The 57,856-nt window shown below is 37.6% G+C and overlaps 2 protein-coding genes across 4 annotated transcripts; both read right to left on the reverse strand.

Annotated features, from left to right (window-relative positions):
• Nucleotides 1-6,282: 6,282 nt before the first annotated feature.
• PSEN1 (presenilin 1) lies at nt 6,283-24,237 on the reverse strand (the record flags this gene model as incomplete). 3 transcript variants are annotated; one of them, XM_079537019.1, is made up of 11 exons in its annotated part: nt 6,283-6,438; nt 6,749-6,867; nt 8,860-9,033; nt 9,858-9,944; nt 11,846-11,944; nt 14,060-14,280; nt 15,004-15,071; nt 17,945-18,086; nt 19,315-19,571; nt 22,284-22,322; nt 24,154-24,237. In XM_079537019.1, 11 exons carry the CDS (start codon nt 24,235-24,237, stop codon nt 6,283-6,285), a joined length of 1,446 nt encoding a protein of 481 aa, XP_079393145.1. The 3 variants fall into 3 exon arrangements, with proteins under 3 accessions (XP_079393145.1, XP_079393147.1, XP_079393146.1); XM_079537021.1 differs by lacking the exon at nt 22,284-22,322; XM_079537020.1 differs by lacking the exon at nt 22,284-22,322 and having other exon boundaries at nt 24,127-24,237.
• Nucleotides 24,238-30,186: 5,949 nt separating this feature from the next.
• RBM25 (RNA binding motif protein 25) lies at nt 30,187-56,649 on the reverse strand (the record flags this gene model as incomplete). Its single annotated transcript, XM_079537447.1, has 17 exons — nt 30,187-30,279; nt 30,899-30,946; nt 33,149-33,247; nt 34,178-34,452; nt 35,425-35,749; nt 36,056-36,206; nt 36,904-36,977; nt 38,169-38,258; nt 38,555-38,753; nt 39,636-39,922; nt 43,469-43,552; nt 46,045-46,227; nt 49,326-49,486; nt 50,826-51,000; nt 51,992-52,041; nt 55,140-55,260; nt 56,638-56,649. The coding sequence occupies 17 exons, from the start codon at nt 56,647-56,649 to the stop codon at nt 30,187-30,189; spliced, it is 2,427 nt and encodes an 808-aa protein (XP_079393573.1).
• Between the last annotated feature and the right edge of the window lie 1,207 nt (nt 56,650-57,856).

Below are 57,856 nucleotides of genomic sequence, written 5' to 3' on the forward strand. Positions count from 1 at the left end.
ATTCCACAACAGCAATAGGTTATCTGTTTCAGCGTTTGTTCACACTCCCAGTAAAAAAGTATTTTCTTATGCTGAGATTGAATTTCCTGGCAACTACTGTATCTTATCTGTGAGTGCTATTGAGAAAAGTCTGGTTCTCTTGTCTTCATTCCCTCTCATCAGGAGCTTATATTTACCAGTAAGATCTTCCCTGAGCCTTCTCTTCTCCAAACTAAACAGTTCCAGCACTCAGTCTCTTTTTATATTAAAGATATTCAGTTCCCTTAACCACTTTTGTGGCCCTTCATTGAATTTCCTTCATGAAGTCTTCCTTGTAACTTACGAGCTCAGGACTGGACACACTACACCAGATTTGGCCTAACCAGTGCTGGGCAGACAGGAAAAATCAACTCCACTGACGTGTTGACACATCCTCACAGTGCCACTCCCAGAATACCATTAGCCTCCTTTGCTGTAAGGGTCCACTGTTGGCTCATAAGGTCCCTCCCTCCAAGCTGTTTTCCAGCTGGTCATGCCCTAGCAGGTACAGGTGCCTGGGGTTACTCCTCCTCAGGTACGGGTCCTTCCATTTCCCCATGAACTCTGTGACATCCCTTTCTGACCATCTCTTCAGGTAGCTGAGGGCTCCCTAAATGGCAGTCATCTCTTCTACCAGTCATTCCTCCCAGTTTTGTATAATCTGCAAATGCACTGAGTGTGCGCTCCAACATCCAGACCAACAGAAAAGGTATTTACCAGTACTGATCCTAATACTGACACCTGAGATACACAACTAGTCTCCAATTGGACTCTCTGCTGCTGATCACAACTCCCTGGAGCTGGATTTTCCACCAATTTTCAGTCCATCTCACTACCCTCTTCTCTAAAACATACTTTGTCTGTCTGTCTGACGCTGCTGCTCTGGGAATCAAAAGTTGTCAAGAAATCTAAAAAAAAAAAAAAAAAAAAAAAAAAAAAAAAAAAAAAAGTCAAAGTTAATTACATGAACCACTCTCCAATCATCCAGCAAGCCAGTTACCTCATTGCAGAAGGCAATTATTTGCCCTTTGAAGTCCAAGCTAACTATTCCCAATCAACTTCTTGCCCCTCGTGTGTTTGGAAACACTTTCCAGAATGATTTCTCAATCACCTTTCCAGGGACTGAGGGGAGGCTGGCTGGTCTGTAGCTCCCTAAGTATTCTTTCTTGCTTTTGTTCTAGATATGAGAGATATTTGCTGTCTTCCAGGCTTCAGGAACCATCTACAGCTGTCAAGACAATTCAAAGACAACTGAGAATGATCTTGCGGTGACATCAGCCAGCTCCCTCAGCATTCACATATGCAACCTGTCCAGTGTTCAGTAACCTGGTCCTCCCCCACCACCTTACTCCAGGTAACCCCTCTGGTCTCAGTGGCATGAGACTCTTTAAGACAAGTCTTAACAATAAATACTGAGGGATATAGGGCACCAACATGGCTATCTCCACATCATTTGTCACTAATTCTCCAGCCCCCTTCATCCTGGTGTGTATCTCTTTCTCAAGTCTTTCTTTTGCTGTTAAACAGTTGGAGAATCCTTTCTTGTTGCCCTTTCCACTTCTTCCCATATTCAGCTCAATTTGCCTTGGTTTCCTTAATCCTATTCATGCAAGATCAGACAGCAATTCTGTTCTCCTCCTGGGTCATCTGCCTCTGCTTCCACCTCCTATACTCATCCTTTTTATGTCTGAGTTCAGTTATGAGTTGCTCTTGCATGCAGGCCTCCTGCCTGTGCTTGATTTTCTGTATGTCAGAATGGATCCGTCTCGTGGTCTTCCATACCAATCTTCCATGCAGAGACAAGGTAATCCCCTAAAGAAACATCTTCAACAGTAGTCTGTCCACTAGGACAAATGTAACTTTGTAGTGACAACTTCTCCAAAACAAAACAAAAAACACTGCTAAGGTAAAGGACCTTCTATCACATCTACATGAAATCAGAACCAAGGTAACAATACAGTTCATTAAGCTTTTTATCAGAAAAACCCACAATTTTTTTCCTAGGTAACACTGAACTTCATTGTGAAAGGTAGTGCTTAGATATAACCTCGTGTAGCTTTCATAGTGCCTTAGATATAATTCACAGTTGCGTTTTGCAACAAGTTTTGACCAACTGTTTAACCTGAAAGATAGCATTTAGAACAAAGTATTTCTACAGAAATCAGTTTTAAGAAGCTATTCTGCTGGGAAATAAATAAGCTACTTATGTGTACTAAAACAAGAATCTTACTCATTAAATAGCTACCTGGTTTAGGTCTCCAACAGCATGAAATGATGGCTTTTAAAATACAAGGTAAGTCAGGGTCCATGCAATTTTTATTTTAATAATTAAACAAATACAGGAAATTTTGCAGTAATCTATCAAAAATGTATCTTATTAAGAACCAGAAAGGTGTTTAAAAAACATTCACATTCAATTCAGATTATGTATAAACCAGTGTTTGTAAAAATGAAAACAGCAAATGCTTTGAGTGTAAAAGAACTCCATTCTAGTTCATGTTTCAGTGTTTCCAATGACCAGATTACCACAAAGATGCAATCACAGTGCAGACACGTTCCACAGTCCATTATACTCATTTGAATAGCACAACTGCAAAAAGTAATACTTTTTTTTTTTAAATAAAGCATTTTGAGAATTTTCTTCATACAGTACCGTCCACCCAATGTTTATCATCCAGCATATTTAATTCTTCACTGCAGTAATGTCAGAACAGTCGCTACCTAAAGGTCCAGAGGGCATACAAGTACAGATACATATCCACATATCTTAAGAAGCACCAGTCTCCTATGCCTGAAAAAGCCAGAATCTATGCTGCACATTCAGATGTGCCTTTTTTAGTGGAGCACAGCCCTTGAATACTTGGCTTAAAGTCACAATAATTATCTGCTCAGTCAAGAACTGTTCTGAATGTGTTGCAATATACAAGTGTGTACCTTCCAGACCCACCTGACATACATCATGGGAATTTCAGTGTCATATTAATAGCCATCCATAGATATGACAGCATCGTACACCTTTGCTATAACAGTTCCTAGGCATCTCTGATCTTTTTACTCCAGATTAAATCCTCAATGCTAAAAAGAGAAATGAAAATGGCTGTTTTTTAGGCAAATCTGTAATATGTCAGTGCTATGTTTTTTCATGTATTTATTTGCAGTAGCTTTGCTGAAGATGGACGCTAATCATTAATTTAAGCTGAAAGGGAAAAGAAAACTATGAAGATACTCAATTTCAAAGTACCACTATCAGAAAGAAGTCACAGCAGTTACTGGTTAGTCTGCTCGCAGCACAAAATAAATGAATGTAGCTACTGGGGTTAAACAATAGTTCTTTCAGAACTACAGTCTAATGTGCTGTAATTACCCAACTAATTTAATAATAGCAAACTCTTTCAAAAATGCAGACTAAATATCATAACTCTTTCAGTTAAACCAAGCTAACCAAGTTGAAATGGTTCACAATTTCAAATTAGATAGGTGTGTTAAGACAAAAGAGAGAAAAGTGATATAACTTTCACACTAACAACTCAAACGTGAACACTTTTCTTAACTGCACCCTATGGACACAAGTTCTGAGATGATCTTTAGTTTCAAATCTCATTTGGAACACAAAGTACCATGCCTCAGCATAAGGGGACCAATCCAGAAAATTTCAAATAGTTTTTGACATTTCTTTTGTGAGAATGTATGTAAGGCTCGGTAATAAGCAATGTACTGTAACATATATATTGGAATAGGCTTGAAAATCAGATTTCCCTTCTGAATTTGAGATTCAAATGCATATCTGTTACTACATATTTCATAGTATCCAGCAGTGTAACATCAGACCAGCTCAGAAATTAAGAATTCAGAATAGCAGAAACAGCTCTAGGAAGAGTAAGACTGGAATTTAGTGTTCAAAGATTGCTTGCATTGAACATCTATCACTCTTCCTCAGGCTGTACATCTAAAATCCATTCAAGTATGTTTATTTCTATGGATTCTAAAGCATCTCTTAATGGAGTCCGTACTCCAATGGTATATATTTAAAACAGTAAAAACAAATAATAAGGATGACTGCTGATTTTCAATAACAAGTCTTAACTGAGACTCAGCTCAGATATGCAAACAGATGCTAATGGTGCCAACTCTTAGCAAACATGTTCTGTACAATAAAGCAATAGTTAGGATCCCCAATAAAATACACAAGGGAAATTTTCTTAAATATAATGTTCAGGAAAAGAACAAGTTACAATCATATAAAAAGCCTTTCCGACTCTTCCAAGTGAAAAAAAGCCTGTTTTAAGATAGGCTTAATTTCAGCAAAATATGGAACAGTGACTTAAGCTAGAAAACACAAGCAAGTTTGCCTTGAAAAGTCAATGTAAGGAATTTTCATATTACTTTATTAATGCTATCCAAGATGAATCAGCACACAAATGAGATGAATGAAAGTACTTTAGACAAGACAATACACTTTACGCTAACGCTGCAGTTAGCAACTCATACTGGAAAAGACAAATGTTTCCTAAGATTATCAGAGAAAGTAAATCTTTCTTGGTTTTAATGTAGACTTATATGTCATAGTCCTTCTTCCCTTACTTGGGCAATGGTTGGTGAGCATCTGTGGTGTTTCAGTCCTTTGAATCTATAGGCACTGACACAAAGCCCCATGAAAAAGGGGCAAAAAGAGTTTGTGTCGGGATTTTAACAGTTGTACTACCTGGCAAGGACTCCAGTATCGAGATGCAAGTAAAGCAGAACGACCATCAAGAGTATCCAACTCCCTGTGCTTCCCTCAGGGGAAAAAAAAAAAAAGAACAAAAAAAAAAAATTTCAGAGAGTTAGAGCCTACAGGGAAAAAAAAAGAAAAATAAAAAAATCTCATACAGACCTCATCTCCAAGCAATTATGCATGAGTTCTTTCAAATGAAGAATAAAATAGAGTTTACAAGTTTGAAGGTTAGATTCAATTCTTTCTTTTGTAAGATGTTCAAAATCTTCTATCTTCTTTTCAGTGATTTTGAGTCACTTTTCATTTGTCCAGTCTTCTTTTCCACACAGGAGAGGTAATTAAATTGAAGAGGGCCACAGACTTTGTTCCTTCATAACATTAAATAGTGTTTCAAATAACTTAAGTATCCTCAGAGAAAAAAAATACTCCCTGCTCAACCTTGGTCTTAGATCATTGAATGACCAACTTTCAGGTCAACAGAACCGTAAACCATATATATATATTTTTTTTTTTAAAGAGAAAAATTTCAGTGAAACATTGCAAGTGCTACTGATAGCACTTTGGCCTCTAGATCTGGTAAGCTCAACTCCATCTGGAACTGTTGTGAATGTCTACTTATTTCATGAAAATGTCAATACAACGAACATACAACAATGCAGTCTATGCTATGTTAGTGGCTACTGTCAACAACAGAGTTTGAAGTGGTGATCTAGCAAAACAATTTGGAAGAACACAAACAGTAAGTCCCAAAATTGCCTTTCAGTGTAGTTTACCAACCTTTTAGAATCTTAGATCAGGACTTCGTGAACCCTTCTGCCATATAATTCAGTCCAAGTCCAAATAGCTACATAAACTGAAGCAGGTGTACAGAAGGTGCACTCCATGCTTGAGAATACAAAGAAAACTCAGAATAGGCTCCAGTTCCAGTGTGGGGGGAAAGAAAAAGTTTTAATGTACTAAACCAAGCACACCGGGGCACAGAGGCTATGAAGTGGTGGAGCACTCTTAGAGAGTGACAGTATTTTCTCCCTTTGTTGAACTGCTACTAAGTTCTTCTCTCCTCACACAAGGCAGAGTCAAAATCAGCTGTCAAAGAACCACTGCTGAAGAAGATTGAGTTGGCTTACAGGACAAGTTCCATGTGATTTGTCAGCTTCCTCTGTCAACAGGAAGTCCTGAGCACCCTTAATGCTTTGAAAATAATCAACCTGTGGTAGAGATCACGTTGCTGGTGGAAGCATTAGCCATTTACACACAGGTGGTCCTTGCCAGAGATACGTTTATCAGATTACTCTGATACAGTAACACCCGGTTTAGACCGGCCATCAGGAAGAAACCACTTTTGCACAGGAAAATTAATGTGGTGCCCAATGCAGCACTTGTCTCAGAAAAAAAAAACCAACAAAAAACTGGAGGAAGTTGTAATGATTCAGGCTTAGAATCTTGAGTATTAAACTTCAGTTTCACTTGAGAACTGAGGGAAAGATGTTTCTCCTCCTCCCAGATTTGCTACAAATATAAACATATATAAAGTATCAGCAACAAGCGTGCTAGATATAAAACTGATGGAATGCTAGCTGGTCCATAAAGGGCTGCACCAAGTTATCTGTAGCAAAGTAAAAAACTAGCCCAAAAGTAATGGAGATTGGAAGAGCTGGTAAGGCCTTCTTAAAGATGGCAAGAAGCAGAAGTGTAAGGCACAGACCCTGAGGAGAAAGAAAAAAAAAAAAAAAAAAAAAAAAAAGATAGGGAGAGATTAAGGAACTCTGACACACGAAATCTCACAGAAATTTCAATCAAATTTCATAATTCCCTAAACTAAATGGTCTAAGTGACAGATTTACAATCAATCAACGTACAATCAAATTACAAGCAAATGACAGCTAAATTCCTCATTAGTTTGCAGTCAAGTCATCAATTCCATATAAATTCCAACTGGAAAAAAAAAACAAGTCATGACTTTGTCCCTGATGAGAATAAGAAAATATCACTATGATCTTGCTACATCATACTTACAATTAATATGGCTACAAAACATGCTAAAGTTGTATTCCAATCCCCGCTTGCTGTTGCAGAGGCTTTGCCAACCAGGACACTGTAGAAAATGAAGTCTCCTAGACCTAGCTTTACTCCTCCTACAAAAGTGAATATATAAGTCAATATATGGCAGAATTAAGCCCCAAACAGTCAATTAATATCAAGTATCTGTAATTGTCAGGGAATAAGACATTTACATTAAGTATCAGTAAGATTTGCTAAGAACTTTTTTTAGAACTTTTTTTTTTTTTTTTCCCAGAAACAGTACTACTCGAATCAAGTGATAAAGGAAAACTCCAGTGAAACCAAGGTGGCTGAAAAACACCAGACTACTTAGTCAATTCATCTTGTAATGATATTTTTTCTGTATTCCTAGCCTGCTATAAATACAACTGCAGTGTATACAAACTCAGATTATCTTATTATAGTTTGTGGGATTATTCTTCCCAGTTTTGGTTGTTGTGTCATGGTTCTTCAGCAGAACATGCTAGCATAATTAAAAAAAATAAAACCGGTCGTGAGAGGGGGAAAGCAACTGAGTAACTTGCAGATCATGCTTTAGTTGCCAGTTAGAAATTTATGTACAGCACAATATTCTGCTGCCTTGTCAGTTTTTCTACAGAATTCTTACTAAGGTAGTTCTACAAAGCACTTGTGTATAATTGCAGAGCATACCAAAATCAAAAACTGGACATATTTAGTCCAAGATGACTTAATGTGTTTTATTTTTAAATTGTAATTGCCACCATAGCAACAACTCCGGAAGCACAATATTCAATTACATCTGTAAATAAAAGAACGATAATGTACTGAGCGTCACTTCAGTTTCTGAGCTTTTAGTCCAAGTTCTTAAGCCAGTGAGGCCAAACATTAGTTCACCAGCTGTTTTTGCTTGGCCTATGAGCTGCTTTGTCACCTGATTACAGTCCAGCACTAACGTTACTTCTCAGAGTTCTGCAAAGAACTCAGAGCACCAAAACAGAGGTTTATGCCTGGTTGACCATTTAGTGTGGGGGGGGAAGCTACTTTCAGCAGGCACTGAAAGTCACAGCAAACACTGCAACAGTGCATTCGCAAAAAAAGCTGCTAAGAATTAAAACACCCTGTAACTGCTGAGACAAAGCTTGGATGCTTCCTTTCAGCATGACAGAAAAGTAAAGAAGAAATGGCTAGAAAAGGTTCTTCCACACAAGCAAATTCTCCAAATTTCTATTACGCTAATTTGCTGACTAATATGCCTGGCTGGATTACTGCATGTTATTATTATTCCCTGTAGAAATACAGAAGGAAGAAAATTAACAATGTCCAAACAAAAATTTTAGTTATTCAGGTAACTAAAACAACACAACTCCTAAGATTTTGAAACTGGAGTTTGGAAGTTTTAGAATAAAGTACTGAAATGTTCTTAAACAGAAGCCTGCATTTTTAAACAAAGGAGCACCTGGGAATCACAGAAAACAGATGCACCTGCTAAATACAGTACCACCACCTGAAAAGAGCCATTCATTAGGCACATGGGCCCTTATTTATTCAGATATCTGCAATTCTAATACTAACTTACATTCCAACTGAAAATCATGAGTCTATTAAAACAGACATTTGAGTTCTCAAAAGATACTGCACTTCATCAGAGTGGTGGAGGAAATGATCAAGCCCATTGCAATCTGAATTCATTCCAGTCCTCAATTAGGTTTTTAAACACTGCTTTGTCCAGAGTAGATTATAGTTATTTAAGTTGAGGATAGTATTTACGGGGCCTAAAACCCAAAAGAGGTGATACATGGCAGAACACTGCATGAAAGAGACAGAAGCTAATGCAGTGGAGTGTATAATGGTCTAAAAGCAACTTCATAGAATAAGCTGTTGAAGTTTTAAATCTGTGTATCGTATGGAAGAGCAGTCTGGCCAATATACCTCACTTCTGCAGCAAAAACATGTTATTTCTACAAAGCACAATACTGATCACAAGCAAGAAGAGCTCTTCAGCCTGCTATTAGCTCACAGCATACCGTACCCGTGCAGTCACAATGACTGAAATTAACTAGCTTCAGACTGACTAAAGTCTTTCAGAGACGGTATTCCATACTCACGTTCTTCAGGGTCTTCACTGGTTTGAGAGTTACTAGGTAGAGCCTGTACAGCAGCTCGTGATTCAGGTGTTGATTCAATGGGTCCTATTCTATTATCTCTTTGTTGCTGCCACTCCTGACTAAAGCCACCATCATCTGCTTCAGCATCTCCATTCTGAGACTGGTTTGCCGGAGCTCAAAGGAAGAAAGAAAGACATTTAAAATCTTTTTTTTCTTTTTACATGCATCTTATAACTCATAATGCTCTCTCCACATAAAAAAATCATAGAAGAGTGATGGGAAAAAAAGAGATACTCCACAAGATTTAACAACATCTAATATTCGCACACACCATTACAAGAGATTCTCATGATTTTAATACTTTAAATGCTCTGGAGTCAACATGCACTCTGCAGTCACTGCATCTACAGGTTGCACCAAAGTTCTAGTATTCAAGAGTACTTTGATATAACAGACTGGAAGTCCCGTGGTGACTGAATTCAACCATCATAATTTAAAGAATTAACTCCCATTTAATACTAGCTCCTCTAGTCATTAAAGAATTGACAGTTTAATTTTCCAGTAAAATAGAAAACATAACTGAAAATTACATACTATATATCAAACTCAGAAATTCTTCTCTGAGATATTTGAGTAAACAAGTTCTGTTTTTAAACACTAGTTGCATGGCATTTTCTCACGGCACTTTTTCATACCAATATAAACATGAGTTAGAGTATACTAGATTAACCACTTTGACAACCAACTGAGCTCAGTAAATAGCTGTCTACTGAGAGTCATATCATCACCAATATCCTGCATTCCAGAATAAAGACTGCAAGAGCATTCATCGCACAATAAGTGAGGAATATTTTCAGTCTTAATTATTCATCATTCCTCATAAGGCTTCTGTTTTTCCGCTCTTCTACAATAGTCAAAATACTTAAAGATCAAAAAACCATGTATCTATAAACACATATAAAATGACAACTATAAAGGCTTGTCAAAGAAAAACTCACCTTGTTTATCGTAAGTGGAGTTTTTAGAAGCTTTCCGTTGCCCTTCTGGATCTTCCTCAGCCATGTTCACTAGCCACACCATTGTTGCTATGAAAAGCAAACAGTACAGCTAACGATATCTCGTAATGCATGCAATTCTGAGCTGGTGTTGGCATCAACCCACTATTTTTTCTATTATTGTGGTATAACTGTCTTTTTCACAAGGCAATTTTACCCTCATTAAATCACAGTAATATCTGGAACACAGCCAGCATCAGCTGCATTATTCATTTACAGAATTTGACAAACACATGTTTTATTCTTACTAAAGCAGCATTACCTCTACATATGAGGTCCACTCTGAAAGTCTGAATCAATGACTGCTTTACTTTTTTCCATTAGTCAATTCTTCCAACTGCAAGTGAAAAGTTCTATAAAGACTGGTATAAAGGTAACTTGAAATCAGAAGCTGCCTCTGCAAAGTTAATTGTTCTGTGTTCCCTCCCACCACAAAAAATTCTCCAGTCTTGAGATAAATAAATGCTGTCACACTTTAATGGCATATTTTATATGCTGTTTCTCAGCATTAACCTTTACTCCCACAAAAAAGAAAGACATGTAACTATGATTACTACCATTAAAACATAGCAAGAGTATGAGAAAAAGAGTACCTCCCCCTTTGTCCACTGTATGCTTGTTCCCTAAGTATCCAGTATGAAGGTTACCACACAACACACGTCCTGTACTTTTTTTCAGCACCAGGAGAATGATTTATGATTAACCCATTTTATTATCATCCACACGATTCTAACTAGAAACATGCAACACAACTAATTATATGAGAGTTTTATGAAGAGTTTTACTCTCATTAAGTTACAATAATACCTGGAACACAAGTGGTACCAGCTACAAGTTTTATTCTTGTGGACAGCAAAATTATCTGCTGATTGATATTCTGGTCGTAACAGCAACTTGTGTCCTGCATGTTGTTTTTTCACAACTGATAGCAGAAACAATATATTAAAAGTCAGGCCTTGCAAAAAAACACTTTTGTCAATGAATTTCTGTGTCAATCTCTCCCTTTTCTTTTAGCAACACATAGGATATTTAAGCACAGGAAGTTGATAAATACTTTCTGAAGAAGTGCTCCTTTAGAACTACTTGATTCACAGGCCAATAACATGCTACTTTGGTGTATTACAGTTTTGTTTTTTTTTCCCTGTTCCTACTTTGTAAGAATAAAACATGCTTTTTTTTTATTCTGAAAATCTTAGCCAGAAGATGTTTCGTATTTTTGAGTAAAAAGCAAAAGGAAAACTGAGACCCAGATGAACTGACTGGAATTCCAGCTGGTAAACAACGTGTTAAAACAAAGAAAACAGAGAAAATCATTTCAGCTCAGTGTGTGATTTTAAGTTTGAAGTATTTGATAAAATATAAGGGCTCTGAAAGTAATACCTACTATTTTTATTATGTTGGCCTATGACATCAGAAGCAGATGGTGGCACGGCGATAGAGGTTAAACATTCCCAACAACATTCCAATACATTTTGTTGGTGTGACAGAAGGCAGCAGAGGGGCAGTCTGACCACATGGCATCTGACACGGAAGTGCACATGAAGCAGAGGTGTATCAGTGAATTCCTCCATGCGGAAATTACTGCACTCACTGACCTTCACTGATACTTGCTGAACATTTATGGAGACCAAGCAGTGGACACGGGCACAATGAGGCAGAGGGTGGTGCATTTCAGTAGTAGTGATAGCAACAGCAGGTCATTCCTTCTGGTGCAATTTTTCTTTTTTTTTTTTTTAAACAAGCATGGCATACAGACTCTTGCTCATTGCTAGTGAAAATGCATAGGTAATAGTGGTGACTACACTGAAAAAAGCATTCTGTAGCTTAGAATTAGCTCTATCAAATAGTGTTATTGTGCTTTTTATATCTGTTGTAGTCTCTGTGGAAATCAAAATGAGGTATTACTTTTGGAATGACATACATACACTTACAGGAGTAAATAAGTGCTGGGAAGAGAGTTTCATTTCTCTCCTGAGCTGTTTCAACTAGCATACGAAGAGGACCTTTAGGACATAAGACAGCAACCAAATCTGGAAGGAAAAGTAAACACATCTAACATCAACGCAGACATACTTTTAGGAAGCGTTTTTAAGTATAAAAATAACAGAGATTGGTAATAAGGTAAAATGCCACCATGAACACAGGCTTCTGAGAGAGGCAGTGACCAGTCACAAGTCAGCACCACACAGAAAGTTAATGTTTTGCCTTGAACTGTCACTTACAAAGACAAATGTCACTGCAGCCCACCAGTTATTTTTCAGATCCCTATTTCATTTTTTTTTCATCTGCTTCTCCATTCCTATCTGCATGGCAATGTGTTACAAATATAAGAACGTGCTCCTCGTCTCCTGTCTCGCACACATGTAAGGCACGGAGACCAGTCTCACAAAGATCATCATATAAAATTTAAAGTGGTAAATTAATTTAATTGATCCTGTTCATGTTCTCTAGGTATACTGACTTTCTCTTCAGTGGCTGATCTTTCCCCTAAGTAGTAAGTAGTTTTGTGGCCACCTGAAACCTAGAAGCAATACGAGGCATTTAGTTTGATATTTCATCACCTGCAACTCCCCAGGAGCCCAGATAGGTTCAACAAGCCTGAGGATTTTTAGTTTAGTTTTTTTTTTTTTCTCTTCCAAAGCCATAACTTTAGCAGACCAGAAAACTAATGTGAAGTAATGTTCTTAGGACAAGTTTAAAAACACCTTACTGTGGAACTTCACTGCTTCTCTAAGAAGTTTACAGATGAAAAGTCATTGAAAGAAATAGCAAGTATTTTAGTTTCTAAGAACATACAATTTTACAATATTGGCTTCAGAAATCTTAAGTAACACTCAAAACTATTACTTTTATGTTGCTTTTGTTTTTATTAACAAGAGAGCTTTCTCTGCAAAAGTTAAGATAGTTTACCAACTTTAAGAAAGCATACAACAGCCATTCCCACTATTTCATCACTTTAATCAGAGGTTTAGAAAAATCTGACACTAAGGGTATCAAACCAGTTTATTAATATTCTCAGTTGTAAAACCCATTTCATGTATGATTGGAATATATAAATTAATTATAAAATGCATTTCTCATTTAACATCATGCAACTGCAAATGCTGCATGTATCCATGCTGCTTTGCAAGCTGAAAGCAAATAATTCTCAAAAACTATGATTCAGTTAACATCTTCAAAATAGCCAAGTTTGCTTTCTATTACTGAACTTCTTTCTTAACCCCAGTTTAATGCTAAAAGAAATTTTAAGACAACAGGTAAGTATATAATTTTTATGGATTAGAAGTGATAGCTCATTTATTTTTACTTAAAGAAGAGAAGTGCAAGTGTAAAAAAGAAAAAAACAGGATTACAAAGCTCTGCAGTAAGAAAAAGCTGTGAGGTATTCAAAGCACATGTGAGAAAAAAACCAAACAGCTTTTTTCCAGTGTCCAGCGCCCTCTAAAGATTTGTGAAAAAGTTACATCGAGGTATCACTATTTCCAGTCTCCATTCTGAAAAAGTTTAATGTTCAATAATTCAAAATTAATTTTCTTTTTACTTTTAAATCAAGAAAACTGTAAAATACTTCTCTAAGTAAAATGAATTTTGAGCAATGCTAGCTGCCTTGAATCCTTCTTTCATTATTTCATTAGATATGGATCACAGCGTGGTTCCTATGTCTGTAAACATGAATAATTTGTAGGCTGGGCTGATCTACACCTATATAGGACTATACCCAAACTAGAAACTCCTAAACTCTGAATATACAATCATTTCCAAGGATTCTGCTAAAATGGGAAACAGAAAACCTCTCCACTTTCATAGGAAAGAGCAATGTGACAACAGAGGTCTCTTACCTACTCCTTTCTTGAATTACTTAAATTCTAAACTTTCTTCCTCTCCAAAGAATGTATGAAGTTCAAAAGACATGAAGGAAGATGGCATCACAGTGCCACAAAGCCGTTAGCTGCATGGGACTTATCTCGATTTAGATAATGACTTTATTTCTGTAGTCTGTAATCACCTTACCCAGTAGTTTGGATGATCCCCCTCCCCCCAGTTCTTTTTTTAAGGCCTAGTCAGACAAGTGGAAAATGATAAATTAGGAAATAGAAGAAATTCCCACCATAGCTTCTGTTACAGTGGCTTGCCACAGTTCTTACCATACACGGAAATGACAGCCAAGATAAGCCACGCGGTCCATTCGGGAAGATACTTAATGAACACCAGTGCCATGAGAGCGCTGATCATGATGAGATATGCCTGCTGAAGCCGAAGCGGGCCCTTCCAATGGATACAAATCATTCCCACAACACCAAAGTTCCAGATTATGAGTGCTACCGTAATGTAGTCCATGGCAACGTTATACGTCTTAAAAACCTCACTAAAAAGACAAAGAAAAGGAAGGAAAAAAACGTATAGACTGCATTTGCTTAAAACAATGGAAACAAGTCTTCAGTTTTTTTGTTTTTTTTTTTTTCTTTTCCTTTTTTTTTTTTTAAACACCTTCCTACTCAATGTAATAACACAAATGTCAAGTATTATCTCCAATTATTACTTAATTAGAAATTACTCTTCAGAAAGGGGACAGTTTTACTGGTGTTTACTCAATTCAAATTATTTCACCCTTCCACAAATTTTCATCTGCATTCACTTTTCAGTCAAATCAGAAATGGACAGGAGAAGACATTACTAAATAAACAGTCATTTTGATCATGCTCATGATTTTCTAAAAGCAGGGATTTGTGAGGTTATAATGAATCTTTAAAGGCACACAAAACAGATCTGTCCTTACTTACCTGTCTCCTACTTACAAAGCCATGACACAAAGAGCTACTCTTCAGTCATATGCTTATGAAAAAATCAAATAACCATGAATTATAGCAGTATAAGCTAATCTGAGGAACATAACTCACTTAGGTAATCAGTATGACAGGAGCAGCATACTTTAAGATGCAGCAAAATCTCTCTATGAAGCTATATATTAAAACTAAACATTTTACTTCACTAGCAATAGCTCATATGGTGTCATTCCTGTAAAGATACAGGGGCTAGTTCAAAAATACTACATGAAAAATACTACATCATAATGGTTTTGTTCACTTACCCCAGATAGATGAATGAGAAAAAGAAAAGCAGCAAAAGAGAAGAAATGATAAGCCAACCATGGATCACCTGGAAAAATACATACCAAATTTTTTTTAGGTTGGGTATTTTTAAGTTAATAGTTACTTAAAAATTGTTTTAATGCTACTTTCCCTTTTGATTAAAGCAGGAAGATGAGATCTCTCTTTGATTTATCCCATACACAAAATTGAGTCTCAATTTATATTTGTTAATTTTAAGCATTTTGTGATGTTTCAGCAGAGGTTCTACACAATGCAAACTACTTCCCGTATATGTTAAGGTTACTTCGATAATAACAGCATTGTAACAGAGTAGAAACATCCAGCACTAACAAAGATAGGAAAAAATGATTAATTTTTGCACTATTAAAGACCTTGCCCTCACTCTGAGACATTTTCAGAATTCAGCTACAGAATTAAATGCTAAAACACAGAAAACCTTCAGTGTTTATCTTCCAGAATTGTAATTTCATTGATGATGACTATATTAGGATTTCTGTATTCTCTACCACTTATCCGTACACATAACCTCTCAAAATGATATGGCAGCAGATACACAAAACCAACAATTAAAAAAACCAAACACCACAGTTCTGTTCTGTAGAGGAGAAGCACACAGAGTTGAACTTGCAAATAATATCAGCTCAGACTTCTGCACTAAAGAAAGAGCCTAACAGTCTTGTATATTATTGTGTGGCTTAAAAATGAAGATCAATGGCACAGAACATGAAAACTGAAGACTGACAGATATCTGAAACAGAATCCAGTCTTTCTAACAATTTATAAGGTTACCTATGTATATAACTAATCATCTGACAGCAACTTTATTTCTCCATAAAATTAGTTGAAAACATTTGGAAAAAAAAAAAGAGTTAAAACTAGCTGAGACATTTCTTTTATTAACTTGATGTCTATCTGAGGTTCTTCAATACAAGCTCTTAAATTATCTCACGACCTAAGAAAATACCATCATAGGAACATTTCATTCTAGTAGTGTAAAATGCTAAAAATATCAAACTCCAATGCCACAGTTCAGCAAACATTTACACACTTTTGCATCACTACCATCAATGGTATTCAGGAAGACAGCCATCGCAGTTCACGTAGGTCAGCATTTTATGTACAGGTGTTTGTTTCATTCTTAGTTTGCACCACATTTGTGCACACACATTTTCTACATCGTTAGAAAATCCACTTGTACCAAAAGAGGACGAAGTATTTCCTATGATATGTTTCAGCTATCACTTTGCTAACAGCATATCACAAGTTTTATATCTTTTAATTAAAGAATTTTCATTTTTCATTTGATGATGGCTCCAACACTGCTGGCTGTTGTTACAGAGCCAATTGCCTGCTACAACTTGAAGAAAATTAAGGATTGACAAATGTGGAGAATTACAACAGCCAAATAACAGGCAGACCAGTGTAGAATGCAGATAATAAAATGGGCTAAAAATTAAAGCCAATCAAATACAAACACTGAAGAAGGTATTTTTTTCTTTTTAGACTTAGGAGCTCTAACAGGCATCATGCTTAACTTTTCATGTAGAAGAGAAACACAGGGATGCAAACAGCAATAAAGCTCTTTTCTTCAAAGGAGTTTTCAGATGAAGTCTTGAAAATAAGCAAATTATCACTACCAGTTGGAGGCCTACCATTCTTTCATTACAAGTTCAATTCCTTATAATATACAATACATTCTATATAAAGAACTGCACGTACATTAAAATTGCAGAGGTAACTCAATTTTACAGCCTGCTCATATAGCAGCATAGAAATACTGTTAACAAATAAAAATATAACAACTTAAACAAATGTAATGGTCTATTTTAATTAGTATAAAATACAAACACAGAAAACTTCTGTTGTCTAATCAGTCTAGTTTTTAAATACGGTAATATACTTTGTAATGAGAACGTCCAGTGCCTTGTAAGGTCAAGAAGGAAGCCAGAAGTATGAAAAGCTCAGTAAAAACAAACTGGATAAATCAGCAGCAGAGAAGCGAGGGGCAGTTAAGGAACCTACCTGAAGCACATTAGTTATTGTACTCCCTCAGAATAATCAAAAGTGACCTTTCATAAAGAAAACTTGGTCAATTCAGAGTTAACACCACACTGTGATAAGAGATATAGCCCATACCTTAAAAAACACTACTCCAAATCACTGCCAGAGGCATTCCTCACATGCTTTGTAAAGGGGTTTCACCTACAGCCATGAAGATCACAAACCTTTCCCTCTTGAAAGCAAAATAAATAGAAGCAAACTTGTGCGCCAGTGCAAGAATCCCATAGCTGGGATTCTTACAATTCTTGAACAGACTAACTGCATACTGGGAAATTCTATTATGTCAAGCTTTGCCAAATGGGTCATTAGACCAAAAGACAATCACAAATTTTCATCAATACCTCTCAGGCAGGTGACATTGCAGTCATTTATGCTAAGCCGGTACTCGTCTAGATCACATCATTATTTGATTGAAGCGTTTCACAGAAGAGCTTTTGAGTCTTTGCATTTGCTATAAGGATATCACTTGACGTACAGCCATGCACACTTGGGAGCCTCTTGGGAGGCTTAAATACCGAGGGCAAGGTGGGGTGGAGGAAACCCCTTAAAGAGTCCCGGAATTCTTCAACAGCTTCCAAGTTGTAGGACCAGGTCTGTGCTTCGTAGTTCTTAAGCACAGAAAGATTTCAGTACATTTAACGGGAATAAGAAACAATTCCCAACCTAATTCTAGCTTATAAAACAACCCAGCAGTGCTAATATATTTCTGTGACAGAAAGAGAAGCCACAAAATTTTGAAACAATGAAAATCACTGCTTCTACTTCTCCTTTCTCACCCTTGATAATCTTTCTTTTTTTTCATCCTTGATAATTTGTACTAACAGAAGCAACACATTTATTCAAGTCAATTATGCTCACCTTGTAGCACCTATATTTGTAAAGCACAACCAGGAGTATGGTCATGACAATGATGACACTGATCATGATTGCAGCGTTGAGAATTGAATTCAGGGCCCTCTGTCCAATGGTATCTGTCTCTTCTGTGAAGGGAGTGTAGATACTACAACAACAAAGGGTCAATTGAAATACTACTGTATACTCCACAGATTATTCTGATACACAATGCCAACGTGAAATGAAATTGCAGTAACCTTTCAATTCAAAGCTGTACAAATATTTTCTACTCAGCCAAAATTTGAAAGGCAACGCAGTATATTCTTCCTTAGAAGACCTGCCTTTCTTATTTTCTTAGATTACTACTACAAAGCTTTTCAGCTTTGTAAAACAAACAACAAAAAAAGCGGAAATCCATGTTGCTTAATGAAATTACTCACAGGCTATGAATCGTTACTATTAGTGCAGCTAGACCTTTATAAGCACACCACCTAGTGGATTTACAATGAAGTATCTGTCAGTGACTGCAACAAAACAGTGCACGAGCACTCAACTCTTACAGAAACGAGCTGGGGAGAAAAACACAATTACTTGACAGGAAAAAATAAATAGATACTTACCATAGATAAAGTCACCAGAAAAATAATTTTTGATCAACAACTTTCTCTCAACAAAAGACAAAATTCTTTTTCACTACCATTTTATGACATTCTTGTACAAACACTTCAAAGCCAAATGAACTCTAATTTTGTCTAAATGTTTTTTTACAGGGAAACATTAAGATTGATTTGCTGCAGGTTCTGACAGGCTCAGTGCTCTTCCTTTGCCTCCTTTCTCTTAACCATCTTTCAGTGAAAGTATTTTTTTGGTAATATTTTGACAAAAATATTATTATATCAGGAAACCTGCCATGAAAGTTTCCAGAACTGCAACAGAAGTGAACCTCAGAATACTATCTTCCTCTTGTATTTGAATGTCTTTCTCAAACACTCATACCATTTATTTGGCATATAAGGCACTTCACTGAATTGAGTACTGGTTTTCCTCCTTCCCAAATGCTTTGCATTCTAGCAGAATATGGCTGAAAAGGCTTTGGTAAGGGATTGAGTTTATTTTATGAATAGAGCAGAGTTTTAAAATAAGGACCAAGACTTGAATCAAATATTATGAAGCAAGATATCATCGTGAGTGGTCACCAGCCAACCAACAAATGTTCATCTATGACAGAGAGTTTGGCTTCTAGAAGAAATAAAACAAAACTATCTTTGGGCTGGTGAACAGGAAAATGGAGACAAGAGGAAGCACACTGTTGCAATTACAGTCCTGAAGAAGTGGAAATTAAAGAAAATTATCTGACAGGACCCATTGAAAAGAGAGAATAAACTGATACATACAGCTGTCCATCCTTGCGTGTATAAAAGCTGACAGACTTGATGGTTGCAACAACGACCACCATGCAAAGTGTGACAGGTACAAACAACATAATCACATGTTTTGCCCCATATTTCAGTGTCAGCTCCTCATCTTCCTCTTCATCTTGATCCACCACTTGCTGAATGTTGTTCTGTGGCTGCCCATTGGTCTCAGACCCAGGATTGTCATTTCTTCGGCGCTCACTATTATCATGGCGTCGTCTTTCACTGTTATCATTCTGCAATACATAAAGCACAGTTTTTATCAGAAACCATCCATGATCATATTGCCATATATTAAGCTAAAGACGAAGAATGCTTAAGGTGACATTTGCTGTCAAAAACAAGATCTAAACCAGAGTAATTAATTGTTTTACATTTATACTAAAAAACAACAGCAGCTGATAGTAATTCTGGCTGCATCTAATAGCCTATAACATCTTTTCTTCAAATTGAAGGAAACGCTAAACAGAGAGCTTTTTCCTTTTGACCAAACTACAGCTAATACAAAGTTGTGTGACAGCAGATTATAGCTGACAAAAATTCATTATATCTGCTTTCAGAAAGAATGCCAGAGACATTTATTATCCTTATTCCACGAAACTCCCAAGAAAATTTCTACTTTCCTTGCCATGTAGCTCTCACTACAGTACACCAACTACCATGTATTCAAACGAGTTTTGCAAGGTATTGTGTTCATGCATTCTTAGCAAGAACAACATAGAAACAGTGATTGAACTCAGATAATTCTTACTCTTTATACTGACATTCGATCAGAAAGTTTTAGTGTAGTGAGTTAAGTGAGCAGATTCTTCTTCTCCTTTCCCAAGGATACTACTGACAAATCCCTTTGCTTGCATTGAAGAAATTCTGCCACTCTTGTGTCAACAAATACCAAAGAGCCTCCAAGCATTCCTGATTATGCTACGATTCAAACACAAGGGCAGAGACTTCCCACGTCATCCTTGGAGGAATTAAGATCAACTAAAAGCAAAAGCATAATTCAGGAACTCAACTTGTAAAGAATTTCGAGTTAAAATACTGTGTGTGAGTAAATGATCAAGCCTGTATTCTTCAACAAGGGCCCATCCAGAATTATATATTGTGTGCACACAGAGAACACAGTAGAAGAGTGAACTACATTTCACCTGTTCTGGACTACAGAGAATCTTTTAATGTTTACCAGCCAACCTAAACAAAGCCCTGAAATGCAACACTTTATGCAGATTAGCCTTTTTTTTCCATCCCATCTGTTATCACCTGTAGTTGATGCTGTACTGTTGCAATTTCTGCCACTTAAAAGGCATTACATAAATGAGATGTAATATGAAGACTTGGTTCCTTAAAAAACGAATCTTAAAACTTCAGAATTACTTCCTTTACAGACAATTCAGGGTCAGTAAGTGCACTAGAGAAGCTTAATATCAAAAAAGTACAACAAACTAGAAGAGAGATGCTTTGCAATGCCTTAAAAATTGAACTAAGTAAAACTGTTCTAGACGTGGGATAGGGCACTGAATATAACCTAATGTGTAACAGTTCTTAAATAGAAATACAAGTAATTTTTTTCCTTAAACACGCAATGTTTAAGTTCTATTACTTGTTCTTCACAGCATTCGCTGAAGCTTTTTTGATAAAGTAACAGCTATTCTGGAGATTCTTTATACAGAATTGTCTCAGTTTCACTCTTATAAATGATGTTAAACATGCGGTCAGGAACTGATAGCATGGTTTTCAAAAACACTTCAGTGATTAAGGAGTACAAGTCCCTGGACTTTGAATTGCAAACACTGACAAAGCAAAAATCCTGGTTGAAGCTTTACAGCTTCCCTAACTCAAGAAAAAGTTACCTTCACAAAACTTTGCACAGTAGGAATACATACCAAATTGCCTATTTTTTTTTTTTTTTTAATTAAAGGAAACCGAGTATAAGAAAACAAAACAACTAAAATTGTCTAAATTAAGCAAGTAAAATTAGCGGACAACCAGATTTTTTAAACTCAGATTTCAGCCTTAAATTGAATTCCATACCATTAACTTAATGCATACCATAAAAAAGATTTCAGATTCAAGATTATTTCTTACTAAATTGGAAGATTCATTACAAAACACTTGGTATTTCATGTGAGGTCCTTATGTACAATTAGTACAGCTAGAAACAGGAATAGCGGAGAACACAAATAAATGTAATGTTTAACCATTCTGAAGCTTCCACTGTTCAGCAGACTGCCTGCATCTCAGCCTCTTTCTTACTGATCATAGCTCGAATGCAACATTTTTCACTTTCATTGCGAAAGTGCTTCTTTTTCTCAGTCTACAACATGAAAACAATGAGCTTACCAGTCTAAATAAACTGCCTAAGATGACCACGTGTAACTCTACACTGGAGAAGATCAGAATCACAGAATTGTAGGGGTTGGAAGGGACCTCCAGAGATCATCGTGTCCAACCCCAGAGATTTTGAACACTTCACAGGTAAAGCAGAATTAGTATTTAGATTTCTGCATACTTGTAGAATACGTTGCTCTTTCTCTGTGGTAACAACAGTTCTGCATGAGCCAGTACCTAGAGCTGTCTTAGGCACACAAACATAGAAACTAAAATAAAAATCTACAATTTGCAATGCAAACTCAAAAACCACCTGATCAACTACACATTACTACACCAGAATTTAACTCAAAGGAAAACTGAAGAAATTGGACCAGTATGTGCCATTCTGTTCCCTTTACTGTAAGGAACAAAGATGCAATCACAGAACGTCTTTACACATTAAAACATAGTCCATAAAAATCTGAACATTAGAACAGATGCTGTAAGTTATTACTTGAACTAACGTCTCACTCATCAAACTAGAGAAAAGTTGTACTTTCTGTCTTCTGAACTAAAGCACTACTAAACGTGACATGCATGTGCCCCTCTGCTTAAAAGAAGGAAGTGCTCTCATATCCTACCTGATTGGTATTAAACAGAGCAGAGGCCATGGACTCCTGCTGAAGTGCGAGCAAAGGAACAGACTCTTCACTTTCCTCAGACATAGTTAAAAGTGAAAATTCTGAAGCTAAAAAGTCAGTAACACCTGTTGTAACACCGTAAGCAAACGTAAGTTATGAACTACGCGCTTTCAGGCGAATAAACAACATCAAAAGCAAATGATCGGCTTTCTTTCCTATCAGGAAAATAGTTAATAGCAAACCCAGATCAATGCCCCTGAACCAACAGGTAGAAAGCCAGCATGTTTGATAAAATATTTTTATTTCTTGAATCTAAATGCATAGGTTAGTAGCAGGTCCTCTTGCCTGAGAGTAGGCACAGATTTCTTCATTAGTTCTCACATTCACCGTTTATGTTTAAAGATGTTACACAGTGACAGACGCTAAAGCCTAGACTGAACTCCTAGTGTGTAACTAAAAGGGGATGGCAGATGCTAACTTGGAGGTTTTTCATACTGACCATTAGCCAACAGAAGCTAGGGATACTTAGGGAACAAATAATTTCTGCACTCACGTACAGAAACAGTGCAGATTGATGTAGGGGAGAAAAATCACTACACCTAAGTATTGGAGCTACACCTCCTGTTACACTTAATAAATATTGTGGAAAAAAAAACACAAAAGCTGTACTTATTGATTAGTATAGTCTGGCAGTGAGAAGTAAATAAAAATATCCGTCCCCATTGCTGGGAAGGAGCACCAAGAAACATTCTGCAAGGACAGCAAGCCCAGAGCTAACGACAGAGCTCTGCCTTTTCACTGTGCCAGAAATGCTCAATAAAGGTTAATCTCCCACCTGTCAAAGATGAAAATAAACTTTTTTCCTTTCCTCTGAAGTACAAGCACAACGTATGCAACAGGCCAGTTTCCACTTCCCTATTTTTAGTAACCGTTTCTACAATCAGCAAGGTCTTAAGTCACTGTGACTTCTTAATTTCAACACAAATTTTCTAAGGTTCTACATATTTATAGCACAGTGTTGCTCTGAGAAATAGTTGCAGCGATTTTTGATATTTCTACTTAATGTGTTGGATTGCACAGAGAAATTAGAACAAGGATCAAAATACCATCGTCTCAAATCACTGCCATAAACGTGGCTAGGAGTGACTTAATTGCAGAGCATTTCTTTATCATGAGGAAAACAGATACTCAGCAGGAACAAAGAACTGAGCGTGACAAATCCCAGAGCCTGAAAACCACACCCAAGTAAATCATCAAGATTTGGTTTTACCGTACAATAGTTCTGGTAATAATTGCACAATTACATCTTTCAAAGCAATGATTTAAAAGTTAAAGGTTTGAGTTTTTACCCAACCCTCAAGAACTCTTAGAATACCCTGACAGTTATTCAAAATTAAACCAACACAGTGCTGTTCCTTCTGCACAGGAGTACTGTTTGTAGTGAGTAGTTCTGAGTAGTAGGAAAAAATCCAGGTCTGAAAAAATTAACTATTAACTATTATAACCATTAACTGTTATGACTGAAACCTCAGAATTGAACAGATGAGATCCAGAGCTCAAGTCATCTCACCACCTGGAAGTCAAAGTTTGCTATGAGAACATTCCATCTTATTTTTTTTTAATTTTTCTAGAGGGTCTGGTCACTCCAGAATCACTTTAAACCAGGAGAAGACTATATGTGTATAAAAATGAGTTTAGAATGACAGAAACTTCACATAATGTTTCTTTCAGCACTGCTGATCACAACAGTCAGATGGAGAAAATAACTCCCAATGAATAGATTTCCACAGTTCTGAACCGTGTGCTCATCCACACTGATTAATCTTCCTAATTTAATTGCTACTAGGTGATAAAATTGTTTGTTACATACGGTGTTGCTGAGGTGGTTGTCAGGGAAGTTTTCTGTCAGCTGCCCATGCTGGAACTGGGGTAAATGTGCAGACAGTTCTGTCATTGAAGCTGTTCTCTGGGAACCACTTATTTCTACACAAAATGGATCTTGATGCTGAAAGAAAAAGATGCGTGAGAAACCTTTTTTCTTTTATCACCAAATTCACCATCCCCTCCCCAGCCCAATTCTTAGAGCTCACACAGACCACAGATAACCATTTTCTCTCTTCACAGCAATACCGAACTGTAGCACATTTTTTCAGACAGCTCATAATAGGGATTTTCCAGAACAAAAATAAGAGTATCTGGTGTTATCAAATTAGTTCATCAACCACGGAAGTAAGTCAGCCACAAACTAAATATTCAGTTCTCCATTCTATCTTGTGCAATAAATGAGAAGTACTGCATACTTGCTCGAAGAGTTATTTGCGTGTTTTCATCTCAGAGTACAACTGATCCCACTTCTTCATTTGTGGATTACTGATAAGTTCAATCATCAGTAAATTTCAAGCACGGATGATCCAACTAAACTCAATCATTTAAAGTCTGGATGTGACATGCTTCCTACCGTAATACTCAAAAAGCAACTATGAGCCACACAAAACAATATTTCAGCTGATCCTCAAGAACTTGCATAACCCTAGAGGTAGGTTTGAAGTATGAGCTAAGTGTACCTGAAAGTTTCCTATGCTTTTAAAACTTAATATATCCTTACATTAAAAACAAAACAAAACAAAACAAAAAAAAACAAGCAACTGCATGCCAATATTTTCACAAGAAAATGTGAATAAACTAGAACTAGACAACTGCTCCATAACAAAAGGAAATAAGCAAATACAGTAAAAAATGGTGGAAGTGATGTATTTCAGAAAAGACACAATTTTAAGAAACAGGGAGTAGGTCCAGATAAGCTGCAGGTTTGGTTGCACAAAACAGAACAGAAGTAACAGCCACTGCTGCTAACAGGGAAATGCCAGTTCCTGCTTCCACCGCAAGTGGCTCTTGCTCTCCAGTCTTTTTCCAGCATGTTTAACTCACTGCAGAAAACAAAGCCAAGGAAAGAAAACTACAGTATTTTTCTGCTGTTACAGTACATTTACAGTCAGTGTTTGGAGAAATTTAGAAAAATTTATAGACAGGTGACATCTGGGTGGTGCACGAAGCAAGGCCTCTCACTTTTGGCAGCAGCAAGCCACAAGACAGCTCCTTACTGAAACGTACATTCAGTTTAGCTTCGTATCTGCGAAGACACAGAAGATGTTTCTCCACGTACAAAATAAACCAGCACCTCATAAGACCAGTTCAGAGTGGTTACTGACTTCTGCAAGGATGCAGATAACATGGAAGGACCATTAGAACGCAACATCAATTTAGCAGTCTAGTGGGAACATCAAACCACTTAGAAAGCCAATACAGCATTTACCAGGAGATAGGTTCTATTCTGTGCTTGTAATTAAATGTAAAGCATGGCTAGTTTAAAATGCATGAAATGTAACACTTGATGAAAATAAATTGGCGTTGCATTGCTTTTAAAGTTTTTGTTCTAATTTTTCAGTGAGACTACAGAATATACACAATGCTGTTGTAAATCCTCAGTGCCACTACAAATGCCTGCGCTTTCATCTCCAAACGTGGATTATGAAGAGTGAGGCTTTTACACAGCATCATGTCAAAATCCTAAACTAGGTAAAATAATTTAAAAAAATAGCAAAAAAAAAAAACCCCACCACCCTTAGAGTCCCACTTAAAGGCCAGTACTGATAGAAACCAGCTCAAATCCACCAAACGTGGATCCAGCTACTGAGGGGCAGAGAAAAAGTGAGGGCAGGAGGGGGTGGTATCAGAAGTGATAGCAGAGAGCGAATGGCACTAAGAGGCCCCAGAAGCTGTGCTTTGTTAGAGAAATTCCTTTTTAAAACTCAGGAACTCTGAAAACATCTTCAGGACATAGTCAAAGACAATTTAATTCTTCTAAATGAACACTCCAAAGTTTGAAACTTAACTGTGAATAAATGAAATCTAGGAATAAAATGAGTGCAAGCAGAAGCAAATTATGCTTTTACCTGTTTAACTTGAAAAGGACTTACCAAATCTTTCTGTTTTCTAAATAGACTGTTAATAAACACCTGCCTTAAAAACAAACCTTGCTCGTTCCTTTTGCCTTTCCTACAACGTAGCTTTCGCGTATTATTTGCAGCCACCTAATAATGGGCCGCAACACGCTGGGAGGCTTTAGAGCCTTTTTTCGAGCCAGAAGCGAACAGGGAGCCAACACGGCGCGGTGCGGCCGCTAACCCGCACAGCAACAGGTGGCCGCAGCCCTCCCGGACCGACGCCGCAGCGCTCCGGCGGAGCGCCCCCGGCCCGACCCCACCGCGCAGCCGAGCCGGGAAAGCGGCGCTCCCGGAGCCCGGCTACACCCGAGCGGGCGCAGCCCACCCACGCCCGGGGAGCGGCCCAGGACCCCGCCCCAGCTGTATGGCGCAGGGCGCTCACAGACGCCGATGCCTCCGGCCCGGCCGGTTCTCGGTGGCCCCACGCAGACCTCCCGGGGGCCCCGCGGGGCGACCCCGGCCCGGCTCCGTGTGCTCAACCCGCCAGCAGCACTCCGCTTCCCGCACACCGGCCGGAGCGGCCCGCGGGGAGATGGAACCGCCCCCCTCCCCCCCTCGCTCGACCCCAGAGCGCGGCGCACCTGGCGCTGTCCCAACCCGGCCCCGCGCGCGGCCCCCCCACACCGACCTGCCCGGACTCGCTCCGCGGTCTCGGCCACCGGCTCCTCAACACCCGCAACACGGCCCCACTCGCTTCCGGCTCAGGCCCCGCCTGAGCCGCGACCTCACTTCCGACGGTGGCGGCGGGACCGTAGCACGGTCTTTGAGTCCCGGCGGGACGGGACCGGAGGGGATCAGCCGACTCTCCTCAGCGCTGCGCGAGGCGGGAAGAGGCGGGAACGTCCGCGCGCGGGGGCGCGAGTCGCGGAGGACGGAGTTGTGCTGCTGGGCGCGAGCTTGGTTTCCTTCGGCTGCACCGATGAGCTGCGTCCAGCTGCACCCGGCTCTTCCCCCTGTCGCCACTGACACCCTTTGCCTGGACCTGTGCTGAAATGCCCCATAACCGCACTTCATCCTCGCTGCACAGGGTGCAGGCTTGCATTATGATATCCTGTGCTCATGCCAAAGAAAACGTACAGAATATTGAAGTGACGCTGGTGGCACAGATTCCAGTTTTAAGTGTAAATAACTCCTGACATACCACATACCTAGAACCTCCCTTAATAAAATTCAATGCTTTTCTAAGAGTAATATAAAATGAAAACTAAACAAAGCTGGTGACCTTCCCCAGCCCACAGGTGGGCCACTATGCAGCCTGTTACTTCAGTGCAGAGATCACAGGAAGCCCTAAGTGAGAACTACCAAAGGACTACACGAACATGCAAATATTGTAACAACAACAACAAAATCTCCATAAGAATATAAGAGTAGATCATTCTCAGTAATGAATTTGTCTGTGATTTCTTCTCCTCCCTCCAGTGCACTGCAGTAGAAAAAGTACTCCTATTACACGATGCACTCACATGTTCCAAACAGCACTGAGTAACAGTTAAAGGGGTTCTCTCCAAGCTAAGTCCAGATCAGTGCCATGTACATCCAACTCTGGTAGGCATACACTGCTATTCTTCCTCCACACACAAGCTGAAATACTTTATTTAGATCATGGAATGTACTGTAGCATATGCAGACATATATGCCCCAACTGGGAGGAGATGAAGGCCAGGTTGGATGGGCCCTGGGCAGCCTGATGTGGTGGGTGGCAGCCCTGCCCACAGCATGAGGTTGGCAATGGGTGGGCTTTAGGGTCCCTTCCAACATAAATCCTCCCATGATTCTATGACATTGTACCCAATACAGTGATCATTCCTACTTCCTCCCACTGCAGATGCAAATCTCAATTACCTGGATAGTTAACATTCCAGTTTAAGTTCTAGATCTTTCTCACCCAGACGCTGCCTTCAGCCTCTTTAGAGAGTATACAAGCTTACATCCATTCCATAAATAATGTAATAGACGAATATACAACTTTAATGTAGGGCAAAAGAAAATATGCTGACATTTCACAACCAGAAGTCTCATTAAATAATCTCAACAAGGACATGAGGCGATCTGTCTCGTGGTGACATTAAGGGGAATTTGTTACCTTTTGCTTGTTTAAATACTACTGATAGAATGCTGTATTAGCAGAACAAAAAGAACCCATGGAGCTCACCTCTTCTCTATACTTACTAGGAACAGGGCAAGTTTTGAACTTCTTGAGAATTTGGAAAACTAGAGGAGAAAGGGGATGATGGAGCGTGTAACACAAATTTAAGCACAACATAATGCAAACACCTAAGCATTATACTTCAAGTTAAGAAAAGCACAATGTATAATGACAGGGATGTGAAAGAACACACAGGGATCACACGTGCATTTGCAGGATTCTAGGGACCTCAAAGAAATGAGGTGGAAGTTTAAAAACCCCAACACCCTAATTTGTGAGCACGTTGATTCACCGATTCAGAAAGCACTTTTAAAAAAAAATTGCATACTGCACAAGACTCATGTCAGTCCTCAAATCAAATATATACATTTTTAATATTTGAAATATTTACATGGTGGAACCTTTACACGATCCCATTTGTTAAGAACAGTGTTTTCAAGTCTCCTCTCCAGATACAAAGAACTAGTAACTCAAGGTCACAGTTATGTTTTCTGAACAGGTCAACCTGTATCCTTCAGTTAAATACAATACAGAGATGCTGGAACACCTTTACTTAATTTGTTTGCTATTAAGAATTTCGCTTAAAAATTAAGAGTTTTTGAGATAGTTTGCTCCCTGGAACACAGTCCTCCTGCAATCAAAACAGTTCATAGCACATTATTGATTTGTCTTCTTACCTGGGTATGAGATAAAAAATGCAGTTTACAGTACATCTCATCATTTATATCACATCAGCCTATTTATAAAAATCCATACAAACAAGGCAGTAAAATACAACCCTCTTTTTGTGGACAACAGACTGCTTACAGTAGAAAACAAAAGTCAGGGCTAGTTTTAACAGTATGGATAAAAACAAGACTTCAGCTTTGTTTGAAAACTTATGGTTTAGTTGTTGTCAACTACTACACTCAGTTACAACTCTGAAGCTTCCCAAGCATGTGCGTTTTCTTTCCTCCTTACATTCTAAAAAAAGGTTTTAAAAATTATTTCTTAAAAACAAACAAAAAATCAATTATTTTGGAGACAAGGGACTATAAAGAAGTGATAAAAATGAAATTGAGCAAAAGATACGCAAGGTTTAAAAAAAAAATAAATAGCACTTACTGAGATCCTCTTCTTGTTTTAAGAGAGCAAATTAAAAGTTTCCTGCAATTTGCACTTCCTAGGAAAGAAGCAGAGTAATCTGCAGAAAATCAACTTCCAGCTTTATTGGTAGCTAAATGGGCAATGATATACCGATACCAGTAATGGTTCATGTCAGAACCAGAAGTCTGAGGAAACTCCTTTTCCAGAATTAGGTAAGGAGACCAGAAAACACACAGAACTGTTCTGTGAAAACAGCTAACCACTTAGTTTAAATTAAATTTAAATCTGTAACTGAAAATAACTCCATATTAAGTGCAAATATTTTGCAAAAGAGGGGCTTTTTTTTTTTTTTTTTTTTTTTTTTTTTTTTTTTTTTTTTAATATTTACAAGAATCAAAGTAACATAAGATTACCAGAGAGCGTGTACAGTAGCTGCAGCTTATAAAACATACCGGTAATTGTACCTGGTGAATTATAAAGAGAACCAATGCAGGATTTCAGATAACTGAGAAGGGGCCTCTAAGCAGAGGACAAAAAAAAATTCACATTTTCTACATAAAAAAATACAGGTCTCAAGTCTCTGAGAACAGAGAAGGTCTGAAGTCCTTGGATGATAGGGAAAAAAAAGCAAAAATTGAAATGGAACCCTAGAAGCTAGGAGAGTGCTTTATTTCACTAGACCAATCTTCTTGGCTTCTGTCTCGTATATCAACAACCTCCACATTTTGACTATGAAAACTTCAGCTTCTTCATCTAGTACCTGTAAGAAACACACATTTTATACATTATTTTTTAGGTTAGGGATTCTAGTGATGATTAATTCTAGTAGACATATCACAATCTGCAGCCAGAAGAAAGATCACTTAATACCCAATTCCAATGCAGTGGAGGTGATATAATCAAAGTTAACACTGAGTGAAGGACTGGATAAACTTCCAGGGGTTTTGCCTGTCCTGCACTTATGATCTGACTTGACCTTTGTTACACTCTTGTATATACTCATTAATTAGGAACAGACTCTCCATAAAACAAATCAGAAAATGTAATTACAAGAGAGTCAACAGAAGTTCACATTTCTGGTACAGTTCTACTATTGTCAAGTCTTACCTCTACTGCTAGGGACAGAACCTTTGTTCTACATTTCCAAATACACAGAGTTTCTCAGCAGAGTTCACTATTTTCTACCAAGAGGCTGTAACTACAATATCATGTCTGTGCTAGCATAAACTATTTAATCAAAACAGCTTTCATATGTAACTACAGTACGCACATCCTATGAACACCAAATATTTCTGTTACGGATTCCTACTAATTCACACAACTGACTACTAGCTTCTGTGCAATGCAGAAGGTACATCAGTTAGACAATTTCTGCTTACCATGGCAACGTCATCCAGTATGCTCTGTGGTGAACTGTGAGCCATAACCTGAAAGAAATAAATGTTTTTGGTCTAAAAACTCAAAGTAAACTATATGAATGTATCAGGGGAAAAAAAATTGCTACTTCCTAAGAATTTTTAACACCTTGCACAGACAACAGTGTTTCCAATTCATTAGTTTCTAGTTTTAGTTTCTAGCATTAGCAAGGCAAAATTTAAAAGTTCATTAGATTTAATTACAGTGAATGCAAGTTTATGGCTTGTTATTGAGGAACAAGTTCTAGCACGCTCCAGAGATCCAAAACAGTCTCTATTTGCTGGCTATTTGGCACCTTTGGTAAATTCCTCTTCCTTCAGCAGTGAATTTCTGCAGGAAGAGTGAAGCAAAATTTGCTCTATCACTCTAGTGCAGTTTTCCATCTGTCTTGAAGTATTTTAAGGATTTCAATTTTCTATAATCATAAAGCTGTCCTTCAAAACTAGAAGATGACATTCTTTTTAATATAATTTAAACTTGGCAAATATTTGCTGTTTTCCACTTTCTATTACACCATACACCACTCATGCCACAAAACAATCACTCTATTTGCTTCATGCAGTAGCTCTTAAGCATAAAATCCTTAGAGTTGGAAGGGATCACTGAAGGCCACCTAATCCAACCCCCTGCAATGAACAGGGCCATGCACAGCTAGATCAGGCCGCACAGGACCTTATCCAGCCTCATCTTTAAAGTCTCCAGGGATAGGGCATCAACCACATCACTGGGCGGCCTGTTCCACTGCCTTACCACCCTTGCTGTAAAAGATTTTTTCCTTCTATCTAACCTAAACCTAATGTACTCTCTTTAAGCTTGAAACCATTTCTCCTTGTCCTGTTACCACAGACCCTGCTAAAGAGTCCAATCCCTTTTTTCCTGTAGCCTCCCTTTAGATACTGAAAGGCCACTATGAGGTTATCTTGCAAGCTCTCTCTTCAGGCTGAAGAGCTCCAGTTCTCTCAGCCTGTCCTCACAGGAGATGAGTTCCATTCCACAGATCATTTTTGTGGTCCTTCTCTGGACGCACTCCAACAGGTCCACATCTCTCCTCTATGAAGGACTCCACATCTGGACACAGTGCTCCAAGTGAGGCCTCACCAGCACAGAGTAAAGGGGCAGCATCACCTCCCTTGACCTGCTGGCTACACTTCTTTTCATATAGCCCAGGATACGGTTGGCTTTCCGGGCTGCAAGAATATACTGCTGACTCACATTCAGCTTCCCATCCACCAGTACCCCCAGACCTTTTTCAGCAGGGCTGCGCTCGATCCTTTCATCCCTCCAGCTTGTACTGGTAATGGGGGTTGCCTTGACACAAGAACAAAATCTTGGATTTGGATCTGTTGAATCTCATGAGGTTCACCTGGGCCCAACTTGAAAGCCTATCTAGGTCCCTCTGGTGTGCCAACTACACCACACAGCTTGGTGCCATCAGCAAACTTGCTGAGGGTGCACCTGACCCCACTATCAACATCACCAGTGAAGTTATTAAAGAGTATCGGCCTCAGCGCCAACCCCTAGGGGACACCACTCATCACCAATCTCCATCCAGACATTGAAACATTGACCACCACTCTCTGGACTTGATCCTGCAGCCAGTAAAACATAAACTGAGGCAAGCCCTTATGAATATACCACGAAAGCAGTATTTAATTTGATGGAGTAATCTAAGCAGAGTTTAGTTTAAACAAATGACGCACATGACCGAGAGGAATGGGAGAATGTCTTCTAGTGCTACCTTGATATTTGTCTACTACCAAAAAAATAACAGTAACTAAAAAGATTTTTTAAAAAAGTTAATTTAAAACTCACGTGATGTCTGCCTACTCTCTTTCCCTGAATTCACACACATCCAATTCTGTAAACTTAAAAATGTTCATGGCAAATTAAATATTTATCTGAAATTAAATGGTAAAATTATCAGATACAACAACTGCTTTTGCCACCTGGTTACTTCAGATGCCCTTACGGAGTAGAGTACTAAATGTAAACAGCATACGACATGTACAAATTGAACTTAAGCATTCAAAGAGATAACTTGTAAAACAGTGTACATACTAACCTGAAGTACATCAATCATCTCTGCTCACCAATACCATAAATTATAGAGAAGGTAAGAACAGACTGCCTTCAAGCAACAGATACTACTACTATTCCTGCAGCTTCAACTGGCAATAAAATCCAGACTTCAAACAGACCCAGAAGATACTAACCTTAGAACAAACAAAGTCAACTAGTGTAGCTTCTTCTTCCCCAATATATTCTATTATTTTCTTGTTGATCCATGGTCTAATTCGACGTTCCATTAGCGTCTGAAAGAAAAAAAATCATACCATAATTTCCATAAATTTTATTACCCTGAAAAATTACTGCCAGAAAGGCAGCCAGAAGACCCAAAACAACAGCTCAGTGAAAGATGACTGCTCCAAAAGCAAATGTCTCGTATTTTATTGGTTCACAATGTCAGAGGTGGATGTAGGTGGTATGGCAGTAAAGGTTGAACCTTCCCACCAGTATTCCATTATATATTGTTGACATGCAACAGATGACAGCAGAGGGGCAGTCTGGCAAAATAGCACAGGACATGAAAGTACATATGATACAAAGATGTGGAACTGAATTTCTCAGTGAGGAAAAATTGCACCCAATGATACTTGCTGAACATTTATGTAGACTATCTCAGCTATAGATTTACTTATAGATTTATGTATAGACTTATTTATTTATTAAGTGCTGCACGCAGGCTCTCGATCATCACTGGTGAAAATGCAAATCCAATATTGATGACTATGTTGAAGAACAGTGTTTTGTAGCTGAGAATTTGTTACATCAAATAGTGTTTTATGCTTTTGGTATCTGTTGTACTTTCTACAGAAATAAATAGGAGTCAGTACTCTCAGAGCAACCAACAAATGTTCAAGTACCAACTGAGAACACAGTGATTTGGGTATCGGTATTTCTGACAGCCATTCAGAGACTTTATAAGACTTTTTTCTCCCCATTCATAACATTACTAGACAACTCAGGAGTGTGATCAACTCAAGAGACCAAACAAAAATAAGTGGTCATACTTCAGAAAAAGAACTGAACATGGAAAAGAAATAGAATATTGAAGTTCAATTCCATTTAACAGTGCTGCTTCAATTCCCTGAGGTACTAGGAATGCTACACCTCTATTCAAATTCCAAGGTTTGCTTGGAAAAAATCAGGCTTTTTGGGGCATGGTTAAGAAATTAACTTACTGAATCCACAATTGACCAGTCAAGAGGATATGCAAAGAGCTCTGGTTTTGCTGTGGGAATCTTCTCAATGAGACTCTTAATATGTTTGCGTTTTTCCTCTGTATTGACACTGCCTTTGATGTTGCTTTTATCTTCATCTCCATAATCCAGGGGGACAAGTTTCCTTTTCCGGGGCACATCATCACTGTCTTCATCATCAAATTTATTGAAAACACTATCCACAGCAAGCTTCTTCCTTTTTACAGCATTGGGCTGATTAGGACTATTGCAGGCACCTGCAACCCATAAGATAGAATTACAAATTCACGGACTGTAACTAAACCAAATTTGCTCTTCACACATTTTTTGATGAATATCAGTGTGCTATATAAATGTCTAATCTCAAAATTTAGATATCTAGCTCATATATTTAGGTGTCTAGCTCAAACTGAGCTTCTTCAAGGTTCTAGAAAAATAGGCAGCTCTCCCCTATTACCCTAAAACCAATTAGCATCCCTTATTGAGAGAGGGAAACAGTAACAGGAATTCAAACCTTGGCAGAGGCAAAGCAACAAGGTAAAAGTTAACTACAAATCCAATTGTAGGAAAAACATTAGAACTGTTAGACTAATAGCACACAGTTGCTCTTTATTCATGTTATAACATTAGTGCGACCTCAAACTACAGCATTATTATAGTTCAAAATAATAAATGAACTAACCTTGAAAACACGTAACGTTAGTTCTGGTGCTCTGAACAAAAATATTTTGGTTTTTTGAACACTAGGAAATTGCTGAAGAGCTAAGGAACTCTATGCTTATGTTCCAACTGCAATTGTCATCAATTCATTGTACTACTTTAAGAGGGGAAAAAAAAAATCTCATTTCCAGTTTCCTTGTTTAAAGGGTCTTTGTGAATAAATATGGAAAGTATCTAAGACTTAATTAACATATATTTACATTAATGAAAACTAACAAAGATCTTTACAAGAGGTGCTTAGAAACCTTCAAAGCAAAATAACTAATCTCAGTTCAGAGCTAATCCTTTAGGAGACTAGATGTTTCCTCCACTCTACATTTCAGAAGAAAAATCTATATATACTCCACATGCAGAGCATCTGGATAACAACGCTTGACAAAATACATCAAAATGTACAATGTATTTGGAAAACTATGTTGTCATCTTGCCTTTTTTTTTTTTTTTTTTTTTTTTTTTCTTCTTCTTCATTGCAAACCCATTTGAACTTTAACAGAAAACTGTAAACTCACCTAGTTTGAGGCTAAGTCCTATTTTGGGCCGATGCTCCTCTGGCTGCTGCTGATCAGGTGAATTTTCATGGGGGATAATAATGCCACAGGGAGATTCATCACCAGGTGTGTTAGGGGTTGCATTTCCACTAGCAGAAGAAACAGATGGGGCAGAACTAATTGGTCGTAATGTTGGTTTAAGGCAGGGCTTCTGTTCAGGCTCTTCCTCTTCTTCCTCTGGTTCTTCTCTTTTTTCTTCTTTTTCTGCTTTTTCCTCCTCTTCTTCCTCAGACTCTGGCTCTTGTTTGATTTGTGGCTGCCTACGGCGCTCAGCCTCCTGCTCCATCTACAATGAAACAGAATTAGCAAATAAGCTCTCTAAAAACAGCACTGTTCAAAAACAAATGTAAGTTAAGAATTAATATATACAACTATTGCCATTTTATTGACAATTACTGGCTAATCTAGTTTTCAAACTCCATCTAGAGATGCATCTGAAACCATTTTTCATCTCTAGTCTTCAACTGCTTGCTTGAATTTATTTATTTTTAAGAAAAAGTGAATCATGTATTAATCATTCAATCTTTAGTTTACTAAGCACATTTTAATATCAAGGTGTTTTTTTTTCCCTGTTGGACTAACAGCTACTCACCCTCTGAAGTTCTGCATCTGGATCTGGGTGTCCTTCTGCCAGAAGGCGCTGCCTGATTTCTTCTAATTCTTCCTTTTCTCTCTTCCTATCCCGCTCATCTGCTTCCATCTCTTTCTCTCGGTCTCGGAGTCTCTTCTGAAGAGCACTACCCCTACAAAAGGTACAAAATTTGTACTTTAAAAGAACATTCCAATTATAGCCTTGTATGACAATGCAAGAAGTACCTGATACTGATGTACTACACTTAAATTAGAGCATAAAAGCACATTGTGTCCCCTATTTTTTTTTTTTTTTTTTGAACAGGAAAAAATATCCCTACATTCCAGTATAAAATTTGCCTCCCATCACATTAAACAGAGAATGAGACTGCTGATCTCTCCAGGAAAATAACCAGATTTTATAAAGCTGTACGTGACAAGAACCAGTTCTGATATCTTAGTCTGATGCAAGCTTCAGTTAGTCCCAACCTGAATCTCATCCCTAATATGCTTGTTCTTGATACAATTTACAGCTTCCTTGTAGTGAACTATTTAGAAATAAGCTTCATGTTGTCTCCCTGCTTGCCCTAACCTTATTTTGTACTTACATTGACCTGTGCTGTGCCTGACTTGAAAGTTAAGTAGTAGGAAGGAGTAGCTACTCCCAGTCACCAGTAAGTAGTACTTAAGGATTTTGCCTTTTCCCTTCAGCACTTGAGCAATGCTGAAATCATTTGGACACTTATGTGCCTTACATCACCACTTAATCATTCAAACATGAAACTCCATAAACCTCTGCCAACAAACTCCACAATTTTGTTAAAATGGTAGGTGAATATTTTCTTGCCTGGAATCAACATAAAGACATACCTGTAATATTTTGGATCATCTCTGTCATCATCATAATCTTCTAAGAACTCTTTTAACCGTTTAGCTTCTTTTGCCTGCAAGACATCAAAGCATAAACAATATTGTTTCTGGTTTAAAATCTAGTAATATTTTTAGAAGTCAATGCTTCAAATAAAGAGTTTTCAATAGAAAATGGAAATACTGTATAACATTATGCTCATAATAAAAGCCAGGGGAAAAGAGAAAGGGGAAACCTTCAGTTACGGCATTTGTCTTCTGAAGTAACTGCTACACATGATGAGGCCTAGTTTCCCTGGGAAATGCTAAACATTAGCCTGCTTTTAGGAAGCACTAAACTTCTTATTTTGCTTGCTTGTGCAACTTTCATGCAGCTTTTGTTTTACCTATTAAACTGCTTTAACCTTCCCCCAAGAGTTTTTTCACCTTAACTTTTCCAGTTCTCCCACTGGAAGGGAGGGAGCAAGAAACTGTATGGGACTGAAGTGCCTACTGGAGTTAAAACCATTCTCAACCACCTTTTTTTTTTTTTTTTTTTTGAGAGTGGGAGGGGATTTAATTTCATGTAGAACAACGTCTTTCATTTTTTAATTCTTCCTCACTTTTCATTTTCAGTTTGTTTTGTAGCAAATCCCACTCCACCTCCTACCTACTCCTACTCTTGTATTTTCTCCTTTTCTGGGATAATTATGATAATTATGAAGTGAAACAGGAACATCATTCTTTAAAATAATTTTTTTAAACAAGGAAAACTATTAAACTGTGAAAGTATCCACCTTCTAAAGCTGTGATTTCAGACAGCATTTCCAGGTGTTATACTGGTAACTGGCTTTAGTTCATCAGTTATGAAATAACCACAGAAATTTAGCAGTGCTTAGATATTACATAAGGTTCATGCATGTGAGAGGGCTGGAAGCAAAAATGCTGCTCCAGTTCCATTGGTATAACATAGAGAAGATATATTTTGAAAAAATCTGATGAAAAATACAGGTTAAAGATAGAGTTGTGCACGATGGTCAAACCACAGTGCTTTTACAGCTGCCTACTTCTCAATGTCTTATGTTCACAAGGTCAACTCACTCAGGACTCTCAATAGTAATCCTGCTTTTATTCGACATCTTTTTCATGTCTATTAACTCAAATTTTTGTACACACGCATATACAGAATGAAAGCACTAACACTGCATAAAGATTGCAAGAAAACATTCCTTTCCAAGATGGACACAAAGAACAAGGGGAAAAAAGTCACAGGTAGAACTAAGCCTTACCATTTCCCTCCTTCTTTCTTCTTCTCTTTCAGCCTCTTTTTCATATTCTCGACTTTTCTTCCTCTCTCTGATTTCCCAGTTTTTAAGACGCTACAACAGAAGCATACAATTCAGACTCAAGCAAATTAAAAGCAGAACTACTTTTAAGATAACTATATTATTGTTTAGAAACACATTAAAATTAAGCATAGTTAGTTATGGTTTAAGACTTCGGAACAAAGAATCCAATGTTCTTCTGACTGACCGAAATACTCTGCCCCAATTCACACTGTCAAAAGATTAAAAGTATATTCAGAAAAGGAGAGAGAGAAGAAATAGCATATTTTGTAGAAAAACAGTTACTAGAACCCAGAAGTAAATAAGGAATCTAAGAAGTTCCAACTTGCCTCTTGATACGCAGCTTCCTTTTCCCGCAGTTTCCTCTCTAACTTTCGGCGTTCATAGGCATCTTCTTCATCTTCTTCTCTGTCTCTCTTTTTATCCTTTTCTCGTTCTCGTTCCCGTTCTCGTTCCCGTTCTCTCTCCCGTTCTCTCTCCCGTTCTCTTTCACGCTCTCGTTCTCTTTCCCTGTCTCTGCTTTTTTCTCTGAAGGAAGCAAGAAGTCCAACTTTATGTACAGAGCCCTTCTCGTCCATTCAATGAAATGATGTACTTTTAAGTGTATAATGCACTACTTACACCATCTTGCAAGTTGTCTTTCTTGTGCAATTATACAGGATGATAAGCCAATACAGCAGTGGGCATAAATCAGGACTTTGAGATAAACAGTTCTTGAATATATGTAAGTAGTTGTTTGAGCACTGCAACTATTTAATAGGAATATCTACAGAAATCAAGCGTAAGCACATAGCAACTCATTTATTAGATTATGTTTGTAGTTCTCTATAAACAAGTGACAGCTAAAAATGCCACACCAAAAGGTATGCTTAATAAATCCTTCACATTTCCATGGCTTACAGATAACATAAGCCCCGCTTACAAGAAAATGTAAAGTGTAACTGCTATTTCTCCCATGGTGCAGATGAAAATGGTAGCGCATAGAGACTGACATTATGAGTCATAGTTTAAGACTGGAAAAGTCATTCTCTTGCTTTAAAAAAAAACAAACATCCACATATGCAAAGAAGATGAAAATATTTAAAGCAAAGGATGGTGAAGACATCAGAACACTTCAAGGACAAACAAAATTACTCATGAAAAAATAAAGACTCTCGATTAAACCTGTATACTTCAGTCATGATTGGATGATGGCTGCTTACTACAGTCCTTATGTTCCTACGTTGTGCAGGAAACCAAGTACTCTTCTGATTAGTGTAGATAGAATCTTCTCTAAAATTTCAATTTCCTTTTTTTCATTCATTCATCCAAAAGGGCCATTCTTATTTTGAACGGCAGCTTCTGGGCTGAACTAGAGACTCAGAGAACACTAGAAATAACTGAAACAGACAGCAACCTTAAGTGTACTACCTTGATCTGCTCCGATCCTTGTTGCGATCCGAACTTCTTTCACGATCTCTGTCCCGATCTCTGTCCCGTTCTCGGTCTCTGTCTCGGTCTTTAGTTCGGTCACGATCCCTATCTCGCTCCCGTTCACGCTCCCGTTCCTTTTCCTTCTCTCGTTCACGCTCCCGTTCCCTTTCTCTTTCACGCTCTCTCCTTTCTCGTTCACGCTCCCGTTCCCTTTCTCTTTCTCTGCGTTCTTTTTCAATTTCCTGTCTTTCTTTCTCCTTTTTGCCTTTTTCCTCCTCCAGTTTCTAAAAACCAACAAGAGAACTTACATAGTTAATTTTGTAGTTATAGGAACCAGACCTTCCCGACGCAACACACAAGGCTGGTAATGGAGATACCAAAACCGCCACTGATTTTAAAATATTAAAGAGGGTTTGGTGGGTATTTTTGGAACTCATAAGTATAAAATCAAAATGCAGCAATCACAAGACTAGATTTCGTGCAAAAGCATAGATCTACACAGACCAGCAATCTCCAACCTTAGCAGAGCCGGGCTGGCCTCAATAAGCTGACTAAACTGCACATACACAGTGTGCAGTTGTCATAATTCAAATGGGCCACAGATTCCATTGGTCCTATAAGCCACTTGGGTACAAGCAAAGTGAACTTCTAGCTAACAAAATTTAATCCTGTTCAACAAGAATATATTTCAGTGGAATGCTTACTGGGACACTGTTTTGCAAGAAGTCTCTTGCAACCCTATATGAAAAGTTGGGTAAAGAAATTTTTCCACTTACACATGGTGCATGTGGTTTAACAATGAAGAGAGCTGCAACCTTTCACCTCCCTAAAAAAATCTAACAGTTCATTGGTAAAAATTGGACTCTGCAGAATGGAATCCTTAACTTCACTGCAATATGGAGAGAGTTAAAAAAAAAAAAAAAAAAAAAAAAGGTTGGAAATAGCTCTTTTGAAACACAGAAACTAAAGGGTTACCTGCTACAGTTTTACTAAAAATTGTGCAAAATTGCCATTTTTAAAATCTCAATTAGAAACAGTTCCTATGACCAGAATTCCTATAAGACAATAGAAAATACATCAACAGAATGATAGATAAATCCATCCTTGGAAGCAATTGTTATGTGTTAACTTACAGATGCTGTGCTAGGACATGGACCGCCAACACTGGATTAACCTTGCCTACAAGCTATGTTTCTGGGAGGAAGAGCAAGTACACGGTTCACAAATATACCAAATAACAACCAAGTATACCAAATTTCAACCTGACAGATGCCAGAATACCACTTTTTTCTTTTTTTTGAAAAAATATTGAGCAGAATAAACATGTTTATCCCCTTTGGCTCCACGTTTACCATCACTGAAATGAAATTAAAAACTGGAACAATCAAACAGCATTCTGTTTTTGTTTTTGTTTTTGTTTTCTTTTCTTTTAAACAAAGCATGTAAGACAACTTTAAAAAGCAATCTTACCTGATAAATGCTCTTCTGCCATAGGCACGGGGACCAGAGAACCAACAAAGGATTACAGAAATAAAGCTAATTCACTAGTGATTAATGTATCCAGTGAAACTACTCTGCATCGATAGCACAAATACAGGCAAACCAATATTGGATACATTAAAATCACAAAAGGAAAAAGGGACTAAAAATGGTAGGAAATAGGTAGAAAACTGGTATGAAAAACAAAACTTGGATTCTACGAGATACATGGGGCTGAAAATAAATTTCTAAAGGACCATACTTTACAGGAGCTTTACAGTATTAAACCTCAGTCTAGTCAGATGCTAAACTAGGCTGCCAACTTCTAAAAATCCAACTTACCTCAAATTTCATATACTTTTAAAAAAGTTTATATACTGAAGTTGTTGATACTTACAGGTTATCTTAGATGTTCCAATAGAAATTTCTTTTGTAGAACTGCTTTTTTGCCACTCAAACTTTGTGGTGAAAAAAATTCTTTTTTTTTTTTTTTTTTTTTTAAACTTAAAAATAACATTTACACATGTGCAAACACACAGCCTTGTATATGAAAACCCATTATGTAGGTCTGCTTCCTTAAAATCCAATTAAAAAAAAAAAATCAGCCTACTTCACAATCTAAATCTGACCTCAACTTCTATCAGCCTAAACAAGAGGATCTTAAAGGGTAACGGGATGGGAACGGTATCTGATATTTTGAAGTAATGAACAGAAATGAACAGGTAGAAAAATTATAAATCTTACCTTGAGCTCTCTTCAGACTCGTCCGTGCTGTAAATGGACGCCCCCTGCAATCCTGATACCCTGACAGTCTATGGTTATTGTTTTATAAACTCATACCAAAAACATGCAAAGGTTCACTGTGCTCACTAACCAGCTGCTAAAGTTTCAACAGCCCCTTTTAAAGGTATCCAATATATACAGTGACTATTTTCAGTTGGACTTTGATGTTAAGTAACAAGAATAGCCCCCTAGTAATAAAGATTAAAGGCAGAATATGCCCGAAAGCATCTGGAACAATAAAGCACTTTTGTTTGTTTGTTTGTTTGGTCTTGTTTTTGTTAAGCATATTACTTGTTTGTATCTTAATAACAGTGGCTTGTTGGGGCTTGGAATTGAACGCAGTTCTACCAAAGTTCCACTGTGAATCAGTTTCACGCTGAATTGCTGAGCTTCTCAGGTGATTTCTTGTAGAATTTTTCCCCACATGTTCACTGCTAACAACTCTGATCAAGTGAAAAACCGAATGCATATACATCTAACAATGTGCAGTCACTTGCATTTACACAGATTAAGTTGCATGAAAACATGGTACCAGCTTCACATGGTAAAGCTGAGTAAAGTGGGTGTACTACTTCACCTTGATGTAGCTTCAAAGTTTTCATTAACGTTGATTACAGGATATTTTGAGACATGAGCATGGGCTCAAAAGAGGAGTGTACTGCTATCTCCCTACACCAAGGGCCATTCCAGTTTCGTAGGGGAAAAATAACATCAACTTTAAGCTAAACATTAAAACAAGAACATTACATGCATAGCTGTGCTTTATGATATATCAAGTTTCATTCTACAAAGCAGAAACATTCACAGATGCGATAGCATTAATGGAAACTTGCTTAAGTGAGAGCTAAGGTGGGATTTAATGTACACAAACGTTTCCAAGCCAGTTACCCCTTTGCATATTTTTCTGAGGGGGCATCCATAAGTATAATAAAAAACAGAAGCTCATACTTACATCCTATTCCATGTTACTTTCCAAGCTGTGAGTTTCATCTTGCATTAGTCACCATATGATCTCTATCATAATGGTGGGGGTCAATGAATAGATTAGCTTTATGGGAATTTACAGTTCTTCCATGCATCTAAAGTTTGGTAAGTCTGGTAACCACTGACCTATTTTTAATCTTTCCCCCACTCTTAACTTAGAACTATTAAAATAAAAGACTTAAATTTAATTCAACTTTCAACTCTTCATAAAATCTTGGATTATGTTATAAATCTACCTACAGAAACACACTCAAGTGTATGCCTTATACTGCAGCCCCATTTAGCCTTTAGCTATAAATATCTTGACTTAATGTATGTGAAGAAACTTAAGTTGCCTTTATTCATGTTAAAGTGAGAAGACTGAAAAATAATCAGCAGCAATCAAAAGCCTTAGCATAAAGATGTCAAGGGCCACTTTAACGTGGTAATTGTCTTTTTTGACTGGTAAAGAGTTACATGTATATTAAACCTAATATAAGCATCATCTTAAGTGATATTGCAATGTACTGCTAAATTTTATAATAGTGTCTTTTTGGATTTTGAAAAATTCTAATTTGTATTAAGCGCAAAAACAAGAATACTACCTTGTGTGTGTCTCTGAATTTACTGATCTCTCTTGATATCAGGTCTCTTTTGTCTTCCTCCATTTCTATAGCATTTATATCCTCCTAAAAAACAAGGGGGACAGGAGGAGAAGCATTAAGAGCTGTTTGTACAGACATGGGAGAACAAGAGAAAAGCTGAAGGTTAGAATTTTTCAACCAGTCTTGTAAGAGATAAATAAAGTCCTTCTGCAGTACCAAACCTGACAGTCTGATGTTAATGAGTGAAAAAAAATAAAAATAAAAAAATCAGATGGACAAGAGTCACAAATCTGGCAACTAGCAGTAAACACAGTCATTGTCAAAGCCTACAATGTAAACGAACCTTGGTGATGAGTGGATAAGGTATCAGTGGGGCCACTGGAAATCTGCGGAAAATCTGCGGAAAAATCCACGGAGATTTTTTTTTTTAAAAATAGATTGCATACTACTCTGAAAAACAATGTTTTGTATGTTTGTACTATAAAGCAATATCGTATTGCTGTGATCTTATTTCTTGATTCAACAAAATTACAGAAGAACCTCGCTAATTCTCCCTTCTCTGAACTACTTCAATAGACAGTGAGGTCTCGTATTATTAAGACTTCACTGAATTATCAAGTATACTACAGGATATTAGTATGCTATGAAAACATCATAAACAAGACTAAACTACACTTGCCAATACAATCAGTATATTTGTGGTGCACGAGTCTTGACTTACTCGCTAATTCGCAAAATTTGGTAAGTTGCACCTACTAACTAGTAGTGCGAATTAGCGAGGTTCCCCCGTGCTCGAAATTGAAAAACAGATTCCACTCACTCTCAGTTCCCCGCACACATTTTCAGCTCCCCCATATCAGACATGCCTTCACCCATAAGAACTGACACCAGACTCAGTTTCTAACATCAGTGGGAGTTTTCTTCGCACCCCTGCCCTTCAGGGCACAAAAGCCCCAAAGCTAGCAAGCTTCCCCACCCCCCACACATACATATCTGCATCCATCTTCCCTTTCCCACCAGACCACAGTCCTCCTTTCTCTTCTCTTTTATGGCCAAGAGAACAATGAGCTAGGACCATCTCTTCACTCCCACCTCTATCCACACAGGCCAATGATGGCAACTTCAAATTTCTTTTCCTTCTTCCCAATACGGGAGGAATGATGGGGTAAAATTTCAATGCACAAGTGCTAAGAGCATATGTTATCCACTTGACTAGCTCAGATTGGTCAAATTTTACTTCACAGAAAACTAGCAGAGTGCCTTTCTGTCCCAGTGACATACTCAGCACTCGACTCTTTCAAGACTGATGCCTTCTTACAGCATGTAACTACCTGCCCTTATTCATTGCCATATAAATGTACTCACAGGACAATTTACATTTTAACAATGCATCTAACAAAAAACAGCTGATAGCATTAGACAGTGACTTATTTGTTAATTCTCATCCAAGAAAGCATCTTCTCCCAAAGGAAGGGAGAGAAAAGAAAGACAAATTCTCAGCTCAGCACTCTTATGCCTTGGGTTAGCCATGGCTAATAATGTTATGGGGAAGATACATTCACTCCCTGAGGGAGATGTTACTTCTTGCACCACACTTAAACTCCATAAATATCTGAAACTGCATTATTGACTTTGGCATAGGTACTTTACGGAAGACTTAAGTGTGTAAAAATCTTGGTCAAACAATTCTCCAATCTTTCATATTAGGTGCAGAATGGCAAGTGTAAGACTCCATTTTCCCATGGTTAGAAATTTGGCTGGAAAAGCTAAGTCTGAGTTTGTTCATTCTTAATCCCTCTTCTCCAGAGTTTGTTTTAAACCAACAAAAAGCTCATTCACAGAAGCAGGTCTAAAACCAGAACATTCATTCCTGCTTAACAATTTTTTTTGCATTTACACAATATAGTAAAACCAGCTGAAAAATTCCAGCCAAATTGACACATGCGTGTAAAAGTGATTTTGTAAAGTAGGAAGATTATAATATGCCTTTCATCCCTGAAGGATCCTTCCAAAATTTGTGAGGCACACACATATCACACATATATAGCTAATGAAGTTCGTCCACATGTGGAGAAACAGTTGCAACCAAGTTGGATCAAGGTACACTAAAGGAATGCATACCACAAGGAAAGAGAGAAATTTGTCAAAAACTACCAGAGCAAATCCCTGCACATTACAAAAGTGCCCTGGCATTATTCAATGGAAATGCAAAGTATGCAGAAAGTTTTTACAGTTATTTTTAAAGTTCTCATCTGAAAAACCTACATGCACATGCAGTTTAAACTGCACTCAATTCAGTATTTCCACCTTCAGAGGGATGAAAGGTCAATTCAAACCTGCCCAGATTCAAAACTGTTGTTCCAAGAAGCTTAGGTGCTTAGATTCCTTAACTATCCTGAAAGGACAGTTTCTATAACTGACTAGTTTTCAGCATAAAACATGAAACTGTTGCTGACATCAATGCTCGATCTGGTTTCTCATCATGAGTTTAGGTTAAAAGCGTTTGCACAAGGTTTGGCCATTATTTAAAGGTGAGTTGAAGAAAAATCTGCTTTGTCCAAAATCAAAACACATACGTCCTCCTTCTTTTCCTTTTTCTTCTTCCTGGGGTGAGAGTCAGATTCCTGGGAGGGGGCATTGAGCTCGCTGGAATATTCTCGTATTAAGACATCAATGGCCCCTTTAATTATCTGATCTCTTCTCTTCGTTTCCTCATCCAGTGCTTCATCATCATCATTTGTAGTCTCTGGTCTGGAATTCTAAGGAAAAATAGCAAGGTAACAGGAATCAACAAATTGAGAATAACATTAGTTTTACTTTAGAAGTTCACCTTTTGTCATCTCATTAATTTAAACAGTTTTTACTAGAATAACCTCCAAGTAGTAACTAACTGCTTTATTTTTACTCAAATCTTTTCACACTAGCAGTAATAAAAGGATCACAGTTTTACTTGCAGAATGACAGTTGAGAGCACACATAGGATTGCATAATAAAATAGAACAGATAGTGTGTGACTAAGGAAAAAGAGCACACATAGAAAGGCAATCATTATTGTTCCCCTCATGGTCAAAAGCTTCTGCCCTGTTTCCTTCACAACCTTTAAGCTGTTTCAGAATCAGTTCCTCAACGCCTACTGAGGTGCCATGCAATATAAATGTCTGTCTATAACTTTAAAGTTGCAAGTTATTAACAGAGAATTATACTGAATAAACTTTGTTAGATAAGTATTCCTTGCACAGCAAACATTTTCTTAGCATTGCTGACTAGTTCCACAGAACTGACACAGTTCCTCTCTTCCGTTTTCCCCTTTCCACCTTAGTGACTAAAGGGAACAAACACAATATTCATTTAACTAATAAATTCCATACGACAAGGTGAAACAGCAATCTGCACACTGAGCAAGACAGCTCACCTCTCAATCCCTTCAGTCTTTTTTTTTTTTAAAAAGGAATCTCACGCAAGATTCCAGCTGAGTGTCACTAAGCAACAGGGGGTAAATGGAATGAGAAAAGAATTGTTAGAGCAGCAGCTAAGAGTGAGGGGGGGAAGGGAGGATTCATTTGGATTTAAGAGATGCCAGGCCAAGGAGGAGCAAACTGAAAAGAGCTAGAAGGCAATAACAGGGAGTGGAACTGAAAAGGTCGAAGCAGAAGTGATCAGGTAGAGAAGGTAACTAGATGAAGATTTGTTTGATGTGCCCTGAAGAAATTCTGTGTTCGTGTATATGTTTGATTTCTTTAAAATTTTGAAGAAAAGATGCAGCACCTGCGTATCAATGATGGTATGAAAAGAACCTCAAGCAGTATGATTAAAATATACTTTATCAACATTCCTTGGCAATTCTCAGTCTTTCTTCACAGCACTACAATGAAAAAGATGTTTGGAGCTAGTATCACTAATTCTACATTTCCAAAAAACTGGCACCCACTCTTATCATCATAAAAATACAATTTCAAAGCTGCAAATAGCACTCTCTACTTTATTAAATCAACTGCCCCGAAAACCCACAGGAGCTCATGGAAACTGAAATTCATTAATTGTACAAAAGCTTCACTGATGTTTTAAACCCATTAGTATTACAAGTGATGCTAAGAGGAAAGAAGAAAGTCTGAATGGAAGAGGGCAAACAAATGTGCATCTAGGTTCACAGCTAATGTATTACTTCATTCAAAACTCATTTTGCTAGTAGTCTGCTTTACTGAGCATTTACTGCATTTATTACTATACACTGAGTACGTAGTCAAAACCAGTAAGTGTTTCAAGTGATGACTATGCGTCTAGTTTTCATAAAAAATTCTCATTAAAAGTAACTAGAAGTACTTGTGTGTTTGCAATTCACTTTACAGACCTTTACTAGCAAACCTAAACCTTCTAAAAATTCATTTCCTAATGTGATTTGAGTTTCCCCAAACAAGAGCCTATTCAATTTCATTTTACAGAAAGTAATTGTTCTCAATACTGAATATCTTAAGGCCTTTATGGTAGTTCAAGATAGTTAAGAGCAAGCTCAACAACCTGTGACACAATATGCATTATTTTAGCTAAAAATAGATAAGATTAATTTTAACACACAAACTTGAGAGATGACTGCCCACTGTCTGATACCTGCATCATCTACTGAATTATGAACTTATTTCCTTTTCATTAACTTCTTCCAGAAAATTTGTCAATAAAAGGGAAAGAACAGACAGTTAGTTTGCAAACTCTGGCAAAGTAACAAATCTGGAGTTCATAAACTTCAGAATTTTTAAACAAAACTGAAGCAACAGAACCACATGGTACAGCTGAACTTTAGAGTTAATCTTTAATTCATTCCATAGATTCAGTTGCATTTTATAAATAACTAAGAGCAGATTTAACTTCAACTGTGATGAACAATATGCCCTAGCAGCCAAAGGGGCCAACTATGTCCTGAGGTGCACCAGGGACAGCACAGCTAGCTGCTCAAAGGTAGGGACTGTCCCAATTCAATCGGCATTGGTGCAGTCTCACCTTGAGTACTGTGTGTACTTTCGAGCTACTGCACGTAAGATGTTTAAAAAAACAGTACAATGTGTCCACAGGATGGTAACAAACGTGATGAAGCAATCACAGGACATCATCAAAGAGGCTCAACTGAAGACATTTGATTTTTTCCAACTTACAGGAGGCCTAACAGATGACCTCACTGCTGTCTATATTTTCTTCGTGAGAGGGAGCATAGAGGGAGGTGCTCATTTGTGCATTGGTGACAGGACAAAAGGGAATGGTTTAACACTGCATTGGGGAAAATTTAGACTGGAATTTAGGAAAGGAAGAATTTGTTACACTGGGAGGACAAAAAAGGCACCGGAACAACCTCCCAGGGCAAGCGTTCGTGACGCCAAGGTTGTCGGTCTCAAAGAAGCATTTGGGCAGTGCTTGTAGATATACAGTTTAATTCTTAGACTGCCCTGTGCAGAGTCAGGAGTTGGACTCAATCCTCACGGGTCCCTTCTATCTCAGGATATTTTATGATTCTATGGCTGTAAAAGTGAAACAAAGCTAACTTGTACATAACTGTGTTTGTGTTAATCTACAGTGTTGTGTAAATTCACCTAAAAGGGGTAATAAATTTTAAACAGCTCTAAGTGGGTTAATTCACTCATTTGTTGTAAACATGGTATAAGTTTTCAAGAGTACTTGTGAATTAAGGGCTTCCACTTCATTTCCTTTCATTACATCTTCATACTCATTAATTCAATTCTGGCAAAAACCTAAAGTGAATTAGTGGCAGAGACAAGAAAAGAAACTAGCAGACCAGCTTACAGCCTGATCTAAAAAGCACATTACATTGCCCTCCTGTCAAAATAATATATGTCATATATAATATACACACCCCATTAGAGGCCTTTTTCTTTGCTTTCCATTCATCTAGCTGAGCCTTTGTCTTTGCATCAACTTTTACTAGTAGTTTCTTCTCTCCTATCTGGAGGTCATGGAGTAGTCTCAGTGCCCGTAGTGTGGATTCAGGTTCTTTGTATTCACAAAATCCAAAGGCTGAAATGGATGATTAAAATGAGAAGCAAAGGTGTTAAAGCTCTATAGGCAATTATCTTTGTTTAAACAAACAAGTATTATGTTTTGAATCAAACTATGAACATAGATACTCCTCTACTTAAAACAAAGATACGGAAAGATAATTAATTGCATTAACTTTTGATATAAGGAATAGCCTCATGAATTAAGTCAAAGCAACGCACAACACTATGGTTTGTAAAGCATTTAAAATGATCTTAGCTAATAAATGTAGCCTATACAAAGAGACATCTCAGATTTGCAACTATCTGAAGATCAAGGACATCATTCAACAGTACAGCATTAATCCAGAGCATTTCACAACAGTTACAGAAAGTTGTGAGGGAAAAAAACATTGTGAAAATTAAATAATCATATATGAGAGATGAAAAAACAATTGTTATATATTATTATAATATTAAATTATAAGAAATATTAAAATAGAAAAATGTCGGAAAACATTAACAGAAGAATAGCCCTAATTGTTCATACATCCAATGGACAAAAATTATAGGGAAAAAAAAAAAAATCAGTACAATCTGGGGATAGGGACGAAAAACTTTTAATAAGGAAAGCTTCCTGTTAAGGAGGTTAAGGATGATACACAGTGATGGAAATGACTACTAATAACACTGCAAATCCACTCCCCTGGAGCTTAAGTGAGGGCTGGTAACTATCTCTCAGATGCTCTATAAACACCTGATTTAGTCTCAGAAAAGTGAACACCGTCCCCTCAAATATAGTTTTACATTTAACCTTTCACAATTTTGTTTTTTTTTTTTCCTCTGCATTGATTTCAAGGACAGAAAACTCTAACTCTATATGAGGAAGCATTTAACAGTTCAATATTGTTTTAAGACATTAAATACAATAACTATTAAAATAACAGCATGTCAAACATTTCAAAATCTGCCAAGTAATAAAAACATTACTTTGATCAGAGATCTCGAAAAGCGTGAACATTACCTTGAAGTTTTCCAGATGCTCCTTGCACTCTCTTCCAACTCAAAACCAAGCCACATTTCTGCATTAAAGATATTAAAGATATGTTTGAGTATTTTGTTTGAAACATAAAAAAAAAAATTAACACTTGGTGCACACAAAGATAAGTGAAAAGAATAAGCTCTACTAAAAACAAGCCATGTCTATATTCACTGACACAGCTAAAAAAAATTACTCTTCCCTTATTTACCAGCTATAATGTCAAACCCACTAAACTGCTAATCCAGTGAGTATGACCAACTCTGTGTTTAGTTTCAACTTCACTACTCACAACTTTATTTATTAGCCAGGGATTAAATCAGCAGGCAGCCCACCGCACTTACTGCTAGAAGCTGCCGTATGAGCATGTCCGAGGCCTTCTCAGAAATGTTGCCCACAAAAACGGTGGTTGTGGGACCGCTGTTTTCATCATTTTCTTTGTTCTTTAAGCCAGGGTGATCTTTCCTCACTCCTAAGTGTTTTCCAACCATAGACACTGTGGTAGGAACTAATACCTAGGAAGAGGAGGAGAGAATATAAAATAAAGCACTGCTGTTGTTTTTGTCCCCCCCGCCCTTATTTAAATTTTTAAAAACAAAACAGGACAGACATGAATTTGAAAATTCTCCCTTTATATGACCCTTGGTTAAGTTTACAGCGAGTAAACAATAAACACTACATGTTTCAATATTCATACAACATCAAGAGAATGTCATTTTTTGATAGACAGAAAAAAGGTACAGCTGAACATGGCTACTGGAAGTTACAGTATGCACGGTGAGCATACAGTAATATTAAACATCATTTGTTTTACACATTACTCATTTGTGACATGAGTCACTGGAAGTTGAAGCACTGTACCTAACAGTGTGCTGGATGCTTAAAAAAAAAAAAGCTGCAAGCATAACAGTAACTCTGATTTAAGTCTCAAAAGGCTTCAGTGGACATGTGACAGGTCTTAAAAGCTTTCAGAGCAAATAAACACTACTTGTTTAGTTGGAAGGTACACAGCTCATAGCCAGTTGCTTTCAGTTAAGTAGCAACTACTTGCAGAACAAACTGTACAGAGACAGACACAAACATCTGTTCCAAACTGCTGCACATCTTCCACTAAAGTAAGATTAGATAGGCACTGAGCTTCTCCTCTCAAAAGTCCTTCTAAATGTGTCAGCTTCAATAATGTTATCAGGAAAGTGAACTACGTATTTGTTCCAGCATTTTTCTGCTGAACACCACTGGTTACCACAAACATATCTTTCTCCAACAGATAATGCAAACTATATAAAAAAAAATAATCAGTATTTTGGGGAGATTTCTTATGCAAAATCACTAAAATGCTAATTCACCTACAGGTCAATAAATAGCTTTTATACTTTAATTAGCACAATAATTGAAATAAAGATTAAAAACTTCCTTTTGCAGTATGTCTTTTTAATGAAATAGTTCAGAAGACAAAAAAGACTTGTTGAAATCTATGCATGAAACTCATCCTAATGTAACACTTACAGTTGGAGCAGGAGCCATAATGCCCATTGGAACAGGAATCATGGGGGTCCCTGGGAAAGACAAGACATAATATTAATCTGTCCAGTTAAGAATACTGATAAACACAGATGAATAGCTTGCAGTCATGATTACTAAAACAGACAGCAATTTTGGTGACGTGAGAGTTTTAGAGTATTGATTACCAGTAATTCCTTAAGCACTCAAGCACTGCCTTTGCACACTTGCAGAACATGAATGTCCTGACCACTTTTAACACATTCTCATTTTGGCCTCGTTCTTCACAAACAAACATATTTTAAAAGCATATTCAAACAGCAGTATTGCTCTAGAAGATTAATGAGGTTGAGAATTCTATAGACAACAAAGCATCCTAAGTCCAAAAGTAATCTCATTCCTTACTTGCTCAGTTCCAACAACCTAATCAATACTTCATACTGTTTGGGGCTGAGGTTCAATAGCATGAAGCCTGCTGGCATTCTTTATTGTTTATGACATAGCTTAATAAAGGTTGCATTAAAAAAAAAACAAACAAAAAAAAAACAATTCAGAAGCACACTATCTTATTAATTATTGAGCTTAAGTCCTTTAAATTCTAATTAACACCACTATTTAATAGTGTGAAGTTATATGCAATATCCTTCTATCCCCCACAATACTCACCGATGGCTTTAAGCACTATCATCTTAGCTAATACCTAGTCATAATAAATGCTGTTTACCTTTACATACCAACTGCTCAGAGAAGAGCAAATACCTGACTTGAGTTTTGAAGCAGCTTCTTGGCAAGGAAAGAATTTACTCTCTGAGATACTCCAAATGTAAAGGCTTGCATGGAACATGATGAGAAAGACCAAAAAATGCCATTTGCTAAATGCTCACAATTCAGGAGGACAGGGGGTTTAACAACAGACATAATAAGGAAGTAGCACTTTTACACAGCTGGTAATGACCTGCTGGAATTTGGAACAAGAGGTGACAGTCAAGACAGTATTAACATGTTCAAAAAGCATAAAAATGCTCAAGAATGGTTGAGACCAGAAGCAGATAAAGGAAGTGCAAAAAGATGACACTCTAGCATCCTCAATTTATCAGTTGTGGAGACTTCAGTTTCAGACATGAAAAGCAGACGGGTGCACACATATGTCTAAATATCACCACCTATTCCCACAGCTCAGACAAAATATCAGGCCATATGGCCTGCTGATGTGACCTCACAGAACGTTTCTTATCTATGGAAAGACATTTAAGCTTTATAACTTGTACCTGATTTTCACAGAAGACAAGAAATACTAAATCACCTCCCTTTTGAGTCTTTCACATTTCAAGATGGAAATGCGAGTGGAAATGCAAAACACTCTTCCCGCCTTCATTTTTGCACAAAGCACACTGTTCTAGCAGACTTATTTTTACAGTTGGATAATTAATTTTTTTTTTGTTGCTGAGCACTTAGCAACCTATTTTAATTAATTATTTAATTAATTAAACGTATTTTAATTGCAATTTTACACATGGAATAACTTTAGAGTAGACTTCCAAAAGGTCACTGTGGCATTTTCAACTCTATTCATACACTTAGGCTGAGAAATTAAGTCCATATCTTTTAAGAGGCAGAAGAGGTTTAGGAGGAAGTTTTTCACACAGAGGTGGGGATGCACTGGAACAGGTTGCCCAAGGAGGTTGTGGATGCCCCATCCCTGGAGGCATTTGAGACCAGGCTGGATGTGGCTCTGGGCAGCCTGGTCTGGTGGTTGGCAACCCTGCACATAGCAGGGGGGTTGAAACTGGATGATCATTGTGGCCCTTTTCAACCCAGGCCATTCTGTGTTTCTATGATGCTAACTCAACAGGTAAGTAAAGTCATACTTCTACTGCAAAGAGAAAAAATTAAGCTCCCTCCTAAAACCAGGCTCCTCCAATTCACAGTCTATTTGGATTATTAGTACTGAAAACAAGACAATTTTTATAAAAATTCAAATAGCAACTGCATAAAAATTGTGCATAAACTGTGTATGTTAAGAAGCAAGTGTTTAGAACAGAAATGTAAAATATTTTTCAGAAAGCTGTTTTTAAAAGCATCTGTTTTTTCATACAAAACTACATAAATCAAAACTAATAAAGATAAGAGGTACCGTTTTAAAATTCAGCCTGAAGTCTTTGATGCTGACTAATCAACAACTCTACCTTTAGCAAAAAACAGAATCTCATGGATATAAGAGAAAGAAGAAAAAAAAAGAACCAACCATTAGTAAGGCCTAGCACAATGAATGAGCGTGCACAAACCATCTCTGCATCCAGCCAGGTTTTTGAAAGCCTTTATTGTCTAGAAACTTGTACACAACACAGCTCAAGACCATACAGACAGAAATTATTTTCTGTTGCCCTTCTGTTATGAATTTTAAAGGGATAATTCTCTGAAGTATTCCTCTCTACACCCCCCGTCCAGACTCCTGACACTGTTGGCAACATATAGAAAAAATTAAAAGGTGGTCCCAGATCATAAATTGAAGTTTCAACAAACACACTCACAAAAAGGAAAAACTGACCTTGAGGATGAAGAAGGAAAAAAAAAAATAGAATTAGTCTTGGGAAGATTCTAAGGAATGAGCAACACAACTAAGATAGCAAGATGTGTGGAAGAAAGTATGTAAGAAGAGAACACAAAGAAATGATATTTCTGAGATGGATTTATGAGGAAAAAAAAACAGAAAACAACGTAAGAAGGTGAAGCTTCTCTGAAAGTAATTCCTATATTTTCACACTGTGCATATTTGGTGTAGACAAGTGCTTCCAAAAGCTATTACAATGGCTTATTTGAAAGTAGTCAAAACCTGCACACTGCCGAAGAAGTGACTCTTAAAACACCTAAAAAAATGACAATCTAGCTTCAGGTTTAAACAAAAGAACAGTAAAATACCAGTAAAACTGGTATTACATCTATCAGATTGATTTCTGGTCAGAAGTAAGCAGACAGTGCAGACCAAACAGAGTTTGTGCACCTGCCACGTTGTGTAGCTAAACTAGAGACACGATTGCAATGCACACAAATCAATGTTACTGAAATACAATTAAACACAGTAACTTCTGGAAAATAGCAGCTTATAACAAACAGGAATTTCTTTCTGCAACAGCTTCATATACTACCAACTTACCAGGAGGCACAGGTGGAGGAAAGCCAGGAAACTGTGGAGGTGGAATCCCAGGGGGAAGAGTTGGGATTCCCATTGGAGGGCGATTCAAATGAGGTGGGAAAGACATTCTTACAGAAGCAATCTGCCAAAAGGACAGCAAAGGAAAATTGTATTAGTTGGTCAAGATAAATCACAAAAGCAGTACAAACGATACATATCTAATGACTTTCGAGCATTATATGGACATTCACCTACAAATTAAATCTATTTTTAACAATAAGTTAGGGAAAAGTTTCCTCTAATACAAGTATTCTTTACCAACAAAAAAGCACTGAAAAAAAAACACCAGAACCATTATGTGCCTCTTCATACCAATGTTTTACAAAGAATGTGAACTAAACAGCATTTAATGGCATGCATGCTGTTTCTTCAAAATGAAGCTTTTTTTCTTTGCAATATCTAAAAGCAGAAGCAAGCTTGGAATGCCCTCTTCAATAAGGCAAGTAGTTCTCCAGAACAAGAAACGATCATACACAATACAACCACAGCACAATTTCATAGAAAGAACTGGGGAATCCTCAGGCACAGCACCGACAGGAATTGAAGGTAACAACACAGACACTGGAGAAAACCCCAGGCTCCAGAATGGAGGCAGTTAAATGCTTGGAAGAAGGTCCTCTGATCTATTTTTAACTTCCCAGCTCACAGACCTTTTAGAATTCATCATGGAGGACAGCCTGGGAGCCGAGGGCCAATGTGCTATCATAGAGAATACAACATTTAACATTGTTTTTCTACTCAGACAGTTACTGTTACACAGATATTACTGACCCCACAACAGACACCACCCAATAAGAGGCAAGATCACTCTTAGCAAAACCAATGCTCTCGCTTCCAGTATTTAACCAGCAACCTTACACAGTTAAGTCTTGGCTTTCACTCCTGAAGACCAAAAGAAGCACTGGTTGCCGACACCCACAGCTGGTCATACAGTTTAAATCTCTGTCGCTACCCTTGTTAAAACACACTAAATTACTCAGCAGTAACTTCTCATGCCTGTATTTTGTCGTGAGCACATAGGGACATCCATACCATGCTGAGGAAGCTCTGAAACTTCAAATGCCCTGGATTATATACACAGAAGTCATGAAGAGTAGCAGATAAGAGCCCAGCGAGCTTCCCATGTACACATCTATGTTTCCTAAAAGACTGAGCAGTACTGTAGCCTGCAGTGCAGTTTGTATTCCAAACAGGCAAATGCAAGTCAAAACCATGACAGAAGGCCTTGAGAACAAGAATTACAATGAACAAAATGCTGATAACTAAAGCAGATCTGCAGATGGGATGATGCATACCTGGTTTCCTACCACTGAACACAAAACAGGAGATGAGTTTGCTAGATACAAATGTGACTTCACACGTGTACAAGAACAAGTACCTAATGATAATCTTAAATAGTAGAAGTAAGAGCTAGTATCAGTACTTTACCATAATAGCAGATGCAATTAAAAGAGCACACCTGGGACCCCATAGCGCAATTTGCCTGAAGATGTATTGCTTCAGTCACAAGAGGTTTGCAATGACTGCATTCATTAATTGGCCCCAGAAAGCATTCATCCACATCACACCAAGAGAAAAGACACACTCCTTTTACACAAGGTCTCTAAGATGGTACGAGAAGGTAAGAAACAAGATGGCAAATCTTTCCTCCACATTCCATACAATGTGAAAACGTTGTTTATAGACTGAAGAGTCTACGTGCCAGCAGGTTCTCCTCTATAATGTGAAGCTTGGATGGCATGGAACACTCTAGAACTCCCATACTATTCATCTTTGTATCACTACACTATGCTGTTTCAACAAGAACAGCAAATAAAACAGCAAAATCTGTCAAGAGTCCCAGAAAGGCAGGAAATTAGGATCTTCAAGGCCTATCCTTGTCCTTAGTCCTTATCTATATTTCAGTTGATAGGGAACTAGACAAAAATTCAAAGCAGCTTTGGAACAGGATGCCAGAGTAATTATCTTGCTGGTCAGACGTTCCAAAGTGGCCGCAGTAAAGTTATGCAATTTGAGGTCCACAGGACATAAATGAGAGGTCTGTTAAACAAAAATAACTGAGAAAGGAATTTTCCAAGCTGCCAGTAGGTGCAGTCCCTCTTCTTGCTCTAATAAACACTTTATTTAAGACACCATTTTAGGGAAGCATAAAAAAGCCTAGGGAATAAGAAGTGAAAAAGTTCTTTGAATTAAGAAGTGCTGAAATGTACTGAGCTTAATGGACATCTCACATGAGCACAGGCAGAGGGCTTTTTCTTCAAGTTTTTACTGAAATCAAAAAGCAAAGAGTCAGACAAGTAATTATTACTACACAAAAGTAACAGCAGCAAGCAGAGATCAAATGTAGTCTTTCAGTCACCTAGTCAGGTGGATGCGAAACATACAATTGTCTGCAGGGTTTCATTTTACTTGAAGCACTCTTTTTCCCCCAATATCTGTATGGTTATTTTGACAACAGCTAGCAAGGCACTCTGCTACTGCCTTAAATCTTGCATGATCCACTGCTAGCACCTCTGCTGCCTGGGACACTGATGCAGAGAAAACCTTGGCCCGTTTCCTGCTACCGTTATGTACCCACTAACGTGAAATCAGCAGACAAAACAACTTAGTTCAGATTCCATTAGAAAAACTTTGTGACTCAGTGAGAACCAAGACTTAAAACTGCTCATTGAAGACAC

Source organism: Tetrao urogallus (genome assembly GCF_951394365.1).
Source record: "Tetrao urogallus genome assembly, chromosome: 6".
NCBI lineage: Eukaryota > Metazoa > Chordata > Aves > Galliformes > Phasianidae > Tetrao > Tetrao urogallus.